Consider the following 56748-nt stretch of genomic DNA (forward strand, 5'->3'; position numbering starts at 1 on the left):
CCTTGGGTGGTACCTTATCAGATTTCGTCACTGTGGTATTGGCACGGACAACAAAATTCACTTTATTGTAGCCTCAGTTTCTCTTCAACGTACTCACTAAAGTATTTCACTAAAAAAAAAAAAAAAACCAATAAGAACTTCAACTAATTTAATATATGATTTTGACAGAGGCATACAAACAAACAATAGGTGGGTTTGAAATAGAATAGGATTACTAGGAGAAAAATTAAAATTTATGATAAATGAAAAATGAGGAACACAAAGAAACCCAACAAATAAACTCAAATAAACCTAACTCTTAAACTAAAACCCAAAAATTCTTAGTAAAACACAAAAATTTCAACAAGATGAACTTACTAATGATCAAGAAGGAGAGTCAAAATCGCACCCAGAAAGATAGAAGAGATCTTAGAACTATGTTGTCTAAGAAAGAAAGTAGAGATTGATTAGAGTTGTGATTTGGGAAATTTTAGAGGTATTTTGGAGGTGAGGGTGATATTATACATCGAAATTTAAGTAAAAAAGAAAGAGAAATACTAAAAGGCCTTTTAGCTTTTGGTCGGTTTCTATCACCACCAGTTTTTAAGCACTGATAACCATGACCAAACTGCACACCCCTAATAATAATGTTAAAACTAAAAAGTTCTAAACCAATCTAAATAAATACTAGTACTTTAGGCTTCATCAATATTTCACTAGTCTGAATTTGTTTACTTAATTCTAATTGTAGCTATTCTAAGTTCACCATTAAATTATCTACATTGCTATTTATCTCTCTTAAGATTGAATAGTTTATTTAATACTAACCAAATTATCAAATTACTTATGTCTAACTTGATTAACAAACAATCTATTAAGTTCAAATTATGTAGATGGCAAAAACTAAATTGTACCTTTCAATCTCAATCTTGTTTAGGGTTTCAGTGATGAATTTGTGCACAGATTTATATTTGTCCATAACAAACTTATGCAACTAAATCATCACACAGTTGTCCTGATTGAGTAAAAGTATTAAGAATAAAACTGAAACTAAACTTTAGTAACAAATCAAATAACCATCCTAAACTAATTGAAACTAGTTCCATATGACTACACCTAAGCCCTAATTAATTGTTTGATTACGCATGAATAAAACAAGCATAAACATTTCCACAATGCAATCAACCATTATAACAAAAAAAGATAAAAGTCAATGTTTAACAAGTATTTCACAAGATAAAAAAAGAGGGGAAGAAGACTAAGATTCAAGATAGAATCTTAAAGCTGCAATCCTCTCTTTATTAGTGTTCTCCTTTTTTTTTTTTTTTTTAACCTTCTCTTTAAATGCTAGCCTTTATTCTCTTTTTCTTTTTGTACTTTTCTCCAAAACGTTTAAAATCTATCCCATGTGATTTCCTCTCTCTTTTCCTGTAGGATACTCCCATAAAATTTCAGACAAAAATAACATTAATTGTCAAAATTTGACATACCGTCACAGCTCTGCTTCTTGGGCATCATGATTCTAAAGCTTTAAAAAACTCTGCGACCGAACCTTGACTAACAACTCTCTTTCTTGAATGCTACAGCACTTGAGCTATTGGAAAAATAATGTTGTTGGCTGCCTTTTAAAATGTTATGGCTCTTTACTAATTTTTGAATGTATACATTTACCTAATTACCATGCAACCTAACCTGCAAAACCAACAAAATACATGTAAAACAAACAAAACACACTCAAAAACCTATAATTTATATAACTTAGAGGGTAAGTTGAGTTAATGTGAAATCAACTCATCAAACTCCTCCAAACTTAGCATTTTTACTCATCCTTGGCTAAACCAAAACACAAATCAAAACTAATAGGATAAGAAAAATGTTTTAACGGCATTCTCATAATATTCCTCACAGATCACAAAATTAATATCTAGGGAAATTCTAAAAGATTGCAAATTCTAATATTTTAAATACACATGCTATTCAATTTCATTTCAAACCCCTTACGTGTGTGTATAACCTTTAAAATTGAATTATTCTTCACCCGATTAAATGCAGTGGTGGATCTTTACATGCAAGTTAATGAACTCCATAAGCATATTTTTCATGTCAATCTCCACTAATATAGGTTAATCACTTAAACAATGATTAATATGATGTTACTAAGTTTGTAATGTAAGCTAAGGTAAATATAGGATTTTTCAAACAATTGTGGCTAAAATTATCTTTTAGGACATTCACCTAATAGGACGTAAATACCTTTTCCATTCCATAATTCCACACCATTATTTAATGTCAACCCTTATTCTAAACTTTTTTTGCAATTTTCTTTCAAGAAGAGTTTCAACTTTTTAATTTTTTTCATTTGCTTTTTGTGAGTTTCCCCCTAGACTTAATTTTAACTAACAACACATCATCCATTTATAATTTCATAACTCTACCTTCTTCATAATAAGATCAATCGCATAAGAGGTAATGAGTAAGTAAGAAAAATTGAAAAAATTCACAAATGAGGATTTTAGGTTAATATGTGGGTAACAACAAAAACATAAGTTATTAAGCCTGAAAGGGTAGCAAAGGATAATATTTAATTCAAGAATAGCTAATTGGCCAAAAATTAGCTGAGAAAGAAGGTCAAAATCATATTCTTAATTAAGTGTAACCTAGGATTTTGCCTCAAATACCAATTAAACAAGCTCTAGAATTCTTTGCGATCTTAATAGTTAGCAACTTGATAATTAGCCTAAACATTTTCTAGTACATCAAACAATCAAATATTCAAGGTTATGTGCTTATAAAAATAGAAAAATCAAAACAAAACCAAACCACACATGCATCAAAATACCAAGTTTTCATAACATTTACCATAATCCGAGAATGTGACTAAGTAGTCAAATTCTCATTATAGGCTACAAGCTTTCAAGCAAAATAAATAAATAAATAAATAAAAACAAACCCTAAAAAAACACTAACAAATTGAAAAAAAAGATGAATTCTTCTTTTTTTTCTTTTTCTTTTTTTGTAACAAAAACGCAAACAAAAAATAATAAAAAACACAAAAACACAAAAAAATAATTGAAAAAACACCCACACACTCGAAACTTAGATATTTCATTATCCCCAAGGAAATTCAAACAAAGCAAAGCAAACGTAAAGTGTAGAGATTTCGTTGAAACCTCTAAATGCAGCTTATTAGATCTCTTTCTCATGATCCATTTCCTTCAAAGACATAGAAGTAACACCACTGCTAATATACGAAAAGAACTATTCTGGTTACCCCAACATAGACGGAAACATTGCCATGTCAACCCCATGTAAATAGTACAAGCACGTAATAATCTGGGATAGATAGTCATTGCATTGAGCTTGATACTGACAAAACTCATCAAAAGTCACCTCTAACTGTTGTATCTACTCATTAATAGTCCTTTCCTCCTGATTGATGGCAAACCATACTATGGCTTGTCTATGTAGCTATTGTACTCCTCCTTATCTTAGAATTTTATAGCCATTAATACCTTGCCAATTAAAGACTCTAACAAGAGGAATCAACTCATCTATCACTAGATTCCAAACCATTGTTGTCCTTTTGCACAACTAAGTAATCAAGCTTGGTGAATACAAACTCCTACTTGTGCTAAACTGAGCACAATGCTCAATATTGAGTAGAATTATCTGACATACATCAATGGAAATGGCATGCTCATTTGCATATATCAATATAGCTCTATCTCTAGTCACATCACTAATATGGACAGTTGGCATCAATCTAGAAGCCACAAAATAATAGAATGCGTTAGTGTAACAATGCCTAATAGCACAAGCATTAAAACCAATAACACCATCTTTTGAAGCCTTCAAGTCCATTCCCAGATTAATCAAAGAACTTATAACTTGCTTAATGTGCAATTCATTCCCCAAATAAGCACTATACTTATCATTGGATATGTCCACCTAGTCATAAAGATGATTAATGTTGATTCTATCACATGACACATACTTTTCATGCACAAACACAAACACCTTATAATCTCTAAACTCATGGAAGTTAGAATTAAACTTTCTTACTGAAGGAAGTAACCATCCTCCAATTGTTAGCTAAATTTTGCCAATTTTGATTCTCAAAAGTTTGAATAAAGTTGTTATTTGCTCTTCTAAAAATTGGAAACCACACTTTAGGATTGCCTTATGGTGCACTATTGAATTATTGTATCTCCCATGTGTTATTTTCCTCACAAATTTTGTCCTATCATAAGCTTGTGAGGATGAGAAGGAATCCTTCTTTTTTTTCGGAGCTATAAGCACAATTAAACACAAGTATTCAACTAGCATTCTAATAACACAAAAGACTACAAAAATGTTGTAGCACAAAGATCACACAATCAACTAAACCAATCATTAAAATCACTCAAACTTCTTAAAGGGTTTTTAACAGACACTTTCTAGGAAAAATTATTGCCCTTTTCTTCATGTCTTCAATTGATTTCCAAAAGCTTTCCAAAATTACAATGCACATAACCATTAACACTTCAATTCCTCAATCATTTTCTCCACCAAACCTCAAAGTGAATAACTTCAAAAAAATATCCAACTCCTGTTTCTTCCAAAAATAAAACATTAATTAACATATACAAGGTCTCCCACAAGAAGATCAACTATTTCTTCAAAATTTCAAATGAAAGTACAGAAGTAACTTACTTGAAATCTTCAAAATGCTCTAAACTCTAACCTTCTTGAGAATCCTTTAAAGCTTGAGGAAAAATTAAAAGAAATGGAATTCTTGAAAAGTTACCCTGGAAAATGAGTAATAGGATAAATAATGCTTAAAGATTTGAATGAAACTTAAGCCTTGCTAGCCAATGATAGAGGTTTTTCAGTGAGTTTTTTCAGCGGGGTGATGTTGTTTGTGTGAGAGAAAAGAGAAGAGGAGAAAAAATATGAAAATTATGGCTCTTTTTATTTTAAATATCTATCCCTAAAATAGCTGTGACACCTGAGCCTTTATCTAATTTTTTGTTTCCTTTTTTTTTTTTGGGTCTAAAACCCAGTGCTGCATCATTCTATATACAAGGTTAAGATGTTAGATTTAGGCTTGAAAATCCTCATTCGCAATGCTGCAGCTTTCTAAGCATAGAGCTACGGCACTTAGGCCACCCTAAAATGAATGTTAAAAACCCTAATCACTATGTCACAGCTCTTTAAATATAGAGTCGTGGCTTTCAAGCCTTGCTAACACCGATCAAAAGCCTCATTCTACACTATCACAGCTTTGAACTTTGGGAGTTGTCGCTCTGGACCCTCGAGGTTTTCCATTGTAAAAATTTGAAAATGAGCACTAGCAACTCTTGTTATTCAAAGCCACGACTAGTGATGAAAGCGTCTATATCAACGGAAATGTTAAAAGTATATTTTATGAAGATGTTGATAAAATATCAATGTTGTTGAAAATGTCAGAAAATTTACGAAAACTATATATATTTATTAAAAAACATAATTTTACACACATAACACTTAGAATAGAAAAATAAAACAATAATGAATCAATTGATCTATATTGTTTGAATGTTATATAACTATAAAAAAAATATAACATTGAAACTTTAGCAAAATCATAAAAGTAAAACTTATTTAGTTCAATTATAGTTGAATCAATTAATAAGCACAAAAAACAGTTAAAAAAAAAAAGGTAAACAGTATAAAAATGAAAATTTTATAATATTAATTTTGAAAATTTATAAAGTTGAAATTTTTATATAGTTATTTTTTAAATTTAGAATATATTTAATGAGCTTTTATTTCATTTGTTTATATGTTTAATTTATTTTTTTAATATAGTTAATTTTTAAATTAGAATCTATTTAATGAGCTTTTATTTCATTTGTTTATATGTTTAATTTATCTTTTTTTAATGGTGTTAATTGTACTAATATATATGTGCTATAAAATTATCATTTATAATTCTATGTATTTTGTTACTTTACCAATTTGTTTCTATTCAAACTAGTTCTAAATGGTTTTGAAAAAAATAATATTTCTAAATGTATCATTTAAAAAAAAAAAAAACTATCTTCATTGCTATGTTTTTTTTTTCAAATAATGCAATGTAATATATATTAAAGCCTATGATTTTTAAGTTAAGTGGCCCTAGATATTAGAAGCCCACATATTTTAACTATTAGACTTTATTTACTTGAGGTCCATAATTTACATTTATAACTTTTCAGTCCATTTAACTTACTTAACAGCTCACAACCCTAGTAGGGTCATCTTCATCAAAAATTTCACCCAGTAGCCTATCCCATACAATTTCAAATCTAAACCTTCAACAAGATCAATATCTTCCATTATCGAAGAAATTCTAGTCAAATATCCACCAAAACAAATGATTTAGCTCTGACATATCAACGATATCATGATTATCAGAGGTATTCTAAAAATTTTGTAGAAAAATCGATGACACAAAGGATGACTTATCTTACAACCCCATATTGGTGTTACTAATGTCAAACTTCTGAATTGTCGATGATATGTTGCTGATTTTTTTGATTTTTTCATCCATGGTCTCAACTCTTGAGTTTTTGCCTTGTGCAATAACTTAATGGATTAATTTCATCTACCTCTTTAATTTAAATATAATTTAGTCTCTCTAATTTCAAAAATATTACCAACCTATTCTTGGATTCCAAAATGTTTTCATCTATCCCTTTATTATTCCATTCACACACTTGAAAAATATTATCCACACCCCCAAAGGGGTACTAGCTATAATTTTTAAAACTTAAGGGATTAAATTGTAATTAATCCAAACCTAAGCGGGTCCATATGTAATATTTTCTAACTAAATTCATCACTTATGTGACGACCAGTGTGGGTGAGTGTAGGGCATTGGTAGGCTACCTGTTGTCTTATCTCACATTACCCGAGTGTAGATCAGGAGATGATTCAAATGTAATAATAGTTACTCTCATAAGGCTAAGGTCTTTTCAGAACAGTTAGTTTCAAGGTTCGAAAGAACTTTGAAGTTAAACATGCTTAAGCGAGAATAATCTTAGGATGGATAACATCTTGGAGAGCTAAGAACAAAAAATCTCACACTGAGTGTGATGGCTAAATTGGAGACTATCGACAGAGAGTGATAGATTCACCAATGGAGACAAGATGTTGCAACTTATCTATTTGATCTGAATTCCTCCAGACTTGTTTCAATTCATATTGTCACAAAATGCAAAAATTAAAAAAGTAACTGAAAAATCAAAATTAAATATGAATACAAGAAAAGAAATAAATTAAAAACCAAAAAGAAAACAAAAAATTTTAGTAAGCTTAGGCTGCCTTTAAGTAACATTGCTTTATAGTCTTCAACCAAACTTTTATCAATTTCACTTAGGTAATTCCAAAGTAAATGCAAACCCTCCCTCCATATATGGTTTCAAAAATGTTGACCATTGACTATGAAATTTTCCTTAAACAAATTTTCCAGTTCCATAAAAAGAAAAAACCTGCACAACTATAAAAGGTCCTTACTATTTAGTTTTAAGTTTACTATAAAATAAACAAAGTCTAGAATTATAAAGCAACTATTTAGTTTTAAGTTTACTAGAAAATAAAAAAAGTCTAGAATTATAAAGCCAAACTTTTTGTCCAACTTTAAACTCTCTTTTCAATAAGTGATAATCGTGCCATCATTTATTTTTCTCCTAGTAAATCTTGGCATTCGCATATGCATTGAGTTGAAATTCATCCAACTCAATTAACTGAAAAAGTCTTGTCATATCTGCAGCTTGCATCTCAAAATTCAATAGCTTCATAGCCCAATAAGCACAATACTCCAACTCCATGGGAAAATGGCAAGCCTTTCTAAACATTAATCAGTAAGGAGACATTCCTAAATGTGTCTTAAATACGGTTCCATATGCTAACAATGCATCATCCAACTACTTGAACAATCCATTTTGTATGCATTGACTATCTTTTCCAAAATTTGTTTAAGCTCCCTGTTAGCAATCTCTTCTTGCCCGCTAGTTTAAGGATGGTATGGTGTAGCAACCTTATACTTTACTTCATACTTAGCCAAAAGTTTCTCGAATTGTTGTTATAAAAATGAGAACTACCATGACTTATAATGGCTCTTGATGTAAAAATGTTCTTACATGAGAATCATTAGTCAACAAAGCAATAACTTCCACCTATTTTTACAAATAATCCATGGCTACTAGAATATATTTGTTTCAAAATGAAGGAGGGAATGGTCCCATGAAATCAATTCCCTAAACATCCGAAAAATTCCACCTATAGTATATTAGTCAATGGCATCTTATGTCCCTTTAAAATATTACATGTCTTTTAACATCGATCATAAGCAATTACAAAAGTATAAACATCCTTAAAAATGCAGGCCAATAAAAACTCAATTTTAATACCCTTGTCGCTATATTTGATTATGCACAATGACCTCTATAATTTGAAGGATGATAATGCTTCCAAATTTTCACCATCTTTTCCTTTAGAACATCTCCTATGTTATCAAAATAAAGCTTATACAAACTGGTTCTTCCCAAAGATAATGCTTTATATCAGAGAGAAACTTCTTCTTTTGCTACCATGGCATCTTAGGAGGTAGCTTTCCACGGACCAAATAATTAACATAATTAGCATACCAAAGATAACTATTTGCTTCGACAACTAATAACTGCAAATTAAGAAAATTTTTAGTAATCTCATTTTCCTCTTATATTATATCTTTCTTTATTCTAGACAAGTGATAAACAACTACATTTTTTGTCCTCTTTTTATCAATAATTATCATGTCAAATTCCTACAATGAAAGAACCCATCGAGTCAATCTCGACTGAAACTCCTTCTTATCTAATAAATACTTAATGATTGAGTTTTCTATATAGACTATGGATTCAATTGAGTGCAATAACCATGTTTGCATAATTAATCGTGTACAACTACTTATTTTTCATTAGCCATAAAACTGTGCCATTTGCATAGTTAGTAGCATGACACATGATCTCAAAAGGTAGTGCCCAATCCAGTGCAATAATAAATAGAGCCGACGTTAGCTTCTCTTTCAATGTTATAAAAACTTTTGTGCATTCATCATTAAACTCAAAAGGCAATCCTTAATCAAAAGATTGCATAAAAGGTTAAAGATATTAGAGAAATCCTTTATGCACCTTTTATGCAAACTCACATGCCCTAGAAAACTTTTAACTCCTTCAACTGATGTTGGTGATAATAAATTAGCAATTATCTCGACCTTAGCTTTGTTAACCTCAATACAATTCTTAGAAATCCGATGACTAAGCACAATTTCTTACGATGAAATAACACTTCTCTCAACTAAGCACCAAGTTAGTATCTTCACACCATTTTGATACCAATGTTGACTATTCCTAGCACTCATCAAATGAGTTTCCAAACATAGAAAAGCTATCCATGAATACTTCTATATACTTCCCTATCATATCATTAACTATCGATATCATACACCTTTGAAAAGTTGTAGGTGCATTACATAATCCAAATGCCATCTCCGATGAACAAAAATAGCATAAAGACATTTATCTACTCTTAGTTCTCCAGTGCTATGTCTACTTTATTATATTCCGACCCACATTCTAAGAAGCAATAGTAAGAATATCCAACAAGTCTTTCAAACACCTAATCAATGAAAGGTAACGGAAAGCAAAAATTTCTTGTAGATTTATTCAATTTCCTATGCTTTCCAATCTATCACTGTCCTTGTAAATATTAATTCATTCTTCTCATTCTTCATAATTTTCATGTATCTTTTCTTAGGCACCATTTGCAATAGACTATCTAAAATTGGATAGATTATCTTAGCCTTACCTAACTTAAGGACATCTGCCTCGACAATATTTTGCATATAAGGATTAAGCAGCCTTTGATGATAATTGTTGGTTTGTGATTCTCCGTCAATATCTTGAGCATACAAATAAATGCACTACTATTTTTTATATCTTCAATAAACCATCAAATTGCACTCTTATATGCTCTTAATACCTCCAGCAATTTATCTTTATTTCTAGAAAAATACAATCTTTACCTAGATAAGCATACATTAAATAAAGAAGTAACTTTTTTAACTCCACATATGCTTACTTTCATTGTTAATCCTTCTCTTCTATGACTTGTGTAGTGCCAGTCTCAATCTTAATTTACGACTTAATTACTAATTTCTTAGTCTTAGATTGGATCTCCAAACCGATTGAACTAAACATGCCTCCAATGGATCATTAGAACTACAATTTTTTTCTAGCACAACAACCGTGTAATCCATTACCTTTTCATCTGAGTCAACTTCCTCCTTTGGGTACTTCATTACGTTGACCATATTGTTTGGCACTTGTTTATCTTGCATCCTTACAATAAGATGTCCATTATAAACATTTATCAAAGATCCCCGAATTGGTAGAAAAGGTCTTTTGAAAATCAATGGCACCTCATGATCAACCTCCATGTCTACGACACTCAAATTTGTAGAGAACATGAACTTGTACACTTTAACAAAAGCATCTTCAATTATGCCTTTATGGTACTTAACTAAACAATCCACCAATTGTAAGGAAACTATAATGGACTTGACCTTTTTAATCTTGAGTTTTTGAAATATAAAAGAAGGCACCAAATTAATATTTGCACCCAGATCACATAAAGCTTTACTTAAGTATTGTCGATCATGCATGAAGTTGTAAAACTTCCAAGATCTTTTTGTTTAGGCAGAATTTTACTTTGCAAAATTGCACTACATTTAAAAGCTTAACAATCTCATATTCTTCAAGCCACCTATTTTTTGGTAAGATATCCTTCATGAGCTTTACATAAGTAAGCATATGGGCTAAAGCATTGTAAAAGAGATGTTAATATGCAATTTTTAAAAAACTTCAAGAAATTTAGAAAATTGATTATCCTTTTTTGGTATTTATTCATCAACCGAGTCAGATAAGGAATTTCATACTCATATAGATTCGTGACCGCTTGCTTATATGCCTTCTTTTTAGCTTGTTTCTCTACATTGTCCTCCATTGCTTTATTATTGTTTCTACTTTTCTTCTTAGTTGTCCATCTTCACTACTCTTAGAACCTGCTCCACCTACATTGCTTTTATTAGGTTGCTTCTTAATAATTGTTTTCCACAATGTAACTAGATAACCTGTACAATTTCTTTACGGTTACTCATAGTGTTACTATGAACGTACCTAAACTTTTTCCCCAAACAAATTTGATTGATTTTAAAGTATAAAGTTGTGATTTTGAAGAGTTAACTTCTTTGCTTGTTGTTGTTGTTGGAACTCAGGAGGTGGCTTTTTTACATTTTGATTATTGCTCCATGAGAAGTTTGGTGGTCTCCCCAAGCAAACTAGCAAGTTGTCCAATTTGACTTTTCAAGTTCTTTATTGATGCAGCTTAATTTTGAAATACAAGTTGTGATTTTGAAGAGTTGACTTCCTTTTTTTTCGTTGTTGAAACCCAGGAGGTGGCCTTTGTGCATTCTGGTTATTGATCCATAAAAAGTTTTGGTAGATTCCACCAATTTAAATTGTAAGTATTAAAAAAAAGAGAATTATGTTTTTTGTAATTGTTCAGAAATTGAACATGTTAAGACTAGGTAAAAGGACTCCCAACTTGACAATCCATTATTTCATGCCCAGTAACAAAAATCTCACAAATTACTACGGTGTTAGAAATTTATAATGAATAAAAAATTATTTCTAGAACATTATGACTGTTGATGGAAAGGTACAACTTATAGTGATTTGTTATTAATAATTGTAAAATGTGTTGTGTATATTTCCAATCAATGTGTCTTTTGCAAAATATTATGTCTTCTCTTGAATTATTGTATCTGCCTGTTATATATATTTCTAAATCATTACTTTTTTAATATCCTTCTGAACTCTATAAATACCATATAGGATTATTTTTTAAGACATTTAAAACCATTAAATAAGTGTGTGTATAGAGAGAGTTCAAAACTTTGTTTGGCTCGTTGTTCTTTGGAATCGGAGTGCTATTATTCAAAGAAGGGATTATTGTATCTTGTAAGACAATCGCTGTAAAACTGTGAGCACCGTAGCAGAACAAATATTGTTTTAAGGAAAAACAATTCAACTCCTACCTCGATATATATATATATATATATAAAGCTCAATTTTTTAGAAATTTTAATTATAAATAAAACCTGTGAGTTCTTTTTTTTTTTTTTCCTATTATAATTATTTTAGTTGTTTGATATATTAATACAAATAGGGATATTCATATATATATATATATATATATATTTTAGATATTTGGTTTTTTAGGTTTATTAATTTCCTAACAACCTTAAGACAATAAAATATTAATAAATTAAATTCGATAAATAATTTCTTTCAAACATTGGGTTCTCTGCATGGTTTATATGTACATTTATCTATTTTGTGAGGTTTAGGAATTTTATCCATATTTACATATATATCTTCTTTAGGAATACACATAAAATTGTATTCTTATTATAACTCCTACATGTTATTTATATAATTTTATTTCACTCGTTTCCGTGCTTACTTTATACATTACATATATATATATATATATATACATATACGTTTTGAATTTATGTGTAGTTATTAGACAATATTTAATGTATAACTATTTTAGTGTTTGTTGTATATATATATGTATATATATTTCATTCACATATTCACAAGTGATTATTATATTTTTTTATATAGAGTATATCTATTTATATTGTAACAAGTATTATAGTGGAAATTAAATATTTTATATTTTCATCTTAGATTTATAAAATATTTATATTTGTACATACATTTATACATCGTTTTCACATTTTTAATTTTGTTTTATAGACAAAATTATTTGTTTAATTTAATTATTGCTTAAGTAGTAATTATTTGTTAATATATATATATATATATTATAGAAATAGCATCTAGTGCATCTTTACCTATTACTACTTTACCTACATCTTTGGGTCATGCTAAAATTCTGCGAAGTTTGGTGGTTCTAATTTTAAAAAATGGCAACAAAAATGTTATTTTATCTTACGACTTTGAACTTAGCAGAATTTCTCACTAAGGCTGTTTCAGTTTTTAATGAAAATGAAACTAATGCTCAAATGGTAGCAGTAGTGGTTACATGGCATCATTCGGACTTTCTAAGTAAAAATTATATTCTCAATGATTTAAGAAATACACTACATAATGTATATAGTAGGGTTAAAACTGCAAAAGATTTATGGCAATCTTTGGAGAAAGCATATGAAACAAAAGATGTTGGCACAAAGAAATTCATTGTTGGTAAATTCTTGAATTTAAAATGGTTGATTCAAAAAGTGTCATATATCAAGTCCAAGAGCTTCAATCATTTTTCATGAAATACAGCTAAAAAAGGAAATTGGTGAGTCTTTTCAAGTGGCTGTAGTGGTTAAAAAATTGCCATCATATTGGAAAGATTTCAAAAAAATTTTAAAACATAAACATAAAAAGATGGGGCTTGAGAACTTAATTGTGAAATTGAGAATAGAAGAAAATAATCAAATTTTTGAAAAATAAAAGTATAAATCCAATGGAAAGCAAAGCAAATGTAGTGGAACAATGGAATAAGACCAATAAGAACAGGAAAAGGAAATTTAAAAATCAAAGTTACAATGGAGGTTCTAATGGCAGTGAATTTAAAATCAAAGACCTTAGCTGTATTTCAAAAACACCAATAGACCTAAAACTTTCCATTATATAAATATCATGGGAATGGTGTATCACAATTAAAATATTCTCGAATCATTAGTAGTCTAATGTATGTTATGAGTTGTACAAGACCATATATAGCTTACTTAATTAACAAATTTAGTAGGTACACAAATAATTCTAATAAATATCAGTGGACAGTAATAATTAGAGTTCTTAGATATCTAAGACGTATCATTGATTATGGATTACATTACATAAGATATCCAATTGTACTTAAGGGATACAATAAAGCTAATTGGATATCTGACTTAAATGATTTAAGATCCACAAGTGGATTTTTTTTAGCTTAGAGGTAAAACAGTATCTTGAAAATCTTCCAAGTAAACTTGTATTGCAAAGTGCACAATCGAATCTAAATTTATTGCTTTAGACAAAGCTGAAGAAGAAGCGAAATGGCTTCAAGATTTCCTAGAGGATATTACACGATGGATAAAACATTTACCTATTATTTGCATACATTGTGATAGTCAATATGTTATTGAAAGAGCACAAAGCCAAAATTATAATGGTAAATTTCGACATACATGTCGAAGACATAATATTGTAAAATAGTTGCTCTTAAACACAATAACATCTACAGATCATGTGAAATCTAAGGATAATTTTGTGAATCTATTTACTAAAGGTTTAACAAGAGAGTAAGTTTATTGTTCATCAAGGGGAACAAGATTAAAGGAATTAATTTAGAGTTGTCTTGATAGCAACCCTACCTAATTGACGAGAGATCTTAAGATCTTTGTTCAAAGAAACAATGGAATCTCGACTGACTCTACAAAAACACTAAGAGTCATAAAACTCTACCAATTTCTATGATAATTAGCATTGCCTATAATGTGTGTTAGGATAAGCATTGGTTTTAATGACTCCTATACTTTTGAAATCCAACTGGGATTTTACAGGAAACTCTTACTCATCGATGTAAGTGTGAAGGGGCTGTTTCTATGAGAATTTTTATAGGCTGAAATTTACTAGAGTACTCATGAAAAGCCATGAATGTTCGAGCCAAAATGAATACAATGTTAAGTTTTACCATATGTTTAGGAAAAACTCTTAGAAATTTTAGCTAAATTATATAGAGGCAACACAGATGACTTCCTATTAAGAGTTTTTACTTAAAATGAATTTCAAAATATCATATTATTCTTTTAAAATATGTTTTTACTTTTTATTTTTTTTTTATTAAGTTTAAAACATGATTGGTTTTTAAAGTGGATTTTAGGAAATATATGAATCATTCATAGTCGTATATAAAATATCATCTCATAGAGATTGGTTACCACTAACTAAAACAGGATACTTGTATCCTAGAAAACAATTGCTGTAAAACTACGAGCACTGTAGCAAAGCAAATATTGTCTTAAGGAAAGAGAGTTTAACTCTTGCCTCGATCAATATATAAAGATCAACTTTCTATGAATTTTAATTCTAATAAATACCTATGACTTCTTTTTCTTTATCTCATTACAATTAGTCTAATTGTTTGATATATTAACATACATAGAGATAGAGATATTCATATTTATATTTATTTTGTAGATATTTATATCTAAATATATAAATATATATATATATATATATATTGGTCTTCTAGGTTTATTGATTTCCTAACATATAGGTGTTGACTTGACATAATTGCCAAAGTATCCATCTTGGCATTGACCGCAGAGAATGCATCAATCTCATAAATACCTTGAGATATCCTATCTCCCAATCTTTCCACTAGCCTTTGTGATACGAACCTAGGTCGATTTGCTCCTAAACCCGTATTAAACTAGCCCGGATCGAAATTAAATTCAAATTCTAGTGACCATAATGACCCCTAATCAACTTGTGAATAGAAACCTTGGTATATGTCGAAGACGTCACAATAGGTTATAGATTGTTCTATTGATAAGCCAAACTAAAACATTCGTTGTCTATTTGGTGTTTTAGGTGTTCTAAAAGTACAAAGAGAAATCTTTCTCGCAATAATTTTTCTGGATGAATAATGTAGTGCCTTTTATTGAGAAAATAAGCCTTTAAGTAGGCTAAAGTAACAAAAATCAAAAACTCTAAAAACAATAAGTAAAACCGACAAATATAGCTAAGACCATGATGTGGCCGAATTTCACAAGTCTTTTCTAATCTAATTTGTATTAATTAACTCCTTAATTTTGAAAGAGGAATTAATTAATTTACAATCAAAAATATTAAAATTCAACCTTCCTAATAAATTTTTCCAGCAAATAATTAAATAAAAATAAAATATTATTTCCTAAAACAAAAGTCAAATTTCATATTTGGAAAGTAGTTGCTTAGCTTTCCCAATAAGCTATCCTTATCCAATTTCCAGCTAAGTTAGGCTCCAAATCTGATCTAATATGCCTTGTAAGATGCCTAGTAGGATTAGAACTGGTCCCCACACATTGTCATTGATTGGAATGATTAAAGCTTGCTTCGAATGCAAGTAACCCCTTCCCAATACATTTGCAAAATCCGGCCAATGTGGAAGCTTGGACGCTAATCATGTAAAGCTTACTTGGGGTTCCTAGCTTCTACCTTGGCATGATTTCATGGCCTTTTGGTGAGCTCAAACACATTCATAGGACAACAAACTCACCCCTTTCTACCCGAAGTCCTCAAATGCACTAAAACAGCTTCCCGGGTCCATTTTTGCCTTCACAACTTGGATGTTCAGCACGGGCTTAGAATATTTTGATATTAATACTTCTTTTTGAGATTTAATTACTCTTTGTATAAATTTAATAAGATTGTCCTTAAACCTCTTAGCTTGAGCTCTAGTAATTGGTCCAGTTTTCAGTTGCACAGGATCAGCACCCCAACAAGTAGTTGGTTGTATGGGTACGAACAGGTTCTCATCACTCTGAAAGTTAATTGTAGCTATATTCTCAAGTAATGCATATGCCTCACCCTAGCTTTTTCCCATCAAAACTCTAACAACAATATCAATCATAAAGCAAGTGGTTCCACCTAAACCATTATAGAAAGTTTAAATTTACAATTACTTTCGTAAGTCATAGTGATGACACTTCGTCGATAACTCATTGTATTGCTCCCATGGCTCATAAAGTAACTCTCCATGATATTGAACAAAAGTAGTAATATCATTCCTTAAATGTGCAATCTTAGCATGCTGTAAAAACTTAGCAAAGATTTTTCACGCCAAGACATCCTAAGTAGAGACCAAACCTGGAGGTAGAGAATTAAGCCACTTTGTCGCCTTGTCCTGAAATGAGAATGGAAAGAACCATTGGCAAATAGCATCTTCACTCATTTCATTAAGGTTTAATGTATCATAAATCTCCAAGAAGTTTGTAATATGAGTATGAGTATCATCATTTGGTAAGCCTCCAAACTGTTTGGACTTTTAAATCATAGTAATTAGAGCTGGCTTGATCTTAAAGTTAAAATGCATTCAATGTCATTCTCCTTACACTAGCCAAATTTTCATTAAATTTAAGGTGCAACATAATCCTTTAAAGCTATATTTACTCTATCAACTGCTTGCTCGTCTCTTTTAACCACTGAAACCTCTTTAATTTCCTCAATATTAATAGTATAAGTGGTAATTTTGCTTTATTCCTTTTTCATCTTCTTCCTTCTTCTTCTTCTTCAAATTCTTGAGTGCACACTCCATTTTAAGGTCATATGGCTCAAGAGTTAAATTGCTTGACCTTACTACTACCATGTACTAGTAGCACCCATGAAGAAAAAGAAATAAACAAAACACAAGTTAGTGAAAAAGAAACAAATTTTTTTAAAAAAAAAAAATCTTAATTAGCACAATAAAAGACTAAAATAATATTAGTAGAAAATAACTTAATCCCCAACAATGGTGCAAAAAACTTGATATGTTTTTTTGCAAGTATACGAATTGTTCACACTAATATATAAATATCATCCCACAAAGATTGGTTACCACTAATTACAAACCTAATCTAACTTTTAGTGTTATCAAGAAAAATCAATTAAAGAAGAACTTAAACTAAATTAAAACAATCTAAGAAACAATAATGCTAAACAAGTTCTAACCCAATTTAAATAAGAACTAGTACTTTAGACTTCATCAATATTTTCACTAGTCTAAATTAGTTTACTTAATTCCAATTGTAGCTATCCTAAGTTTACCATTAAATTACCTACATTGCTATTTATCTCTCTTGAGTTGAATAGTATGTTTAATGTTAACCAAATTATCAAATCACTTATATCTAACTTGATCAACAAACAATCTATTGAGTTCAAATAATGCATATGGCAAAAACTCAATTGTACCTTTCAGTCTTAATGTATGCAATTTAATGGATCTATGCACAAACTTATATTTCTCCATATCAAACTCATGCAATTTAATCATTCATACAATTGGCCAGATTTAGTAAAAGTATTAAGAATAAAACTAAAATTGAACTTTAATAGATAACAAGCAAATAACTATCTACAAACTAATTCAAACTAGTTCCACACTACTTGATCTAAGCTCTTGTTGATTGTTTAATTGCACATGATTGTAACAAGGTTAAACATGTCTATAATGTAATCAACCATTGTAACGAACAAAGTAAAAATCAATATTCAACAGGTATTTTACAACATAAGAAAACTCATGAAGACTAAGATTGAAGATAGAAGCTTGAAGTTGCAATCCTCTTGGATAGATGTTCTCCTTCTTCTTGCCCTTACTCTTTAAATGCTAACCTTGTTCTTTTTCGCTTTATGTACACTTCTCCAAAATATTCAAAACCCATCACACGTAATTTCCTGTCTCTTTTTTCTAAGGCTCTCTAAAAAATAACCCTACTTGCCAAAACTCGACATAGCATTGCAACTCTGCTTCTTGGCCGTCATGGTTCTGAAGCTTTGAAAATCATTACGTACGAACCTTGACTAGTGCCATGACTATCTTGCTTGAGTGTTGTGGCACTTGAGCTATTGGAAAATTGATCTTGCCGATTGCCTTTTAAAGTGTTGTGACTCTAAAAATAGAGTGTTGTGGCTCGCTACTAATTTTTGGATGCTTACATTTACCAAACTACTAAACACAACCCAACATGTAAAAACAACAAAACACACATAAAACTAATAAAAAGTGCACTCAAGAACTCACAAATTACATAGCTTAGAGGGTAAGTTAAAGTGATATAAAAACAACTTATCAGTTTTCTTGAACAAGACACATAACAAATCCATATTCTAATAACTAATAAAGGGTTCTCTATGAGGACATGCTAGTAATTACTTCCACGAGTTATGATCCAAGTTTGAATTACTTCATCTAGACCTATTCGAAATATTTTCCAACCCAACTAACTTGATCCAGGCCCAATCCATTGAGATGATATGAAGGCCATTCGGTCGGTCAGCGGGTATATCGATCACTAACCAACCTATTTGGACGGCCAACAACTTCAAGAATGCCCAACTTGAACAATATCCTAACCAACCGAATATGGCTAAAAAAAATGATCAAATATTGTAGGTAGATAATGGATCCTTTAATGAACAAATTATCACAAATACAAACTAACCAACCAAAAAAAAAAAAAAAACTATTATATTATTCACCAAATAATTTGGTAAATAATTTCAAGTATTATAAAAACTAAATAGTAAATATCTAATATGTATAATTTTTTTCTCATATACTTATTGTACAACCATTCTACATATAAAACCATTTATAATTGAACATCCAATAATTGTTATTTTGTAGAACCATATATTTTATTTTGATGTTACACAAAATTTCATATAATATATTTGTTGATGAAGCACAAAATTATAAGTAATCATGTTTAAGTTACATGTAATTACTGGTTGGTTGATGCCGTATAATGTTAAGTTTTACTATATATTTGGAAAAAAAAAATACTAGAAGTTTCAGCTAAAAGTTTATAAAGGCAATACATTCAAATAAAATAATTGAATAAAATGTAAAATAAATTTCAAAACTTCATATATATTTTTTTGCCCCTTCCTATTTTTTTTTTTTTTTTTTTTGGTGGTTTAAATTGAACCAATCTTCCTGAAGAAGATGAACTTCTTATACGAAGCTTAAGGAAAAATATAAAACACTCTATTTGACATGAAAAATTCCTTTATCTAATAACTAATAAATGGTTCTCTACGAAAACAACCTAGTCAGTCATTGCTTCCTCAAGCTAGGGGTGGACATGAATTGGGTTAGTTCGGTTTTGCACCGAAATACAATCCAATCCATACTTAACGGTTTTTTTAATATGCAATCCAAAATAGACCATTAAAACGTGAAATCCAAACCAAACCAAACTATTTATGATCGGTTTGGTTTGGATTGGTTGATCAGTTTAAAACTTACTAATTTATAAATATATAATACAAATAAAAAATTTTCCAAATATAAAATATAAATAATAAATTATAATTATCCAAATATAAAATATAATTAGAATAATACAACATAGTCTATAATGAAAAATAAAGAAGAAAATGTAGCAAATGATATACATCATGCACTTATCAAGTTGCAAGCATTAATGTTATCATCTCACTCCTACAAAATCAAATTAAAATTGTTAGAACAAATAATGTAAAATAATACATTCATCAAAATTCATTCACTCAAGAATCGATTTGGAATTTGGGGATGTAAAAAAATATATATATTAAAAATTAATATATAAAAATGGAAAAAAAATATTTAAAAATTAATATATAAAAATGAAAAAATATTAAAATTTATATATAAAAATGAAAAGAATAAAAAATATATATAATTTTTTTAATTATATAATATATTATTTGGATTGGATTTGATTTATATTTCTAATTCATAATCAATCCAATCCATATAATTTATAATATTTTAAACTCAATCCAATCCAATTGATGTAAAAATTCAATCCAAACCGTTAAAAATTGATTGGATTGGAAGGATTGAACAGATTGAATTGAATTTTGCCCATCCGTACCTCAAGCTATGACCCAAGTTTGAATCTCTTCATCTAGCTCAGACCAAAATACTCATTAACTTGACCAACCTAATCCAAACTAATGCATTTGGACAGAGTACCAAGGCCATCAGTTAGCAAACGTTATAGTTATTACCAACCCGATCTGTTCTAGGCGACCAATTGGTTCTGCCTACCCAAGCATACCCGAACAATCGAATATGGCTACAAAAAATGTTCAAATATTTAAAGTACCAAGGCTTCCATCGTCCTGATTCATTGTGAACACTCAATCACTGTGCAGCCGATGTCTTTGTTTAAAGTATAACAAGTATTTTATTTATTTAATATATGCGTGAAATGCTTTCTAAACAAAAAATGTTGAGTTGTATTTGCTTTAATTCGCTTGTATATTTAAATCTTTTGTTGTTTTTGTGCTTTTGTGTTTTCTTTTTTTTATTTTTTTTGTTTTTCTCTTTTCTTTTTGCCTTATATGTATAAACATCAAAGAAACGACTTTTTAACTTACTTTCATTTTTATGGGCCGTTAGGTGATCTATTGGGTTTTTCATTTTGTTTTTGGGGGCGCTTTTAATGGGTCCATGAAAATGAACTCAATATAAATAGTTATTACAATTAAATTTTTTCTTTTCTTCGGATGAATCTAGATTGGGTAACTCGATTGATCTAACCCAGTTTTAATTAGGTTTAGTTGGTTCGGCTCTGCTTTAGTTTCGGTCAGGTTTGATTCTATGTTCTTTTTTTTTTTTTTTTTTTCTTTTCCCCCAACCCCGAGGGTGTTATGTTGGATTGAAATTTTAACAAAAAACAAACCAGCGTAACCCCTGTAGCTATCTCCATCCTTCCAACCAAATATAATAATAATAATAATAATAAATTGGATAAAATTAACATCGTTTCTTTTTTTATTAATTGAATAAAGGTAAAATTTCATGTAAATCCTCTATCTTGATTACATTTCAACCCACGCTTTAAAAAGAATATCATTGATCTCTCATCTCTTAATTTCTACCAATTAAACGCCATAATTATAATTTTACAATATTATTTAATTTTAAAATATTAATTTTTAACCTTCTTTGAACATTTGATTGTTAAAATAAATTAATAAAAACTGATATATAAATATTGAATAATAATTTTTTAAAAAAATATGAATTAAATTGTCTTTGAATAAAATATTAAATTTTAACCTCCCTTTAATGATAGATTTTAAAAAAAAATGTGTATCTAAATATAATTGTGGTAAAATTAATAAGTTTAAATCAAATTTACTATTGAATAAAACAAAGGAAGGTATTTCAAAGTTGAAAAAGCAATTTGATCCTTTAAAGAAATTTGTTCAATTGATAAGTAACGCCTATACTTGAGAAGTTGCAAGAAAGCAGCAATTTGAGCCAGGTTATCTCCTCCCCTTACTAAAACGACGTGGTGATATAGCAACTGTCAATTGCTGTATTAGCTAGCTATGCATAACATCATCAACTTTCTTCGTTCTTGTTATTGTACCAGAATATTATGAGCAGAATTCTTGCCCAAAAACTCCAAACATTGTTGAATCAATTTCTAGCTCTTAACCAGCTTAAACAAATTCATGCAGTCCTCATCACAAACGGTCTTAACCACTTTGAGAACCTCTTGGCTCGTCAATTACTACTCTCAACTGCTAACTACTCTCTGTATGTTGCTCAGTATTTCCAACAAATTCTTCAACGCTTGCAAAACCCAGATGCCTTTACGTGGAGTTGTGCTATACGGTTTTTCTCCCTCCATGGCCAATTCAAAACTTCCTTTTCTATTCATGTTCAAATGCAGAGACTAGGACTTTGTCCAAGTAGTTTTTCCTTGTCATCTTCATTGAAGGCATGTGCTAGGATGTTGAATGAGAGCGGTGGAGTTTCGGTTCATGCCCAGGTTTATAAGTATGGATTCTGTCGTTGTGTTTATGTGCAGACAGCCCTTGTCGATCTTTATTCGAAACTGGGTGATATGAAGAATGCACAGAAGGTGTTTGATGGAATGCTGGAGAAGAACGTGGTTTCTTGGAATTCTATCTTATCTGGGTATTTGAAATCTGGGAATTTGGAAAAGGCCCAAAGGGTGTTTGATGAAATTCCGAGGAAAGATGTTGTATCATGGAACTCTATAGTATCAGGTTATGCAAAGATAGGGAAAATGGATGAGGCGTTATTTTTGTTTCAACAGATGCCTGAGAGGAATTTGTCCTCCTGGAATACAGTGATCAGTGGATATGTGAACTGTGGGAGCATGGAATCAGCACGAAGCATTTTTGATTCCATGCCCATAAAAAATAATGTTTCTTGGATTACGATGATTTCTGGGTATTCAAAATGTGGCAACATTGAGTCAGCTCGACTGCTCTTTGATCAGATGAATGAGAAAGACCTCTTCTCATATAATGCCATGATAGCGTGCTATGCACAAAATGGCCAACCGAAGGAGGCCCTTGGCCTGTTTAATCAAATACTCGAACTGGACAGTAAAATTCAACCTGATGAGATGACTTTGGTTAGTGTTTTATCTGCTTGTTCACAACTGGGGGACCTGAGACTTGGATTTTGGATTGAGTCATATATTAATAAGCATAGAATTCATTTGGATGATCATCTGGCTACTGCTTTCATTGACTTGTATGCAAAATGTGGAAACATTGATAAGGCATATGAGCTGTTTCGTGGCTTAGGAAAGAAGGATTTGGTTGCTTATTCTGCAATGATATTGGGATGTGGAATAAATGGTAAGGCAATTGATGCAATCGAGTTGTTTGAAGAGATGATAAATGCCCAAATTTGCCCAAATCTAGTTACCTATACAGGGCTTCTAACTGCCTATAGCCATGCTGGTTTAGTTGAAAAAGGCTACCAGTGTTTTGACTCCATGAAAGACCATGGCGTATCACCTTCAGCTGATCACTACAGCATTATGGTTGACCTTTTAGGCAGGGCAGGAAGATTAGAAGAAGCATATGAGTTGATAAAAAGCATGCCATTACAGCCTCATGCTGGTGTTTGGGGTGCTTTGCTTCTTGCTTGTAGGTTACATAACAATGTCCAGCTCGGGGAAATTGCTGCTTGGAATTGCTTTAAATTGGAGCCTGATACAACTGGCTATTGTTCTCTTCTTTCCAACATATATGCTTCTGTTGAGAGGTGGGATGATGCGGGGAGAATGAGAAAGGTTGTCGATGAAAAAGGATTTACCAAAATACCTGGGTGTAGCTGGATGGAATCAGTTTGACATTTTTACAAATTGAAGATCAGGCATAGAATCGTGCTTAAAGATATTAAAACTTGAATCTTTTTGGGTTTTCATGATGGCGGCTTGATATTTCTGATCCCGATTCTTCTATTGTTAGGCGTACAGAATCCCTTACTCAAGTTAAAATGCCTAGAAGCCATTAGACTTGTCAGAGATATAAAAAGAAGATAGGAAAGAAGAATTGATCAACGTTTATCTTCTTCAAGATGATAGTTCTAGAGTTTGAAGATTGTCTTCTTCATTGTGGTAGACAGGAATATTTCTTTTTGGAGTGAAGTGCTCTGCCAAGGCGAATTGATCAACGTTTATGGATTAGTTTCAGAAACACGAGTGTGCAAAAGATCACATGCCTTCTCTTTTACTTGTCCTCGCCCTATTCTTTGATTCTTTGGTAAATTAAGAATCATGAATACAACTTTTTTATGTCATCAACTCCCTCACTTGTAGCATGTAATGTTAGATTCGGACGCGACTGATGATAAAGTCATGCCAGAAACATCTAAAGACCTAGGAAATTCCACAATAAATTTTCATCCCTCCAACAATTGTTAAATTCACCTGCAAGAATTTGTATAGAATTTAGTAATGATGCAATAGTATTATTGGACACTAGGGTGGACCTATGTTGGACTTTCAAAGAGATCCCAATAGTAAGTTTGTAAGGTTTATCCTCTTACTATTGTAATTTATTCGGAAGCGATGGGTCTGATTGAATTGGTAGAACCTGAAAAGTATGCTTTTAGGCGTAATTTTGGATATGGATAGGTGATTAGCCACTCTCAATAGTTACCATTTTGGAAGAAATGCTTGGATGGCTTTTACATTAGTTGGTATCAAAATTTTGAGGTCTCTAGATGAGGAAAAATGATGCAAAAGCGTTGCCATATACAGGTATTTGATTTTGAATCATAGATAGGAGTCCATTGCACCATTTTCAACAGTTGCAATTTTTGTAAAAAATATTTGGGTTCTTTTTACATCAGGTTAGTCTTGAAAATTTTTATTCAAAACAATGTCCATCCATGTGGATCCAGACTTTAGTCTTCATGTATATAATACAGTCCCACAATTAAAGGAGAAAATTGGAGTCTAAAATTATTTAGTACAAGTCTAAGCTTGTAATCGTCGGCAAATGGGAAAAGTTTGCCTATTTTTCTAGTCTCCTTTATGTATGGTTCATGCCTAGCAATTATCTTTATGTTGTAGTGTATTAAACATTAGAGTAATGGATGACTTGTCAAAATCAATTTCAAATGCATTTCTGAAATATTATTTGTTTGTGGTCTGCAACAGGTAACCCAAAATTAAGGGAAAAGCAAATGATCTGTTGATCATTGGAATATAATATTTGAAACTTTGTATTGCATGCCTGTGAAGATTTCCTTTCCTGTAAATAAAACTTAACGCAAGATTTCATGCTTCGAGGGTGAAGAAAAATAAAAAGGATGAGCTTTGCCTTTACGTATATAATTGGAAGGTGATTAAGAGAATTATGATATCATACTAACAGCCAAGCCGTCATTGTAATGACCATCAATCAAACAACATTTGCTTATGTGTTCATCAAAAAACAAAAAAAAAAAAAAAAAAAAAAAAAAAAAAAAAAAAACATTTGCTTATGTAAGCCTCTATATATATATATATATATATAGTTAGTAAGCATTCCTTTTACAAATTAGTGGGCCGGTTTTAATTTATATAAAATATATACATAGAGAGTTACGGTCTCTTGCAAATATGTTTCAAACATGAAGTTAAGATCATATGTGCTTACCAAAGAAAATTAAAACCAAAACCATATACACGCTAGCTGATGTAGCATGTGCTATGAAGAACACCGCAATTAATAACTTTTTTAAATAAAAAAAGGAAAAAGAAAAATGCCAAGGCATAGTTTTGGTCATCAAGGCATTGGTAATGGAGGCATGGTGGGAATTTTGAGGTCGGTTTGGTCGGCTACGTGATTTTGTCAAACTTTCGAGATGGTGGTTTGAACTTTGCGATTTGAAGACTCAGTTTGTTTCAAGAACATTGGTTTTTTCTCTTTTTCAATGGAAAATATTATTCCTAATAAATAAAATAAGTTCGTTTAATTACTTTGTATTTCAATATGACAAATAATTTCATTTTATTAAATTTGTAACTACGATTTACATATATATATATATATATATATTATCTCAGCTATGGGTGCAGTCAGTATCATCATTTCCATTTTGTGTCTCTATCATCTACAGTGCAATATATTTTTAAATTGAGTTTTTATTTCTAAAATTATTTAATCAATTAAATATATAGTTTTAAAAAAAAAAAAAAAGAATATACATATATGGTTTTGTTATAACAAAGGAGTTGCCGAACTTATGATCAGTGATGTTACCTGTAATTTTGGCAATTTAATTTTTTTCTATTATACATGTAATTCATTGGTGGATTGCTAGGTTTATTTTTAATCTAACCATTGTTGATTGTGGCAAAATTTTACATATATATAAAATAAAATAATAATAATAATAATAATAAAAAGGTATAGTGGGTTTTTTTAATGTGCATAACAAAATTATATATACGATTTTGAACTGGTTTTATTTTATGTTGAGAAGTCCTAACATGAGAAATGTTATTGTTGCCATTTATATCCTAAATTGTTAGTTTTAAATTATTAATTAAATGCCCCATCTTTGACACTTAATACATCAGCATATTTACATCAAAGTCGAAGATCTCACCTAACCAATAACACTTTTTATAGAATATGAAAATAAATATATAAAACTAACATTATATAATTCACTGAATTAAGAACTGTAAAAACTCCAACCTACCATTTCTCTTTAAAAACAAAACCCCAAAATAAAAAATGATATAAATAAATAATAAAGGGAATGTCTCCGTTCGAATAAAGATTAATCTAAAGCGTGCTTTGTTCCTGAAAAACCAGTAAAAATGGAAGGCACATCAACCAAAAATATAATAATAATAATAATAAAGAAAGAGAGAAGATAAAGAAAGGGACAGAGACAGAGAGAGTAAATGGCATTTCTGCAAATTGAACAGAATTGTCAGGACAGAGAAGGACGTTAACTTCAAAAAAATAAAAAATAAATAAAAGAGAGAGAGAGAGAGAGAGAGAGAGAGAGAGAGAGAGAGAGAGAGAGAGCCAAAAAAGCAAAGAGTTTATAATTTGTCGTATCAACCTCCCCGACCAAGCAAACTACCAAAGAAACCAACTACCTTTCCATTTTCCAAAGTCTTTCAAACTCTTCTCAGCTTTCCATTTTTTTCACTTACAAAACACTCTCTTCCCAATTCTATCACTCTTTTTTTTTTTTTTTCCCTTAATAATTTATACAAATATTTTTATATGCCGGAGAGGGGTCTGCGGCGAAGAACTCCGGTGACGGGTGACCGGAGGAATAATAAACCACCGCATCCGTCCCCTTCTCCTAGCCGCCGGACCCCAACTCCTCGCCGATCTTCCAAGCATTCAAAACCCATCAAGATTCTTAAACGATGCTTGTCGGAACCCACTCTTTCGACCGGAAACGATTCCGGCGACGATGATCGCCGTCTGGGTTTGAAGTCGGAGGTTGTTCTTTTCCGGCCTCACACTTTTACTGATGTTTTCGCTTCTTCCCCTTCGTTGCTACCTATCTCCCCTCACGAAATTAAGGTACAACCCAAAAAAAACAAAAAAAAAAAAATATATATATATATATATATGTTGAATTTATTTATTTTAGAATTGTTGGAAATGTTTTAATGAGTTCTTTTTTTTTTTCTTTTTTGTTTGATTTGTTGGCAAATTTTTAATTATTTTTATTTATTAATTTATTTTCTAATTTTTGGTCCATAATTATATTTATAAGTCATGACCTGAATTTAGGAGAATGTAATAATACGCTGAGACGTTTCTATTTTTCCGCTTCATTAATTTTAATATTATAGCATAACCCAATATTAAAGTACTATGTCTCTATCAAGCCCACCTTCCTAGAAAGTCACCTAAATTATAAAATCAATTTCCAATGAAAATCCCATGTCATATCATATATTAAAAATATATAAATATTTTTAAAAAAATAAGAAAAAATTATTTTATAGATGAACAACTTGGTGTAAAATAAATCCACCTATAAGGAACTATTTTGAATTTTTGATAATAGATCGTATTCAAATTCATTGATTTGGCGACTAAATTATTGTAGATTTCGAAATTGTAATGCAGGGATACAATAAAGATTCAAAAGTGGTGGTAAATGTGACCGTTGAAGGAAGTCCAGGACCAGTTCGGACAATGGTGAAATTAGGATCCAAAGTGGAAGATACAATTAAGCTTGTTGTAGACAAATATAGTGAAGAAGGAAGAACACCTAAGCTTAATAAGGATTCAGCGTCTTCATTTGAACTTCACCATTCTTATTTCAGTCTTCAAAGTAAGTTAAATATTTCTATCTTTCCCTTCTGAATTCTTTTTTTTTTTTTTTTTTTTTTAAGGAAAAGGATAATAATATTAAGCAAAATGGAAGATACATGAAAATCCAGAAGGTCCTGAAGTCAGTCAGGACTCTCTGCTGAAAAAATTTGGTGCCCTGTTCTGTATTGGACAAGCTTACTCCTTTCAAAAACAGAGTATAGCAAAAGGCAGTAGCTAACAGCCAATTTAAATATTTATATATTAATTTGGGTGACCTTGTCTCGTTGCTTTCTTAGTTGCTGAGATTCTGAGAAATACAATATTGAAGTCAATAATCCAAAATGGGATATAGCCAATTTCACAAGAAATGTGTATGTCTACAATTGGGGTATTTCTGCATATAGCATGTATATAAGTCAATCTTTTCCTTTCTCTTCCACAACTAGAAACTAAAAGTCCAACTGGGTAGGTTTTCTTGACAATCTTATATAAAAATGAATAATTCTATAGATGCTTTACTTGACGTTTTGTTCTCATCAAGCATTAACCAACAAAACACACCAAATGACCCTTTTGATTATGCAGTCAAATCTTCACTAAGAGCTGTTTGTAATTTTCTTCTATTTTGGCAGTAGATTGGTATTTAATTTCTATTGCTTATTGGGGTTTGAATTGGATATGTTTATAGGTTTGGATAAGGAGGAGATAATAGGAGATGTGGGCACCAGGAATTTCTACCTAAGGAAAAGCAGCAGCGGCCGCAGCAGTAACAATGGCGGATCGACTTCTTTTGTCTCCGACAATAATATTGTTGCGGTAAGAGCTACCTCTCCTCCACCTCCTGCATTTTTATTCTCTGATTTCATTGCTCGAAAGATTGGCAAAATTATGAGAAGAGTTCAGAAGCTTTGGAATGTAGTGGTTTGCAGCCGCTGAAGATGTCCAAGAAAACAATGGCCGTAGCAAATTGTTTGAGTAACATAACATATTAATCATGTTACTCTTACCACTGGTTAGTCTATTTTTTATTTTATTTTTTTATTTTATACCCCTTTTTTCACCCAAAAAGGAAAAAAAAAAAAAATCATGTTTCTGGCCATTTGATATGAATTCCTTCCTATTCAAGTAACGTGTACATATTACCTTGTGAAACGCATTTGCCCTTGGAGAAGACTTGCTTTCTAAATTGTTCTATAAAATTCAATTACCCCTTTTACAAACGTGAAATATAATGAAAGAGATTCAATATACTTTTCTTCAAATCGTGTATATTCACTTTATCTAGCCTTTTTTTTTTTTTTGGTAGGGGGACATATGATAACTTGGGGAGGCATGAGCTTTTTCGCTTTAGAATCTGAGAGTGTTTTTCTTTTTTTTCTTTTTCTTCTTTTTTTAAAAAAAGTTCGGAGCGTTTATACGGATAATTATTGCTATATGAATTGTCTCTAAGGAGACCATCTTGCCCTTCCATGATGAAAATACAAGAAATAAACTATAATATATATATATATATATATAAAAAAATTCTATTGTATAGATTGTTCATATGTGAAGTATGAAAAAAGTGTTAATATTTTTTATGTGTAATAATATTCACAGTTCATATGCGAATCATCCGTATTATAAATGAACTATATATATATACACTTTGAAATAAATGAGTTTGAGGATAAAGTTAGATAGAGTTTAAAATCTACTTGCAATAATTGTAAAATAGTCCCTATATGAAAATCGTCCGCGGGCAAAGCCACTAGTTCTTCTGAAATATCAATTCTAAAAGGGGAAAAAAATATATATATATATATATATATATACATATATATACACAAATAGCCGCTGAAAGTGGACTGTGAGACCTTGAAATTCATTATTATTATTATTATTACTATTATTATTTTTACCCTTCATCATTTTGAAAAAGTTGATACATAAAGATGAATTAATAATCAATAAAGAATCTTCATCAAAAATATTTTCTTTTTTTCGATCAGTTTCACTGCATATCTTGATTCAATATCGTCAACTTCAATAAAAAATCCATAGCATAGTTCACGTTCATGCTTATGATTAAGATGATCATTATTAGGATCTAGCCAAAAAAAAAAAATGAAATTAAACAATAAAAACAAAAAAATTTAATAACTAAAACACAAATATGATAGAATAAAAAACAGCAAAATATTGAACTATAAAATTTTAAATAACCGAAAAATGTCACTTACTAATTTATAACTAAATATATTTGACTTAGTTCATAAATAAAATAAAATAATTTGTTTTAAATATAAATCTTATTTTGCCATATTTAATAGTTATTATTAATGATATTATATTTCTTTTATATCCAAATAAGAAGATATCTTTATTAATTTACATATAATCATATTTACATATGTAAAAATATTTAAAATACTTAATAACTATATATATATATATATATGCAAATACAATTTATATCATATATAATATTATAATAATAAATATATATTTTATTTATTTTTATTTAGAAAGATACAAATTAATAACTTAAAGCAACCGTCACCATGTATAATTTTGAGACAATAATCTTCTTATAAATATAGAATTTCTTGAGCAATTCCTCCTATTACATCAATTTCAAGTGTACAAAAAAAATTGCATTTGTTTGAGTGAAAAATTTAAAATACATATTAAACATACTGTAATATTATATAAGTAAAAAAATGTATTTTTAGAAAATAAATATTTTCAATTATTTTTTCTCTTTTATGATAGCATTAATTATGTACTTTTTTATGTTTTAAATATTTTAAACTCCTATTATCTTGCTAATAGTTATATTTTCATTATGTATATTAAAAATAACTAATTTTAATATATATTTAATCTTTGGTTTTTTAATACTCTATTTTTTAATTTATAACATATTATGTATGTATGTGTATTGAATGTATAAACTTTCTTTTTTGGCCAAAATTTGTTTTTCCATATTTTTAAATAAATTAAATGATTTATGTAAATACATAACATTAATGTATTTTTTTTATGTGTCATATTTAACTAACTATGCTTTTTATCATTTGAACAGCCATAAACATGATAGGACTTTTGGTTGCATTTTCTTGGACACATAAATTCGGTTTATTAAATGAAAATAGATTAGATTCGACTGAACTATTTTATTTATAATGTAATTAAACAGAACAAAATTTAAAATAGTTCAGTCTAATTTAATTTAATCTTGCTCAACATATGGACCATACTAAGCTAATTTGGATTTATCTCAAAAACTTATTTGGATGACATGAATCCTTTATCAATGGAATCATTAACTCGATTTCATTCTACAATTTCTAAGCCTATGCATAACCAACAATATTTACAAACAAATTCTAATATTTGGGGTGGTTTTTTTATTGTTTAAGCAACATAAATCTAAAACAATACATATGCTACAAGTTTAGGCACACAATCGATGCCATGAAAGCCAATGGTCCTTCTTTCTTTTACAATTTAACACAAAAAGTACTTTAAAGTTGTAAACATCTGACTTGGTGGAATATAATCCCTTTTATTGCATATCATTGATGTAACACTCTGCCTCCACAACAGATCTATCATTTTATATTGATATTGTCATTAATTTAGCAATCGAACTTCATATGAGGTTTTTTGTTCAAGCTTTCCATGAGGTCATCCATTCTCCCACTAGAATATGTTTGACTGCAAAGCTCTTTCAATCCTAAGCCAACAGTTCTAAAAAAGTTTCAATGTTATGAAAGCGATGATCATTATATTTTTATCATCATCCATTCCACATGTAGGAGATTTGGGATTGGATACCACATAGCCTACTAGTGCTTGACGAAGCCATCCACATTGGTCGTCACAATCCTCCCCCTTGGGGTTCAGCGACCTTTCTGACACGCTTCCAGCTGGGTGTAGGCTCTGATACCATTTGTAACACCCTGCCTTCACTGACAAATGTATCATTCTTTGTCGATATTGTTCCCAATTCAATCATCGCACTTAGACGGTATGGAATTTTTGTTTAGAGTTCCCAGAAGGTCATTCATTCTCCTACTGGAGCACACTAAATTGTAGAATTTTTTCAAACCCTGAAATCAACCGCTCTAAAAAGGCTTTAGTATTATGAAAGTAATTATCATTATATTTGAATCATCCCCTATTCTATGCCCTAACGATATGGGATTGGACACCAGATAGTCTATACCTGCCCACACTAGTCGTCACACTTACCCATGCGACTACTTTTTCCCCCATAATCGGAAGCACAAACATTTTATATTCATACACAAAAAACAAATAGTTAAACTTATTTGAACAACATTTCCCTATTTATGTCTTGATCCCGTGATTAATAAAATATGAATATCCTGATATATTAATTGATCCATGTGTAACATAAACATCCAAAGACCTTTAGTTTCTCGTAATTAGTACTTTGAAAAAAGTAAAGAGAAATGAAAGTTCATGTGTAGAATGAGATTGGCAATCTATTAATTAGATATAATGTAGTTAAGAAGGCATTGGACCAAAAAGAAAGTGGTAATGATGCTAAACTAAGTAGGGTAAGATTCGTTTGGACAATATGGCAATGTCAGTTTTTAGAGGTGCTATTATGCTGAGTATGAAGTGGAGTCCGATAATGAAGGACGCCATGTTAAGATTGAAATTTACGTAATTTAATATATTCCCCACCATAATCAGTACAGAGAGATATAATTTGTTTCTTAAAATATTTTTTCATTAGAGTTTTAAAATTTAGGAAAAATAATAGCCATGTTAGATTTTTGTTTTAAAGGAAAGCACTAGAGATATTTGTTAAAATGATCAATAAAGATCACATTTTAATTAAACCCATCAATGGAAAGAATTGGGGGAGGACCGCACACATCATAAGAATTAAGCTAAAGTGGAGAATTACTTTTCATAGAAGAAATGGAAAAAAGGCAACTAATTTGTTCTATTGGATTGACATGAATTATTAAGTTTAATATTCATAAATGACACGCATAAATAAAAAGTATGTAAAACATGACTCAAGATTTTAAATGAAGAATGTCCAAGTATATTTTGCCATTCTTGACATGGAGTTGTGATAGCAAAAAAATTAAAAGGATTTGAAAAAGACTAAAATCCAAAGGATGGCCATAAATAAACACCATCTCTATTATGGCTTTCCATTAGTTTTGCCTCTATACTGAGATTCTTCACCATAAAATAAGATGGATAAAAATTCAATAGAAAAATTGTAAGTTGAACAAAATTGTGAAACATATAATAAATTTTTCTTCATGTTAGGAATATAAGAACATTAGAGAAACAAACATGATGAGAAGAAGAAGGAAAAGATGTAGAAACCGTATGAGAAATTTTAAATCGTTACCATCTCCAATCATTATTTCTTTGGGTCTCTCATATTTAGCATGGAGGGATAAGTTATGAAGATCATTTGTAACATGGTGGGAAGCACCTAAATTGACCAACCAATTGGAATAAAATGGAGTGGAATGAGAGGCAAAATGAGCCCTTAGGTATCGGGATCAAGAGGTGGTCCTAGAAGAGATGGTAGTAGTGAGATGGATTGATGGATTTCCATGTTTAAATGGACAACTATAAGGTAGTAGCTAGTACTTTCCAACAAGTATAAATAGTATGTCCAAAAATATCACAAGATTGACAAATGATAAGGTGCCAGATCAATTTGCACCCTTGTTGGAAGAATAAGAATGGGAATTGGAATCTTTGGGAGCTTATTATGGAGATTGCCAAGTTTGAAAAGAAGACTTACAACCATATGATGCATAGTTGGTTGTAGTGGGAGAGATATATTCAATGGTGGGTCGACTTTGTTTGAAAAAAGTTTCATAGGTAACAACCTTATCATACAATTCTACAAAGATAATGGAAAAGTCTATAGTTCGAATTGTAGAAAAAATTTTCTTTATAGTTGGTCCCTAAACCATTAAGAACATGGAATGACAAAACCCGCCTCGAGGACTCTCACAGGATCTCTCAAGTGGTTCCTGCCTAGTGAAGTTCTACTAGACAATCCTTAGAGAAAATCCAATAGAACCTCACCCAACCATGAACAAACAATACATGCACATATCAAATAATACATCAATATATACAGATAGATCCACAACAGCATGCAAGTCCACAACTATAGTCCTACTGCCCCGTCATATTATAGACAATTATTACACATACATAATAAGGTTACAACCGTATTTATAATTTAGATCAAAGCATTCTAAGAGTATTTGAAATATTAAGTAATACAACTGATGTGAATAAGTTTAGGAAAACAAAGATGAATAGGAAAAGATAAACCCTGCTGATGTTGTAAGGAATATGAAATAGCAAGTGATGCGTAAAGTAAACTATATGCTAACTGCCTAGACCTAAAAGAACGAATTTAAAAACAAATTAAATATGAGATAAAAATATTTCAATGAGTAGCATAACACAATAAGAAAATAATATTATATTTTTGTAAATTTTTTCCCTAAGACCTCTCATTCCACTCTTTTGAAAGGTTTCCCATTTAAAATTTATTTTCACAAAACTTAACTTATATCCCAAATCAATATCATAAAACCAATGCTTAAATAGTTCAAATCAAAGATCATTAAAATATTACAAACTGCATTAATCATGATTAAATACTGAACATAAATTAATATAAATATAATTTCATAAAATAATTATAAAAAGTGCAGTAAACAATAAATATCAGAAAATAAAAAATGTACTAAAAAATATAAGCAGTATACCATATGATATATCTAGTACTGTCAAATGGTGGACGGTATCCTAGAACACCACCATTCAAAAAAGAAAAAGGAACCATTAAGATAAACCCACATCATAACCCTTGGCATTCTAAAAGGATTGTGACAATACAAACCAATGGAATGAACTCACCTCATGATCCTTAATGTACGGAAGATATCGTGGCAATAATGAACCTGTGGGATGACCTCAACTCATGATCTTTAGTGTACTACAGAAATCATGGCAAATCTATGTGATATAATATAATACTGAACTAAATACTGGTACTATACAGTACATCAATTAAAAACAATACTATAGTATTCATAAAATAATCTTTTCAAGATCATAATTTTCCACTTTTCCAAACAATATTATACCATTGAGCATAATTTAATATTCAAATATAACCATTAATTTAAATATTCCAAAAATTTCCAAATCATCATTTCATACCAATCATACATTTCCACTTTTCCACTTTTCCAAACAATACTATACCATTAAGCATAATTTAATATTCAAATATAACATTAATTTATATATTACAAAAATTTCCAAATTATCATTTCATGCTAAAGTATAAATACCATAGTAAATACATATCACCATAAACTATTTTTAAGCACTGACAAAATAAAATATTTAAACATGCTTAAAAATATATAACTTCAATCCGCTTTATGAAAATCAATTATTTTTCAAAATGACTAAAATATCAATTTAATTTCTAAAATATTTTAATACCAATATTCAAAAATTTATTATAAACTCATGAGAATTTAAAGCCATTAAAAATCAAATTAAAAGTCAAATGAAATGGTAACATATATATGAGAAAACCAACACTCATAATGCATAAAATGAACATTTAGATTAAACCATATATATATGTAAAATATCCAAACCACATATATTGTACTAGCATGCCCAAAAGTATTTAAAAATATAACTACTCACAAATACTACTAATGCTCACTCTTTCTCATTCGCAAGGTCTCCTCCAACCTTAGGACCAGTGTTTGTAAAATTATAGAATATTTTTCAAGCTTCAAAAATTAAACCAAAGATATTGCTGTGTACCAAATGTCTTAAAATAATTTATACAACTATAAAACTACGTAAATTTGATATTGTGTGGTCCAACTATACCACAAACATTTAAGATCTGGTGGGACTTTTCATTTGAAGGTCAATTATATGAAAACGAACCATCCGATGAGTTCTATTAAAATCCAGTTACACTATCCAACTTCAATTTTGTCCAATTCTACCCAAAGACAATCTAATTTTATCCTATAATTAACTAATTGATCTAAAAATGAAAAAATTATCAATAATATCCAAAATTATAAACTTTATATCAACGGAAGACTTAAAAGATAAAGAATACATTGGTGTGCTCATCTTGATCCAAAGGTGTCACCGGTGGCTGGTAAAACTCTTTGAAATATTTGGCCAAACTTCCCATTGACTGATCTCTCAAACAGTGAGGAATCTTGGCAAACAGAGACCAAAAATATATTTAGAGGTCTAAATTAGGGGGTGTATGGTTGACCTAGAATGGTTGGAAAACCTACAAACTCCGACGACAAAATGGGACCATTGCAACCAACTTCATCGGCCCGATCCTAGCATGTCCGGTGGTGGATCGGTCAAAGATTTGGAGGGTTTGGTCACCGGTCGATAGACTACTAGCCTAGCTAGTGCATGTTGTCAACGAAGGCCAGAATATGCTCAAAATCAACCTGACTTGATTCTGTGTGTTAGTAGCTTTGGGTGGGTCCTTAGATCCAACAAGAGTGGATCTTTAGATCCAACGAGAGGTTTATCAGGTTTTGGAGTTAAAATGGAAATTTTGGGATTTGTTCAATGTTAGCATGCTTTCCAACACTTATATAGGGCCGTGATCCTAGTAGATGAAAATCCGATACTGGTTTGGATACTGATATAATACTGATGTTTAAAACTTTCTAGAACCATAACTTTTTAACCGTAATTCAAAATTTCTCGTGCAACCAATCTATGAACTTATATCAACTAGCTTTATATGGTACATCAATCAAACCAAAACCTTGACCATAGAAAAAAATCAATCTAGGCCCATATCGGTCTACTTGATCAATGTTGGTCAAAATTGTACAACATAGGTATTTTGATACAGGTTGTTACATGTAATATTAATTTATCCTTGCCAAGTGGTTCACCGGCCAAAGCAAGAGAATCAACAAGGCTTTGAATTGTTTACATATAATATGAATTTATTGTCCTTGGTGATTTTATTTAGTGTCTGTATCATATTCATGATGCACCTATGGGAAAGATTAGCATACATGGTATCCAAGTTCTACCATGTTTCACGAGAGGATTCATTGGAGAAAATGAAATACACAATCAAACAACCAAGAGTTGCAATAAGTGCACTATGAAGCAAGTTATCTTATCGGATCCAAAAGTTCCTAGTTGGATTATTTGGTGGACTATAAGTAGTACCAATAATAAAACCCATGAAATCATATCCAATCAATTAGGAGTACCATTAGGCATGCCATGTTATATAGTTATCAGTAGAAAGTTTGAGAGTAGCTTGAGTAGAAACATTAATATAGATCAGATAGCAAAAACTGATGGATAATGTGTTGTTAGCATTGGTGGTAATTGGTGAGGTTTGAATGTTCGTAGATATTGTATCAAGCATGATGAAAGAACAATGAAAGATGCAAGACAATCAAGAGAAGAGAGAGAAAAAAAAAATTCAGCTTGTTAGATCTCTTATTGCTCTGACACCATATAGAAACAGAGTATTGAACGAAATAAAGGTTGTATATTGTTGTATATTCATTGATAGACAATTGATAGACAACGATAATTAAATACAATTACAAGGCATCTATACAAGACAATATAACTGCCATAAGAGTTTACCAAATAAAAAATATAGTCAAATATACAAAATGATACAACAAATATATATGGACCAAATATGAGAAAATATTAGTAGGATAGCATATTATGCTTAATATGAACTACAAATAACTCATCTATAAACCTACATAACAATAAGAAGGTTAAAGATCCGACACTCAAGTTAGAATATGTTAAATGCTTTAAAAACTTTTAGGGTTAGCTAGATGATCGTACTTTTTCAAAGAGGTATGTATTTATAACTTTTTTATGTGGTCCACAAGGAAACCAGCTCTTAATCTTAATAGGTCAGACCATAAAGTCAAATATAGAAACTAGGTTTTTAAGAGAAAGTTTAACTAAGATTGGTGATGTTTTATAATTTTCAAGAAGTTAGTTGTCAATTCTACCTGAGTGTTGGTTTCGAACATTTTTTGAAGAAAAAGTTTTCAAAATGTTGGACAAATTTCAAACATTCAGTCACAAGCTTTTAGAGTAGTGTTCTTTAAAATGGGCTCAGTTTACTTGAGATTAAACACTACATGGACTCTAACCTTTCACATGTTTTCCCTCGAATGCTTGATTCACTAGATGCCTAAAGGCATTTCACATTCTCTTCATGGTATGTGCTTCATGATGAATAAATTACCTCTAAATAAGGAAAGAATCATGGATAAAAATGTTGCCATTTCAGCAACATTGTCAGAATTTCCATAAAGTTGACATCAATAAATGGGTGTAAAGAATATCTGTTAGTGTTGCCAACAAAAATATCAAAAATGTTGGTTAATATCAGTGTTATCGAAAAATGTTAATGAAAATGTTGCAATAGAGATGGATTTTTATTAATATTCTAGCGACTTATTTAGTAAATGTCGGAATTATCCGTAAATGTTGACTTTGACAACCAAAAATTTGATTATAAATACATGAAACCTTAGTGGAAAATAAAGTAATATATGTTCCTTATATATGTTGCCATATATCCTTATTATATGCAATATTCTAAAAGAAATTAAAAGCGGGATTAAAATTATAAACACATAAAATTTTAAATACACGACATAAATAACAGGCACTGATTTAAGAAAGCACCATAGAATTTCCATAATAAAACAACTTGAGAAAGATTATCTTTCTTACTAAAGATTATCTTTCTTACTGTTTTGATCAAATGAGTTTAAATACACAATTTAATTGAAAATGTTGGTAAATATTAGTGTTATCGGAAAATGTCGATGCAAATGTCACAATAGTGATATATTTTTATGAAATCCCAATGACTTATTAGTAAATTCCAGTGTTATAGGGAAATGTTGACTTTGACAACCAAAAACTTGATTATAAATACATGAAAGCTTAATGAAAAGGAAAGTAATATATGCTCCTTATATATGTGGCTATATATTTTTATTATATGCAATAATTCTAAAGGAAATTAAAAGAGAGAACACACAAAATTTTGAAAACATGACTCAAACAGCAGGCACTGATTTAAGAAGATACCATAGAATTTCCATAATGAAACAATTTGAGAAGATTATCATTCTATTTATTTTGATAAAATGAGTTTAAATACACAAATTAGTTGTAATAACAAAAATTCTTATATTACGATTGTGTATCAAATTAATCATATAAAATTATGTAACCCTCACAATGATTATGGTATTGATGTCTTTTGTTATCTCATGCTTCCAAGTGAAAACTATACTCCTGTTTACGTAAATTCACACGACTCTCTACTTGTATAGATGGTCGTAATTGATAGAGAGAGATATTTTTGACACATCACAATTACATGAAATGTTTCTCCAACATGATGAGTTGAAATGCCTATTATTATATGCACTAAATATTTGAATATGGTCATCAATTTGAACATTAAGGAGTTCTTTTTGGTATATATTCAAAAACTTCATATGTCTCAATATCAATTATGAAAAATTAGTATATTTTAATACTAATAAGCACTGTGTTTACTTTACACACAATAATTTTTAATATTTATGAAATATTTTATTACCGTTTTTATTCTAATTATTGTATTATTTATATCATTTTACTATATTAAATAATTTATATGTAAAAATTTATATTTTAAATTATATATTCATAATTTACATAATTTTTTTTTACATTTTCATCAATATTTATAAAAAATTATATCCTTAATATTTTCATTGATATCGATATTTTCATCGTTGAAGGGAATAAACCCTTACATTAATTCCAACTCCACAAATATTATATCAATTGACATAAAGTCAGTTTTTATAATCTTTTTTCCATTTGTAATGCCCTGTCCAAGTGATAATATAATATTATATTTACTTTTTTATGTACTTGATATTTATAAATACAAACACGTGTGTGTGTGTGTGTATGTGTGTGTGTGTGTATATATATATATATATAGGTTTTTAAATATGAATATTTGGGCACATTGGAGTTATTTCTATTTTCTTTTATTGTTGATATTTAATATTGCTTTAGAACTTGTGTTTAACTAATAAATTAATCTTGTTATGTTTTAAAATTTTGACAACTTTAATTGTTAAACTCCATTTCAATTTGTGTATTATTTAAAATTTTGATTAAATTAAAATATCTTAAAATTAGTAACATAAGTACTAAAATTATTTTTTTACTAGATTATTATGATTCCTATTTTAGGAGGGAAGAGATATATTTTCAATCTATTATTATATGGATGTGAAAGGTTTATAATTAGACTTACTTCACTTTGACAAGTAGACTGAGAATTGGAATCTATTGAATTGGAGTTTAAAAGTAGTTGAAATGTGCATCAACCATGGTGTAAAAATTATAAGGTCTAGAATGTAGAAGGAATATTCTCATATGTTGGTCGGTCAGCATATCTTACAATCAAATGTAGGGGTCGGCAGCACCACCCGCACCTACCAGCTGTCAGTCCATGCATTCATAGCTAACCGGTGGGGTTGGAATTTCAGATCCAAAAATTAAAACCAACCATCTTCTTTAACGTCAAAATTAAGGTTTTTATATAAAAGAAAAAAAAAAACACTAATATAGCTAGTTTTCATTAAATATATTACTTTTTACATTTTATCTTTTAAAATTCAACTCATATTGCTCTATGAATTGTTACTTAACTATAAGTTTAGTTCATAATTTTCTTTAATATAGTTGGCAAAATAAGTCATACAAACTGTTGAAAACAAAATAAAATAATTCATAAATAATATTTTATAGTCAATTTCTTATCAAAATTATAATAATAGTTTCCTTTACTATTAATTATTAGATTGCTTTAAAAATTAAAATTTAAAAATATTTTGATAAATTATATAAATCTTAAAATGACAAAATGAACCATATATCATATATTATTTAAACTACAATTATATATTTAAATTTCAGTTTTTAAAATAATTAAAGAATGATAAATGAGAAAAAAATTCACAAAAGTTATATGAGTTGTATATAATTAATTTTTTTTATCTATCCAAATTCCTGATTCGATTAAAAAATTTATTAAAAGAAAATAAAAATAAAATAAAATAAGGCCATTAAATTCATTGATTCATTAAGTATGGCCTTTTACGAATTTGGAACCAAGTTGTTCCCTAAAATTCAACCAACATATGGGAAAGAACCAACCTCTTTGAAATTTACCACAAAAAAAAAAAAGGGTCAAATCTTTTTTAATTTGACCGAATGTAAATTAACGACTGGTTATATATGTTTATGATTTTTTTATTTTTGGAAACAACTACCAGTCATATATGTTGGGTGGTACATTAATTTCAGATACACAAAAATATAATTGTATACTTATATAATCAAAAGAGTAATAATGCGGTATCAAGAAGTCATTTCCAAAAAAAATACATACATATAAATATATATATATAATTAAGCTTATATATGATGATTTTAATATATTTTTTTATTAACTTTTAAATCACATTAAATGTTATGATTTAAATATTAAAAAGTGATCATTTATTAAATTTCAACCATTGATATGCTCCAAGTGCTAAAAAAAAAAATCACAACCTTAATTATGATATTAAGGACTTGATTTAAGTATAATCTTAAGCATAATCGTGTGTATATATATATATATATATATTTATATATCAAGAAGTCTATTAAAATATTTACCGAAGTAATAATAGGTTTTATTTTTAATGGATGAAAATTAATATAATCTAAACATGAATAAGTATAAAGAAATCATATAGTGAAAATCAGATCGATCAATTGAATAAAGTATATAATATGTATTATCATCCAATACCAATCTTTAGTAGTGTTATTAACATTTAATTAGTGTTGAAAATAACTTTTAGAATCCATTGCATCTTACAAACTATTCTTTATATGAAAGATCTATACGTTAAAAGAAAAACACTTTAAAGCCTCACTATTTTTGTTTTTCACGTAGATATTGAATATTTGTAGAATAATTTGTAAGACTCTATATTTTTGAAAACTAAAAAGCAGTATATTTATAAATTGCAAATCCTAAATCATAAAGATTAATTAACATCTTAGACCCGACAAGTAGATCCCTTCTTATATCTAAATAATTATTTAGGTTATGTTTGATATTTTTTTATCAATTCTTATTTTTCTTTACATTTTTATTAAAATGTTTTTCATAAAATAAATATTGAATGTTTGATTATACACAATAAAATAATATAAAAAAACACTTTTAAAGTTATTTATGGTACTTTTTACCGTTTAATTAATGTACTTTGTATAATTTTATTTTCATTCCAAAGCACTTCCATGTAAAAGCACTAACCCTGTTATTTTTCTTGGAACCAGCTTGAGTTTTTTTTTAATAAAACTAGCACTTTCTATTTTTTTTTTTTTTCCCCTCTTTTACCAAATGCATAGACAGATGTATTATTATTATTATTATTATTATCTTAACAACAATTATTAGAGCTCCAAAAGTACTGCAAATACGCTTACTTTAGATGCTTCTAAAAAAATCAAGGTTGATGCTTCCTCAAATGATGTTTCTCTAAATAAGTGCCTTAGGATAGAAAACAAAAAAACAAACATTTAATCTGTTAATTAAAATATAAAAATATCAAAAATAAATTTTAAAAGTGCTTTCTTTTTAGTTCAACCATATGAAACATTTATTAATAAAAATGCTAGAAAATTAATTGGCAAGAAAAATAAATACTTATAAAAATATACTTCCAAACATGCCCTCCATGATTTATCTAATAGCACTTATAAACTACATAAAAGCAAACAATGCCAATATCAAAAGGCCATAAATAGGCTACCTTGAATTAGGTTTCAAATTAGATGTAATTTTTGGACACCAAAAATTGGACTTATGTGTGGCAGTGTAGTTTATACTTGCTCTTTAATATTATTAGATGGTGTTTTTGGGTGAAAAAGAGAAAGTCCCCCATGTATAGAGGAAAAATCCCACAATTGTGATTTTGTAAGTTTGAAGGGCAGACTAGACACTTAAACACATGGAGAGTGAGAGAGAGAGAGAGGAGTAAAATTCAGCTATGCAATCCTAAATTCAAAAGCAAATACCAAACGGCAAAAATGCTTAAAGTAACCGACCCCCACTGCACCGCTCTTTCTCTGTCAACAATTCATACGTGGGCTTCCATCAGTTTGGCACATTCCACGCCTCCACGTTTGCTTTATTCTATTTCCCCTAACAAACATTTCAAAGTTTATATGTCACTTTTTTAATGTATTATTTATATGAAATACGAAAACGTTATTATTATTACTGTTATTATTATTATTATTATTTATCGTCTGGTTGGGTGGTTTGTTCTTGTGGTCCCTTATGGATGTCCTTGATCATTTTGCCTCCATCCAGTCAACGTTTATTATTATTTTGTTTGGCCGACGTTTATTATTATTATTATTATCTTCGCATTTTGCCTTTGAATCTACTTAAAATTCCCAAATTACCTCATGAACAATTTATCTATTAAAATTGTATGATTAGACTAAATTGATAAAATATATACATATTCTATTTAATTATTTTAAGAGATGCAAAATAAGTAATATTTTAAAATTACTACATGTGCTACATGTGGTTTTTTTTTTTTTTTTTTCCCTGCTGAATAAGCTACATGTGATTTTTTTTTTTTTCAAATTTATCTATAAAAATTGTATGATTAGATGATAAGAGACAAAATGCAAAATATGTAATAGTTTAGGAGTAAAATGAAATTTACCTCAAAAAAGATGTTACTTCTCCTCTCAAAAGAAAAGAAAAAATAAAAAAATAAATGTTACTTCTCCTAACTCTATATAGAATGCTGTAAATCCAAAAATGCAAGACATAAAAAGCACAATAATCAGACTTATATTAATTAAATTCTCTCTATATACTGTTTTCCTATCATGTCCTTCAAAAAGAAAATTGTATCATATAGTTATAAAATTGTTTTTCATATTGTGTTTATATTATCCAGTGGCATCCACGCTCTCAGATCATCTCTGCAAACAAGTAGTTGGCTACTTTCTTGGAAGCTTCGCGCTTCCTCTTTTCTCTTTAACCATTTCTGTATCTGATATTGATTATCCTCAAGAAGACAAATGATTGTAACCCTACTTCACATTTCCCAATCTCTGGTTTTTTTTATTTTTTATTTTTTTTGCCTTGACAAAAGGCCCTGTTATTTTTATACATAAAAACAATTCTAATTACATATTCTAGCATTTCTGTAAATTAGATTTTGTTATGGAAAGTTCAAATAATTGTTATATGAGTAAACAATAACTGGAAAAAAAGAAAAAAGAAAAAAATGAAACTTGTTATAGCTAAGTCCATGGAGACTTCGATAAATACTCGATAAAACATAATTATAAACATGGGTCTGTAATTAATACGCTCAAGGAAATATCATCTTTATTTACAATTCATTTATTTTTATATTGGTATTTATGTACATTAATAATCATAATTTACAAAATCCGAACCATGTATATATATATATGCCTTAAATTTGTTAATATTGAATCCCACTCAACGAGTTCCATCCAAAAACAAAAAATCCTGCTTTTTCTCCTTGTAAAAGGAATGGATAGGTGAATAAAATGAGTCATATGATTGGATTAATATTCACGGATTATTTCTGCAATGCAATCCTTAATTTTTATTGATTGGACATAATGATCTTGCATGACAATAAACCCATATTCACCCACTAGTTGGCAATGAAGTTTCCTAGCTACGTATTTTCGTGGAATCCAATTATTTAACCAGTATTTGAATATATTGCATGAAAAAAAAAAAAAAAAAAAAGGTACTTGCATAAAACATGAGACCATTAGTCAGCTATTCATCTATTGCATAAATTAAAGTGACTCCGTATTGGAGACGACAAAGGCATTTCCAAGAGTCTTTTTATTTAAAAATAAAAAATAAAAATAAAACGACCATTCCAAAAAGGCCAGAGATATTAATTTGTTTCTGCTTCAAAACACAAGGATTTTTGGTTCCTCAATAATTGGACTTACAGATTTTGTTTGTTCTTCAGATAATATATAAATATATGCTCATATATAGAGTTTTTGGTTTTTTTTTTCTTTTTATTAGTTTTTTATTTTTTATTTTATTCTTTTTGGTGTTAGAGAAGTAAAATATACCAAAACAATAGTGCTTTTAGTTAATGTTCATCAAATAACATGATGGGAATAATACATTATTATTTTATTATTTAATAAATATATACAATTTAAATATAATAGAATAAAATATCATATTATTAAACTCTTTAATGGATAGATTCACATGGATGATGATATCCCAGAATTTGCATAGGGGTTAGAATTTGATTTTGTAAGCTAAACTAGAGGCCGGAATACATACACATATATAGATAAAGGGACAATAAGCAAGTACCCCCAATAAAAATCCCAAACGCAATACGAAACCCAAAAAAATGAGTCACCAACAATAGTGGCATTTGCGTAGACACTTGCCCAAATCCCAGTTTTCTTCCCAAAAGCCCCCATACTCTTTTTGACAACTCAGCTATGGGTTCCCATCAGTTTGGCAATTCTCATTCTACACCTCCTTTTTCTCCAACTCACTAGTTAATTCTCTGACAACAAATTTCGATTTTCAAATATTAATTTTCTTTTATATATATATATATATATAATACAATTTTATAATGGGATATTCGCATATTTTTTTAACATCTATTTTATGGTACAGATATTTTTTATGGTATTCAAGCAAAAAAAAAAAAAAAAAAGAATATATCGTTATCGTATTTATATAATAATATTAACGAATATATCATTTTTATTTACGTTTGTATAATTAAAAAAAATATAAACATATGTCCTATAAAAGTACCTTATATATATATATATATATATATATTAATTTTAATTTATCCCAGTACATAAAGTTACAGTAGCATTCACGCTCTCATCTACGTAAATAAGTGGAAATTCCAGGGTACTTTGAAACTCATCAGTTTCTTCGAAGTTTCGTGCGCCATCTAAATCGTACGCGACTGACAATTCCCTGTTACCCTAATCATGGTTTCAAAAACGTTGCTATTTATTTACATGATAACTAATTATCAGTTGCTATAAAGTGATTTTAAATATTTCTTACCTAACAAAAAAAAAAAGTGATATTTTAAATATTTTACACATTCTTAATCTATGTTATATATTTAGAAAAAAAAAATATTTTTATCGTCATATGAGTGGAGTTTTTGAACAATAAAAGAAAATATTAAATGGGATTTATATGCTATTTCACTAAAATTCAATTTGTAGAATAATAAATTATTATATAAATTAAATACAATTAGTCATGTTAACAATAGTTACATAAATAATGATCATAGAAAAATTTTATATTTTTATATTTTATATTTTTAAATATCTAAACTCATAAAAAAGAAAAAAAAAAAAAAAAGGTCATAAAACCGTCCTATTATGAAAATTCATATATATATATATATATATATATGCACATAATGTAGCGTCGACTTCATTGCAGTTAAACATTTAGCAATTTCGAATTAGAATTAAGAGCTTATTTTTCTTTAAATGGATGCTATGATTTCTCGATCATCGAGATACGGCCGGCAACAAGGGTCCTTATACAGGGACAAACCGACCTTGGACAGGTCCCTACATACCTTCCCGCCGGACAGACACTCCGACATCTTTCGTCGTCCGGGTGGTCTCATTTCCGTTCCGGGAAAGCTGAAACCGGCATCAGCACCGGAGAACAGAGCGCCTCGCCGGCTAACCAAGCTTCTGTTGAACGTGACGATAGAGAGGAGCTTGGGGCCGGTTCAGGTTGTTATGCCGCCTGAGAATACAGTCGGCGATTTGGTTAAGTCGGCGATGGAGATTTACGTGAGAGAGAAGAGAAGGCCCTTGCTCGTTGATAACAATCCGCACCGTTTTGAGCTTCACTACTCGCAGTTCAGCTTGGAGAGTATGTCTTTTTGTTTTTTTCCTTTTTTTTTTTTTTTTTTAAACCATAAATTCGCTCTGCTTTAAATTTCCAACCTTATTATTATTTTATTACATATGATTTTAATTGGAAATTCCATGGAAGCCATTAGTTGTTTTGAATTTTTTATTAGTAGTATGATAATTTGGTGGTGTTTAATTATTTAAGCCTGCTGATGTGGCATACTGTGAATGGCTGGTAACTAGTATCTAGAATCAGAGAATGGTGGTCTTTAAATTTTAAATATTAATAAATATCTATTTTAATATTTGGCTTTCGGTATAACTTTTAAAAATATATTCTATTTTATTTTGATTGTATTGGATTTTAAACGGATTTAATAATCTAAGATCAAAAAGCATTTTGATTAAGAGAAAACTTATGTATTTTAGTTATTATTTATTTGTTTATTTTGTATATGTATTTGTTAATGATTTGGGTAATATGTAAATTGGATCAGGTTTGAAGGTAGAGGAGAAGTTGATAAATTTGGGGTCCAGGAATTTTTTCTTGTGCTCAAAGCCCATAACCTCTGTTAGTTCTTCTTGCTCTGAGGAAGCAAGCAAGGCAAACCATTCTCTATTTCCTTTGACCAAGTTAATGGATTTCTTGCTTTAATTAGCAAAGAGTAAATGCTATCTTTTTTTTTTTTTTTTTTTTACCATTAATCGTCTTGATCAGCCACATTTTTCATTAATGACAGAATTTTTGTAAATACTTAATCATCTTAATAGTCTTGATCAGCCACAAATCCAACAAAACGTTAATATGCAGAAAAAAGAAATTGCATAAAGTTTGAATGGTTCCATAATTTTTGACACAAAATGGGTGAGATTTGTCCACCATGGACACCCAAGCTTCTTCGTGGAATGATTCCAAATTCGAATTATCTTAGCTCTAATAAACTAATATTAAAAAAAAAAAAAAAAAAAGAGGGGGTGAGATTTGGCATGTTTGATTTGAGAGTGACCTAAAATGAAATTTTAATTAAATTTGAATTTTATGTAAAGTAGATCATTAAGTATTAGTGATATTTAAGTTTTCAGGTGGCAGGGATTTTAAACTTTAATACGCCAGCTAGAGGCTTATAGCATTATTCTCAGCATTGGTATATTTGATAAAATAAATAAATAAAAGACAGCATTGGTAATTTGGTATAATTGTATTGCCACCAATCAATAATACGCCAAATTGTGTTTGTTTCTCTTTTGTCATTGTATCTGCATTGTTTATTTAAATATATATATATATATATATATATATATATATATATATATATATGTATATTGTAGCTTCTTTGTAGCCAACCTTGATCTTGACGTTACTATCCTTATATTAATTTTTTATTTTTATTTTATAGAAGAAAAATTTTCCAGGTGAAGTGCACTCAGAGGTCAATTAAAGATCCTGTGGCTTTTTTCTTTTTTTTTTCCCAACAAACTAAATAAAATTAAAGTTCATGACCTATGTGTAAAATACATGACAAAGATGATAAAATTGCTTAGCAACATCCTAAAGATTTTAGTCTTATTTTACTGGACTCATTAGTCCATTTCTTCTTCTTCTTCGTCGTTTTTTTTTTTTTTTTTTGGGGGTATATGCAACGATCTTTTCTTTTACAATGTTTTTCTAAATTACAAACCGTTGATCAAACAGAAACCTAGAATTCCAAGCTTTATAACCTTCTAACAAAGAATCTCTTTTTCACTCGCATTTTTTTTTTTAACTTTTTAATTGATAACATTAGAGAATTTGACCATATTAAATGTAAATATATATATATATATATATATAAACAACAAATTTATTATTGGTTATTAAACGAATAAAATAAATATAAACAATTAGCATCTTATCAAATCGACTTAAATAATATATTATCATATTTTTTTGATAAGGAGTTCATTTTAGATATAAATATGAGATAGAATTTTATTTTTGTGAAAATATAAATATGGTATAATGATGAAAAAAAAATTGAAAAGTAAAAAAGAAAAAAAAAAAAAAGGGGGTAAAAGAATCGGAAAAGCGATAGGGCTAAAAAAGAAAAGGGAAAGCAAGAATCACTGATTGGATCCACGGTGGTAAAATATTGAGTCGTTTGTGTCCGATTCTTTTCTTTCAAGGAGAGGTTTTTATGTTGATTTTTAATTTTTGATGGGTTTTCGTCGGAGGAGAGGGAGAGAAAAAGCGCAAAAGACTAAACCCCGTAGCGCATTCCGCACCATGCGCATCTATTAGCAAAGTTTCGTGGTGTGGCTGCTAGCTTGCGCGAAATATCTACCCCACCCCTTATACACACACATACAGAAAATAAGCCATTGAAGCTTCAGAAACTCGGAAAAGCCTGCCAAAAATCAAAAAAAGAAGAAGAAGGCGCATCAGGGTATAAGAAGGAGGAGGACCATGGCGGATCTCTACGTTTGGTTGCTCTCCTTCTTCTTCCTTATTGCCCTTCTCGTCCTTGTTGTTTACCAGGTCCATACTCCCAGATCCCCTTTTTACTTCTTTCTATATCTGATTTCGAATTTCAGTTTCAATTTTTCATTTCACTTTGTGATTGTGTTAGCTTAAGTATTGGGAGGATTTGCTACCCATTGTTTGGGAAATTGGTGGGCTCTGTTTAGTTTTTAATTTTTTTTTTTTGGCAGCTGGGTTTTCTTCATCGGTTTAATTTATTGGGTTTCTTTTTATTCCATTAAAAACAAAATTTTAAAAAATGAGAAATTTTGAGCTGCTGATCAGAAGGGTATCTTTATAGGGTCATTAAGTCTGTGTCTGTGTGCGTTAGGGTGTTGAAATAAAAGGGTGCTTTGACATTTAATTTTCTCTTAGATGCACAAGTAGAAGAACCTTGGGTATTTTATTTTTACGTCCATGAACAATGCTTTACGAGGACATAAAGTTTTCAAAGTACAAGGATCGCCCTTATGTTTATGATCGTTTTCCCTTTTTGATTTTTAATGAGTTCAGTTTTATTTTGATGTTGTTTTAGTTTCTTTTTCATAAATTTTATGTCAATTTTTAATGTGGAACATAGCTTTCGTGTTTTAACTATATATAAATATATGTTATTAAATTCAACAGTGCGCTAATTCAGCATAATGAGCTGATTGAATTTCTTTTCTTTATAATCCTTAAGTTTCGACTTTCTTTTTTGACTACCTACATTGGTTGCCTATGTAATAACCTATATATGGTTGAAGAATATTTACTTAATCTCTATGCCTATATTATACTCATGTCTTTCATTTCAACTTTCTTTTGAGAAAAAATATGTATTTGTTCGAACCCTTTTCTTTCCTTTAATACTTTTTAGTCTGTTTATTCTAAGTCATGGTACAAGTAAGTGAAAGGAAAATATTCAAGTTGTATTAGAATTACAGAGCTCAATAACCCATGGTGTTAAGTGACAATATAGCTTTACCAAGCTCTTAGCCCCCAAGCATGTTACTGTGGACAGGGTAATGATACTGGTGTTTATACTGATAGTAACTGCTTCAAGTCAATTAGCTGCTATTGAGCTTATGTTGGGACATAGATGCTACTTTCAGATTTAAGTTTAGTTAGCTTTTTTTTTTTTGGTTGGCAATTGCTCAGGATACAGTACAACCACTGGCTTGAGATTATGTTATTGTTTCTTCATTTCATTTAAGGTATATGATAACTGGAAAATTTGACGCAATATTTTTTGCAGCTAATGTGCCTGGCAGATCTAGAATTTGATTATATCAACCCTTATGACTCTTCAAGAAGGATAAACCAAGTGATTTTGCCAGAATTTATTACACAAGGAGTCCTATGCGCCTTCTTTCTTCTAACAGGGCATTGGGTTATGACACTGCTATGTGGTCCATACCTATACTACAATGTGAAACTGTAAGTTTTTTCGCATTCCATATCTACCGACAGAACCAAATAGCTAGGTTAATGTCAATAAAAGGGAAGAAAAGTGGTAGAAGAGAACTCAGGAAGTATAATGTTAGCTTATGTGGCTTGAACTATCTAAGTCCTAGCATATACATATAGAGAGAGGGAATCAAAAGGGCAAACAATAAATGAGATGAGGAAAAGAAATGATACTTCCAGATTAGAAAAAAGTGATTGAGAAAGGCTCACATTCTGATTTCATCATGCTGAATGCACAACCCTAGTGTTTACAGCTACGCTAGATATTTAGTTTGGTTATTATTTCCAATTTACTAAGTCTGTGCATGTAAAAACACAAAGAGATAAACTTGAACTTATGGGCTCTTAACATTTTCTTATGGCATTGGTATTATATCTTCTTCATTGCTTTGATTGGCCAATAAGGTAGTTACTTCTGTCCAATTTTTGATCTGCGTGAAGTTCTAAACTGATTTTTATCGTGAAGTGTACTATCTTATAGCATCTGTGATGCGTCATATGTCACAATTATATTTTACTTTTTGTCTGATGGATCTGGGATCAATTTAGGTTCTGTGCGTGGGAGACTTGCATGCAAGTGGCATTAAAATAGTGTGCATCACAACTATGTCTAGACTAGTTGCTGATTTGTGCAGTTTCTTTAGATTCTGGTTTTTCCAACCGCTTAGTCTTTTGAGCTTGCTAAACATTTCCTACTTTCTTTTTTCTTACCTTGAATAGGTACATGCGGCAGCAGCACTTAGTAGATGTTACGGAGATATTCAACATGCTAAATAGAGAAAAGAAGCAGCGGCTTTTTAAACTCTTTTATCTCATCTTCCTCCTCTTCCTTTCCATCTTTTGGTAGTCTTACTGGAAACAAAAAATTGCTTCTTGCTGTTTGAAAAAAATGTATTGTTCATTATGACCTAATGATACTGTCCGTCTCTGAACCTTTTTTGTAGGATGATCTTAACTGCACTGGAAGAGAACGAATAAGGGGGATAAATGATTTATTTATGGGGATGTTGACAAGTAGAATTTCAGTCACACAGACCGTTGGCTTGATCGATAGTTTGGAACTAATTTGCTGCCTCTGTCCAACATATGTGCTTCTGCTCAAGTTTGTAGGAGTTTCAGGGTTGTGTAATTGTGAAATTGTAACTTAATTTGTTCAGGTAAAGGAGGTATGGCATTTTTTTTCGACATGCTGTTGTAGCCGTAGTTGGGGGGCGTTTCTGGATTGTGTTTTTGTTAGCTTGGCTAGTTTCCGCAGATGTTATAATCTTGGAACATTTTGCTATCAGTAAAAATTTACTGGGATTATATATATTTTTTTTATCTTACGGGCATTTGTATGGAAACATGGTTTTCTATATAATGGAAAGGAAATAGATTAAGAGGGTTTTTTTTTTTTTTTTTTTTTTTTTTTTTTTTACAATTTCAATATGATTTTATAAAATTTCGTTCTTTATACATTATTATTTAAATATATAAAATTATTTAATACAATATTTTTAATCTTAAAAATATCTTTAATTTATGCCATCTTAAAATTATATCTTTTAGAAGTTTCTATTATCTTATAATTCTAAACTGATTATATACAATTTCATAAAAATTAATTTTATTAAATTATTTTTGTTTTCTTCTTTTTCGTTTGGAGGTAGGATTGGTTTTCATCCTTTTATGTTTTATTTTTTAATCATTTAAAACTAATCCTCATGGTGTCATGGTCATTGAAGGATAGGACAATTGACATGACCACCATATTTTTCATATACTTTTCAAGATAAAAAAGTTTTATTATTTTACTCTATCTAATTATTTGTCTCTTTCATTCTCAGTTGCTTTCACTTTTATTTTTCTGTTTAAAAATTAAATTTTCTTAGTTTTGAACTAAAGGAAGAGCGAGATTATGAAATATTAAGAAGCTTTTGATTATTTTGTGAAAGTGTGAATTGAGTTTAATTAGAAAATATCAACCTTGAATCACTGATCATCATCATCATCGTCACAGCCATATCTTTGGCAAAGTGTAATATGCCTATTTTTCATTTTCTTTCTCGAAGAAAAACATTGTAAAAAAAGGGTAATGTAGAAAATTTAAAATTCAAGGACAGTTTAGTTCTTTTGGGTAAAAGAAAATTGATAGTTGGAATTATGATTTCGAACAGAATGTGTTTGGATGGAGAAAACTAATAGCATCTTAATTTTGGAAACCACAAGTAATTTTACAAATTTTTCCACTTAAACAGTTTGTATTATGATCATAGATATGTTGAGCACTGGTTAGTCATACATATAAGCTATGCACGCACATCAACCTATTCGTTTGTTATGCAAATCATTTTAACAATAATTTTTTTTAGGAAAATCAAATTTCTTTGCTTCTACATCTCATATATACATATTTAGAAGAAAAATTACTTTTGCTATAGGTTGACTACCGATCAAATAGACATATATATAACACATCATTATATATGGTTTTTTGTGTAATGCACGAAGAGTTTCCTGTCAATTTCTAAAAGTTATTTAAGAAAAACTATGTTATTCCAATTTTTATTATTTTATTAATTTTTATAATTGTCAGATTTATATTTAATCGCATTGGACATATGCTGCAAATTACTTTAATATATAGCAAAATATAATATTGGACTAATTCAATTCTATTTGCATATATATATATATATATATATATGTATATGTATATGTATATATTTTACAATTCTTTTAGTTTAACATGCCAATTTATATATAATTTATCAAAATTTTTGAACTTTTTTTTTCAATTAATTTTATTTAGATATGGCAAAAACTCTAGAGGGAATTTGCATGATTCTACTTCAACTATACGTATCCCACAGCATCAAATAGGAGAGATCATGCTCCAAAGACTGAAGCAGAAATTAATGATACTTGATGTTTTTCTGATGCCAAATGCAAATATTGAAAATGAAGTTCCTAACAATTTTGATGCAGAGAATGTGATAGTCGTGAATATCAATGCTAAATTAATGACAGAAAATATAAAGAAGGAAAATGCAAATCTTGAATAGTCAAATTTAAATGGACCATTCCCAGGTGGTCCAGAAGATCCATCAATTGTTAAGAGCTTTAAAAATCATATAGCTACAACAATATGAGAAAAGAACATAAGGTTTTTTGCACTTTAATTTGATTTTTTTTCTTTATTAAAATTTGTATTGGAAAAACTTACATATTTATATGCTTTTATGTAGGAAAGTCCTCTCCTTAAATGTTTGAATCATGCATTTTAAGGTTGCTGAATGGATTGAAGATGAGATGGCTCCAAATCTAAATGGAGAAACATAGTTAGTTGCTTAGGTTTATTAACATTAGTAAAATCATCATATCATTTTATTAACTGAGTTGCTATATCTGCTTTCGTTGAGAGATGACATCCTAAAACTAACACTTTCCATCTCCTTTCTGGTGAGATGACAATTACACTAGATGATGTTAGTACCATTCTTAAAATTTCTATTGTTGGTTGATCTGTGTAGTGCCCTATATTATCATCTTGAGAGATAGAAACACTTTTAATTGATGGATTATGAGTTAATAGAAATGAGGCTTATGTAGAGTTATAAATTATTTAGAGCAATAAATTAGACTAGAATGGTTGAAAGATAAATTCATGAAGGTTTCAAATTCGAATGGTGAATAATTTATACAATTTGCTGCTAGAGCTTATCTATTATATCTATTAGGATGCACAATATTTAGTGACAAAATTGGAACTAGAGTATCGATTTTATACCTTAGTCTATTAATGGATCTTGATAATATCCATATGCATGGGAAGCTATAACTTTAGCATTTTTTATATCACTAGTTGGGTTTTGCTATGTATGGGGTTTAACAAATTGCTGGATGTTTGACGCTGCTTGAGATATTTTATAAATTACTTATTTATTTACATTTGGTAGTATGTATAGTTTGCATAGTTAGAAATTTTTATTTGTGTATTAATTTTATTTTTGGTCCACTTAGGCTTGGGTTTATGAGCATGTTCCATTTGCCAGACCTTTTGTCAATTTGAATTATAAGGAAGGTCAAACTCGTGTGCTTCGTTGAATCCCTCATAAATATTCTGGATCCTTTATAAATCAAGTTATGCGTGAGTCACTTGATGTGTTAAACAGCAATGAGTTGAAGTTATTAATTATATTTTTAAATTAAGTACACACTTATACATATTTCTTTTAAATTTTAATTTGGCTTGTGATTATTTAATAGGTCATATGGAGTCCTTATACAATTTTGCACCTTAATTTTCTTATTATACTGGCTGTTTGAAATGCATATACATCATTGAGCCATATAACCCAGAAAGGGTACTTCGACAATTTGGCAAAGTGTAAACAATTCCTCCAACACCACTTCTCCCAAGTCGTGCCAATTGAGGATGCATTACAGGCGATATAATGTTTAATATAGCTTTCTTGATCAATATTGGGAGAGATGAGATAGTCATGTACTTTCTTTTGAATGATGTGGTGCTAGTATAGTACATCCATGGGATTGTGTACCCGAATACATAGATTGATTTCGGTGCATATCACATGTTAGGGTACAAAATTCGGAACATAAATGTAACTATAATTCAAAATCGATTTACATGTTTCTCATGATGATAGTTATTTGGTAATTGCATTTGTTAATAATATTTTTGAAAATTATAAATTACTTCATTTATTATAATTTATTCATTACTTACATTTTTGTGCAGCATATCTCACGAGTGCTATTTGTGGTTGATACCATAATCCAACAGGGTCGTTCACAATCAGCTAATGTGTTGTTTGATAAAGCAGTACAAATCAGTGACTTGCTACGATGTCAACATATTGGTGAAACTTCTAGTGCATCCACAGATGGAGTGCAGTCCAACTATACTCATAGAGAGAGTTCTACCCCTCTTGGTAACCATTGTAGGAAGAGTAGGAGAAAAGATTAACTATATTAAGATATAACTCTAGATGTAATTGAGTTTTTGATGTGGTATGATTAGCCTGAATGATATAATTGGATAATTTAAATACTTTATATTTAGTCGAATATATATGTTGATCAGGTTGGACATGACTATAAAAAGACTATATATATATGTACATTTAAGTATTTTGGATGTAGCTTTGACATTTGTTGTAACAATTTTCATACTGTGAATATATTTTTATAGGGTGACTTTTGAACAACTTTAGAAATGTTCATTTGTGTACTACTGAACGTCCTAAATTAGTTCAGTCATGT

At 29.6% G+C, this 56748-nt stretch overlaps 4 protein-coding genes and 1 non-coding gene across 6 annotated transcripts; all 5 read left to right on the forward strand.

Annotated features, from left to right (window-relative positions):
- The first annotated feature begins 16762 nt into the window (after window positions 1-16762).
- LOC112493478 (small nucleolar RNA R71) lies at window positions 16763-16870 on the forward strand. The gene has a single exon (XR_003057960.3). It is a non-coding gene; the product is annotated as a small nucleolar RNA R71 (small nucleolar RNA).
- A 5175-nt stretch (window positions 16871-22045) lies between these two features.
- LOC107406792 (pentatricopeptide repeat-containing protein At4g22760) lies at window positions 22046-24659 on the forward strand. Its single transcript, XM_016013983.4, has one exon. The coding sequence runs from the start codon at window positions 22220-22222 to the stop codon at window positions 23957-23959; it is 1740 nt and encodes a 579-aa protein (XP_015869469.3). The 5' UTR covers window positions 22046-22219; the 3' UTR covers window positions 23960-24659.
- Window positions 24660-27113: 2454 nt separating this feature from the next.
- On the forward strand, window positions 27114-29869 carry LOC107406404 (uncharacterized protein At4g22758). 2 transcript variants are annotated; one of them, XM_060817998.1, is made up of 4 exons: window positions 27114-27653; window positions 28209-28416; window positions 29086-29213; window positions 29704-29869. In XM_060817998.1, the coding sequence occupies exons 1-4, from the start codon at window positions 27345-27347 to the stop codon at window positions 29713-29715; spliced, it is 657 nt and encodes a 218-aa protein (XP_060673981.1). In that variant the 5' UTR covers window positions 27114-27344; the 3' UTR covers window positions 29716-29869. The 2 variants fall into 2 exon arrangements, with proteins under 2 accessions (XP_060673981.1, XP_048319381.2); XM_048463424.2 differs by lacking the exon at window positions 29704-29869 and having other exon boundaries at window positions 27118-27653; window positions 29086-29659.
- A 17178-nt stretch (window positions 29870-47047) lies between these two features.
- On the forward strand, window positions 47048-48231 carry LOC112490067 (uncharacterized protein At4g22758). The gene is made up of 2 exons (XM_048464115.2): window positions 47048-47556; window positions 48035-48231. Exons 1-2 carry the CDS (start codon window positions 47160-47162, stop codon window positions 48190-48192), a joined length of 555 nt encoding a protein of 184 aa, XP_048320072.2. The 5' UTR covers window positions 47048-47159; the 3' UTR covers window positions 48193-48231.
- A 1510-nt stretch (window positions 48232-49741) lies between these two features.
- LOC107406405 (protein cornichon homolog 4) lies at window positions 49742-52794 on the forward strand. Its single transcript, XM_016013521.4, has 4 exons — window positions 49742-50052; window positions 51272-51453; window positions 52204-52326; window positions 52428-52794. Exons 1-4 carry the CDS (start codon window positions 49981-49983, stop codon window positions 52459-52461), a joined length of 411 nt encoding a protein of 136 aa, XP_015869007.1. The 5' UTR covers window positions 49742-49980; the 3' UTR covers window positions 52462-52794.
- Window positions 52795-56748: the final 3954 nt, after the last annotated feature.

This window comes from Ziziphus jujuba, chromosome 6 (genome assembly GCF_031755915.1).
Source record: "Ziziphus jujuba cultivar Dongzao chromosome 6, ASM3175591v1".
NCBI lineage: Eukaryota > Viridiplantae > Streptophyta > Magnoliopsida > Rosales > Rhamnaceae > Ziziphus > Ziziphus jujuba.

What these genes read in the sequence shown, in the direction of transcription:
- LOC107406405 (XM_016013521.4), top strand. Translation starts at nt 49,981, where the DNA reads ATGGCGGATCTCTACGTTTGGTTGCTCTCCTTCTTCTTCCTTATTGCC. An exon ending in TCGTCCTTGTTGTTTACCAG is followed by an intron (nt 50,053 to 51,271) that starts GTCCATACTCCC and finishes TATTTTTTGCAG; the next exon opens with CTAATGTGCCTGGCAGATCT. An exon ending in CTATACTACAATGTGAAACT is followed by an intron (nt 51,454 to 52,203) that starts GTAAGTTTTTTC and finishes TACCTTGAATAG; the next exon opens with GTACATGCGGCAGCAGCACT.
- LOC107406404 (XM_048463424.2), top strand. Translation starts at nt 27,345, where the DNA reads ATGCCGGAGAGGGGTCTGCGGCGAAGAACTCCGGTGACGGGTGACCGG. An exon ending in TCTCCCCTCACGAAATTAAG is followed by an intron (nt 27,654 to 28,208) that starts GTACAACCCAAA and finishes ATTGTAATGCAG; the next exon opens with GGATACAATAAAGATTCAAA. An exon ending in TTCTTATTTCAGTCTTCAAA is followed by an intron (nt 28,417 to 29,085) that starts GTAAGTTAAATA and finishes ATATGTTTATAG; the next exon opens with GTTTGGATAAGGAGGAGATA.
- LOC107406792 (XM_016013983.4), top strand. Translation starts at nt 22,220, where the DNA reads ATGAGCAGAATTCTTGCCCAAAAACTCCAAACATTGTTGAATCAATTT.
- LOC112490067 (XM_048464115.2), top strand. Translation starts at nt 47,160, where the DNA reads ATGGATGCTATGATTTCTCGATCATCGAGATACGGCCGGCAACAAGGG. An exon ending in CTCGCAGTTCAGCTTGGAGA is followed by an intron (nt 47,557 to 48,034) that starts GTATGTCTTTTT and finishes AAATTGGATCAG; the next exon opens with GTTTGAAGGTAGAGGAGAAG.